This window comes from Mercenaria mercenaria, chromosome 2 (genome assembly GCF_021730395.1).
Source record: "Mercenaria mercenaria strain notata chromosome 2, MADL_Memer_1, whole genome shotgun sequence".
NCBI classification, from domain to species: Eukaryota; Metazoa; Mollusca; class Bivalvia; order Venerida; family Veneridae; genus Mercenaria; species Mercenaria mercenaria.
In genome coordinates, this window is record NC_069362.1 from 65,546,006 (window position 1) to 65,602,061 (window position 56,056).

The 56,056-nt window shown below is 36.2% G+C and overlaps 2 protein-coding genes across 6 annotated transcripts; one reads left to right on the forward strand and one right to left on the reverse strand.

Moving 5' to 3' along the window:
- Positions 1-1,968: 1,968 nt before the first annotated feature.
- On the forward strand, positions 1,969-8,931 carry LOC128555187 (serine/arginine-rich splicing factor 2-like). The gene is made up of 3 exons (XM_053536787.1): positions 1,969-2,152; positions 7,562-7,808; positions 8,228-8,931. The coding sequence occupies exons 1-3, from the start codon at positions 2,041-2,043 to the stop codon at positions 8,436-8,438; spliced, it is 570 nt and encodes a 189-aa protein (XP_053392762.1). The 5' UTR covers positions 1,969-2,040; the 3' UTR covers positions 8,439-8,931.
- Positions 8,932-23,417: 14,486 nt separating this feature from the next.
- Positions 23,418-54,679, reverse strand: LOC128555188 (scaffold attachment factor B2-like). Of its 5 annotated transcripts, XM_053536792.1 has the most exons (23): positions 54,532-54,679; positions 42,502-42,619; positions 42,091-42,125; positions 41,321-41,431; positions 40,663-40,725; positions 40,176-40,241; positions 38,799-38,844; positions 37,443-38,100; positions 35,842-35,873; positions 35,489-35,574; positions 34,963-35,112; positions 34,651-34,756; positions 34,155-34,421; positions 32,597-32,791; positions 32,160-32,329; positions 31,813-31,976; positions 30,878-31,006; positions 30,315-30,428; positions 29,690-29,956; positions 28,714-29,027; positions 26,781-26,797; positions 25,190-25,366; positions 24,078-24,143 (listed from the first exon to the last, which is right to left on the reverse strand). In XM_053536792.1, the coding sequence occupies exons 1-22, from the start codon at positions 54,652-54,654 to the stop codon at positions 25,193-25,195; spliced, it is 3,405 nt and encodes a 1,134-aa protein (XP_053392767.1). In that variant the 5' UTR covers positions 54,655-54,679; the 3' UTR covers positions 24,078-24,143; positions 25,190-25,192. The 5 variants fall into 5 exon arrangements, with proteins under 5 accessions (XP_053392765.1, XP_053392764.1, XP_053392766.1 ...); XM_053536790.1 differs by lacking the exon at positions 26,781-26,797 and having other exon boundaries at positions 23,418-24,143; positions 32,597-32,779; XM_053536789.1 differs by lacking the exon at positions 26,781-26,797 and having other exon boundaries at positions 23,418-24,143; positions 32,160-32,326.
- Between the last annotated feature and the right edge of the window lie 1,377 nt (positions 54,680-56,056).

Here is a 56,056-nt window from a genome sequence, read left to right on the forward strand (position 1 = left end):
CCTCTAAGTTTGTTTCTTTAGTTCTGCCCATTGTTTTCTTGTTCAGGGCAAACTCATTATTTTAACTGGGGACCACGCCATTTTTCATGAAATTACACTCTGTGTTTCATTGAAGGTTCAATGTGCTTTGACGGTAGCTTGATCTCCACTACCGTCCATCAAAACAGGAAGGTCTAATACGGGGAGTAGAAACTCCGTATAAATCAATACATTTATCTGTATTATGCTGTCGTCCATACCTGTAAATACCGACCAGTCGTTAGCGATCGATAGTTTGTTTTCGCCACTATCGATTAGCGTGTAATTACCATATTACCTCATGTTAATCATGGAGCTATAACACTTATTGTTCAAAGGGTTTACCAGTCACATGTTAAGTGGCTTATTATTATGAGATGATCAGAGATTGATCTTAAGGGATTCTGAAGCAAAAACAGCATGCGACTGCATGTGGTGATATGCTTAATTATTATGAATTAACTCGAGCTCACTTCCCTGAAGAAATATTTTACCACGTAACTTCAAACCTTTATCAAAGGGCCGATTTTTGTTGGATTTGAATTAAAAAAAAATGGAAAATAACAGAAAGCTGACACTTTTCTTAATCTTGTAGAGCCATAATTATAATTATTGTTTATAATGTCAGATTTCTACATACAGAAACAAACATTCTTCTTGAACGTAGGGAATGTTTCAAACGAAATTGTTGTTTAAACTCCAAAAACTAGTTTAATAAATTTAATCTTAAAACTGATGTGTGAAAAATACAATGTATTTAAATTAAAATAACAATATTTTTTTTTAAAAAAGGCCAACAACGAAGTTACATTTAGTATTCCGAACTTTTAGATAAAACTACAGAAAATCATCTAGGTTAACACGCATTTAAATGGTGAAGAACAGAGCAATATCATAAACAAATCATATATGGCCCATTTTCTGTCCAGTTTGCCAGGAACCTACATATTGTAAGAATTACTTACCATCTCTTTCAATGTGTACCCGAGTTGTAATATTTTTAAAGCTTTATGGACAGGCTATGAATTAGTTGTAATATTTTTAAAGCTTTATGGACAGGCTATGAATTAATTTGATATTTTTCAAATCTAAAACAAATATTTTCAGGCAACAGTTTACAGTTTCGACTTGCTATTTTCATTAAAATATGTCCTAATTTTTTGTTCTAAATACTCTGAATCAACAAGGCAAATATCATGTAAAAAACGACATCTTTCTCTCTGGGTAAGACAAGTCTAAATTTAGCCATTTTCACAGGGCGAAAAGTAACATTAATGTAGATATTTTCCATTTAAAAACAGATGCAGGCAATAATTTCATGGCAGAACTCTTGTTTCAACAAAAAATTCAACAAATGCTTTCCCAGAATTTCACTGAAAGGACGAGTTAAACTGTAAGGCGTAAGTGTTTGAGTAATAGCAGAATAACCTACGGCATACGCTTCGATTGGACGACAGCATAAGATAAGATAAATGCCGGTTTCCAGTCCCCGTATCAGTTGTTCCAGATTGTATCAGACACTGAAAAGATCACCTCCCGATAAGGAACAGTTTAAATGTCGAGTTACATGGATTGAAAAATGTCCAGCAAACATGTTGTACATTCAAACGAACATTGCCGTTGTTGAATATGTAGGAACATTTCCCCCGCTTCAGTACCATGGTCGAACTAAAAATGAGAATGTACATTCACAGTTAGAAATATAAAAATAATTTATCAAAGTCTAGGAGCTAGACTAATTCTAGTTTTATTTGGTTCTTTTAATAACTTCAGTATGAAAAGAAACTTCATCCTTTTTTTTTCTCAGTAGGAAGATGTCAAGATTTAGAGTATACACATTCCACACAAGGGACAGAACATTTGGAACTTGTAATCAATCATGTCCATATATCACGTGACAAAACTTTGACTGGGTTCAATTATTTTCTTTAATTATATTTCGGTTTGGCTACGGCGCGGGAAGCAGTCTTTTGTGCGGGAAGCGTTACGGCGTGGTAGAAGAAAGGAAATAAATTGTTAAAAATGAGTTACGGTCGCCCGCCTCCAGACACCGATAGTATGGTGTCTTTGAAAGTAGACAATTTAACATACAGAACAACTCCCGAAGACTTAAGAAGAGCGTTCCAGAAATATGGTAAACAGTAGTCGTAAAACGTTACGCGTTCGTAGATCTAACATCAGTGATCATATAGTTTCTGTATTTAGCCTAACATTAGGCGCTTTCTATATTACTGTATTCAATTGTGCTCGATCATTCTCGCACGAATTAGTTATTTATATAGGTGTGCAGACATTTGAGACTGGGACATCTTTATCAGGTCTAGGATTTCGTAGTTTTTACAGACGTTCTGAAAACTCGCAACACAATATTATAATAAATTTTATTTAAGGAAGTGGCTATTCCTACGGGTCCTGTAAGAATAGCCTCACAGGCTATTCCTACGGCTCTCCCATAAGAGTAGTGAAATAGCTCACAGGTTCGAAAATATACCAGTTGAATTAATTCAGTACAATGCAATACAAGATGGACTTACAAAACTGTCTTTAGTCTTAGGAATAGCCACCTGCGGGCTATTTCACTATTCTTACAGGAGAGCCGTAGGAATAGCCTGTGAGGCTATTCTTACGGGACCGTAGGAATAGCCATTTCCTTTTTATTTAAAGTCTGCAAGACATCATAACAAGTTATTACCGACTGCTACAACATTAAACGAACAAATATAGTGTGTCAACGAGTGTTTGTTTTTAATGCACTCAGATTGCCTGTGACTCAATAGAAAAAATTATACAGTGCGTTTTTTATGACGCAGCAAAAACTGAAGAGCCAGAAGTCAGCCGGAGAAATTCGAATAGCCAAGTTTTCAGACTGTTTTAATCGGTTTACTTGTAAACACACAGCGTAATACCTGTTTACATTACATGTACTATATGGCAAAAATTACCAGGATTTCAGGTCCCTGTGACCTTAACCTTGCAACCACTTAAGATGTTTTATTTTTAGGCGGCAAGACATTTAGGCGTAAAAAAAAAATGTTTGTTTCCGGTGGCCTGACCTACCCTATTTTTTTACCGTAGACCCTAAACTTTTTTAGCGGTAAAATCAGGCCGCATATTTTTGCAAATACGTATATTATTATTTTTATAGCTCTTTGCACGAATGGACTATTCCACCGATCGGGCGAGTGGTTTTTACGTGGTTACTTTACCAAATTGAGAAATTACATCAGGCAAAATTACCTGGATTGACTGGAATTTACCCGCGAATCGTAAAAATATCAAAACGTCATGCTGGTAATTTTCCATTTCACAAACACGTGCACCTATCGTAATATCTTATTTACATCGCGGTTACTTTTGACACAATAAATGAGCGTGGTGCATTCATTTTTCAATGTAATTGCTTCAAATTTTCAGCACCACTTGAGAACTAATACAGTTTGAGTTCTATAACAATTTTAATAAGATATCGACAGGAATGTAGGCAAAATTCTTTAAAAACGATCAGATTTTCATATAATGTTTTGTAAAATTTCAAACAGCGCGATCTTGATTATTTACTTCTTTCTTAAAGTAAATAAACGGTACATACTATGGTAATAAAATTCAGACTCTTGACCAGAATGTACAAAAAACACAATTAAAAAACTTCAAATAATGAAAAAGCGGCAGCAATTTAAATACATGGAGTAAAACGATTCTTGGCAAACAGAGTTCTGTTAGCACGGCAGAATAGGTTACGTGACCTCGTGAACGTAAATAGAAATGTGGTTTTGAAATAAAACAGTATGATGTTGTTGCGGATTTTAATAAGTTTTAAATTATTCATAGTACATGTATTTTTAGCTCGACTATTCGAAGAATAGTCTAGCTATTCTACTCACCCTGGCGTCGGCGTCACACCTTGGTTAAGTTTTTGCATGCAAGTACATACAGCTATCATTTAAAGGCATATAGCTTTGAAACTTATTTATTCTTTTTCAAGGTCAATTACCAACCTCACTGGGTCAAGTTCCCTAACTCTAACATGTATTTTGAGCAAATTATGCCCCCTTTTGGACTTTGAAAATTCTGGTTAAAGTTTTACATGCAAGTTACTATCTCCAAAACTAATGCAGATATTGAATTGAAACTTCACATGTGTCTTCGGGATTATAAAACTAGTTGATAGCACCAAGTCCCATAACTCTGACCTTCATTTTAGCCAAATTATGCCCCCTTTTGGACTGAGAAAATTTTGGTTAAAGTTTTGTGTGCAAGTACATACAGCTATTACTAAAAGGCATATAGCTTTGAAACTTATTTTTTCTTTTTCTAGGTCAATTACCAACCTCACTGGGTCAAGTTCCATAACTCTAACATGTATTTTGAGCAAATTATGCCCCCTTTTGGACTTAGAAAATCCTGGTTAAAGTTTTACATGCAAGTTACTATCTCCAAAACTAATGCAGATATTGAATTGAAACTTCACATGTGTCTTCGGGGTTATAAAACTAGTTGATAGAATCAAGTCCCATAACTCTGACATGTATTTTAGCCAAATTATGCCCCCTTTTGGACTTCGAAAATTTTGGTTAAAGTTTTGCATGCAAGTACATACAGCTATTACTAAAAGGCATATAGATTTGAAACTTATTTTTTCTTTTTCTAGATCAATTACCTACCTCACTGGTCAAATCCTATAACTCTGACATGTTTTTTGGGCAAATTATGCCCCCTTTTGGACTTAGAAAATCCTGGTTAAAGTTTTACATGCAAGTTACTATCTCCAAAACTAATGCAGATATTAAATTGAAACTTCACATGTGTCTTCGGGGTTATAAAACTAGTTGATAGAATCAAGTCCCATAACTCTGACATGTATTTTAGCCAAATTATGCCCCCTTTTGGACTTAGAAAATTCTGGTTAAAGTTTTGCGTGCAAGTACAAACAGCTATTACTAAAAGGCATATAGATTTGAAACTTATTTATTCTTTTTCTAGGTCAGTTACCAACCTCACTGGGTCAAGTTCCATAACTCTTAACATGTATTTTGAGCAAATTATGCCCCCTTTTGGACTTAGAAAATTCTGGTTAAAGTTTTACATGCAAGTTACTATCTCCAAAACTAACGCAGATATGGAATTGAAACTTAACATGTTTCTTTGGGGTTATAAAACTAGTTGATAGCATCAAGTCCCATAACTCTTAATATGCATTTTGGTCAAATTATGTCCCGTTTCAGAACTTAAAACTCTTTTGATATTTAACATTTTGGGTAATAATTTCCTGCTTCTGTGACAATATTTCAAATAGTCGAGCTTGGCTGTCTTACGGACAGCTCTTGTTTGACACAACTCTTTGTTAGATATTCTTTTCAAACAATAATGTAAATTCCTTGAGGGCAAATAGGTCACAGAGGTAGGCTATCCACTATCATCGTTCACGGTTTGACACATTTACATGTCAGTTTATTCGGGATATTGCACATTCGCTTTTAAAAAAAGATAAAGAAAAAACTTTTTTATTGATTTCTTCTCAACAATTTAAGGAATCGAGAAAGTACAATCAGACAGTGATGTGTCACATGGCGCGAAAACATGACGTAATGCCATGACAATCTCGGGCAACTATACTGCTTTGATCTCCACTTCAGATGCCATAATAACCGACACACTTCTTTTAGCTCTTTGAGGGGGTGTTAATTGATGATGAAAACAAGGCTAATAACTTAGTTTATCATCAGAATAATTACCGATAATTGTTTATGTTTTTTTTTTTCACTTTCAACACGGGTCGACGGGTGGATGATGATTATTGTGCCGATATTTTGGGACACTTTTCAAAATAATAATTTTTCGGGATAACGGATTGCTACAGTCTTCCATTTTTAATTATTTTAGAAATAAGTCCTGTTTCTTTGAGTCATATGAAGTTATGACGTCTACAACATCACAATTTATGTGATAGAATTGGAGGTCCACTAAAGTCTGAGCAGGTCTACTAGATTTCAGCAGTTGGTGGACCTGCTGAAAAACGTTAAAGTCGAGGCCTGCAGAGTCTTGAAAAGTCAGGTTTTAGATGGGATTTACAGGGTTTTCCCTAGCCCCAAAAAAGGTGGTAAATTTACCACTTTTCGAGGTCCAGTCCCTTTTTAGCAAGGGCATGATTTTTCCCAAAAAAATACATTTTCAATTAATTAAAGTATTTCAATCATTTAAAATATAAAGCCTAAAGAGTCAATATCAGCAATCCAAAATGTCCCCAAATGTCTCTTTTTCCAGAAAAATAAATTAGGGGGGACATGATGTCCCTAAAAATAAACTTCCTAGGGAAAACCCTGGATTTATAGTAGTAAGACGTTAAACAACCACTTGCAGCTTTATTTATTCACAATTTGGGCAAACCAGTCTAAAGTCCATTGTCTAGCATTTCCAGTTAATCCAGAGTTTTAGACTGGGGTAGGGGGTGATGGTATTAATCTCAATGCAGATCAAAGATGCAAATCATATTCCTGGCCAGTGTGCTTTTACTTGGTTTTAGTTTGAAATATAAATGTTGGTTGTTGAATAATATTCAATATTAAAATTATTATTTAAAGAGTGAATCCACAGCAAGATTTCATTCAAGTTTCATGTTTAATCAAATATAAACCATGTTCTCCGCAAGTAATTGCCAACTTCTCCACATGAATTAGCGGCGGAGAATGAATGATATAGGACACATCGATCCTATGACCACTTCATCCGTAGATCGACTGCTCTACCTATTGAGCTAATCGGATGGGCTACTCTGGAAATGAAAAAACAACAACAACAAAACACAAACATAAAGCAAATATTTATTTCATAATATTTAAATACACAATCAGATGGCATTTTATATTGCTAAAACATCATCATTGTACATTCAGGTGTAAATCAAACATAACAATAGGATGCATGTTTATAAGGTTTATAATCTCCCTGTTTGAAACTACGATGGTGTTAGGTTTAAAAAAAAAAAAAAAAAGTGCCTACCTACCTACCCTATTTTTTTTGGCCATGTCACTGGAAACAAACAATTTTTTTTTAGGCCTTATAAAACAAGACAACATAAGCTCTGACAGCTTTTTAACCGATTTTTTAGACCATTGACACCAAATGATAATAGTTTTTCATTGATTTAAATTGCAGTTTTAACAGATTTCATGTACCCAGTCGGTAAATTTATAGACTAAAAAATCTTTAACTTTTTAATTGCCTAGTTTCTGTAAATAAATGCTTACATGTTATTCTGGTAGAAGTTCATGTCTGAGTTTAAACTCACCCTTTTTTATGGTTATACCTGATTGACAGGTTAAATAAATTTGGATATTGATAGTTCTTCGACAGAATGTATGCCTGCCTCAATTTAGAAAAATGTCACATTTTCATACATCCAAGTGGTCCTGCACAAAATCCAATGCATGTCTAAAATGATGAATACAAACAAAAGATAGTGGTCATGATTAAATGTTTGAAATTTTGAAATCATTGTAGCAGATACATGTATCCTGTTACCAAATGTATATTGCTTTGGTTACAGGTGAAGTTGGTGATGTTTACATTCCAAGAGACAGATTTACAAGAGAAAGTAGGGGCTTTGCTTTTGTTCGTTACTTCGATAAACGTGATGCAGAGGATGCATTAGATGCAATGGATGGCACAATCATGGATGGCAGAGAACTGCGGGTACAGATGGCAAGGTATGGTAGACCCTCAGAACCATACAGGAGAGGTCCGCCAAGAAGATACGGTGGTGGTGGTGGTGGTGGTGGCAGGTACCGGGGAAGGTAGGAAATACGTGGTATACAAAATAGTGTTGATGTGACATAATTTATATACGTAAATGAAAAGCACCTCTTCATTCACCTTTGTTGTTCTAGTTTCTACAATGTAAATATTAAAATAGTTTTTTAAGATGCGATTTACGGATTAAATAAGGCTTGATACTGTAAGTTAGTCTATGAAATGCTGTTGTTTTTCATGTTGTTGATACGAACAGGTGTTAAGAATTTTTGATGTCATTCAAAAGACTTCTTAATTGAGTAAATCTGAAAATAAAAATTAGTCTGTATATTTTCATTATTATACAGGTTCATTACTTATGCTGAAGTGCTTAAGAAGTTAAAAACATCGGTATTAATTGATGCATATGTTTGACTAAAGTACTTTTGCTGACAGAATGATCATGTTGGTATGTATGTTTTAGGTCATATTCTAGATCTCGTTCAAGATCCCGATCCAGGGGTCGAAGAAGTCGCAGGTACTCTAGAAGCAGGAGCAGGTCATATGATAGTAGGTCCAGAAGTCGTAGCAGGAGTCGTTCAAGGAGCAGGTCAAAGTCCAATAGGTCAAGCAGGTCTCCAAGATCACGTTCCAGGACACCAGAAAAAAACACACAAGAAAATAATGCTGATTGAACAGAACACTTGGTAGAAGGATTATCATCAAGCATGCATAGTGGTGCCTGTGAAAGATAGCGTTTGGCTGCACAATTTTAATAAAAGGTTATTATCATATTGGTCAGAAAAGACAGATGTACTTTATTAAAAGAGCATTACATAGATAAATTGTACTTTAAAAAATAACATGAGAATTTGTTATGTGTGTACTGACATGATAGAGATAATACAGCTTGACCGATTTATTCATCCTCAAATCATTGTTAATACTAGCATTAGTAATTTTATATCTCATTTTAAATTTTATATTTTTTTTCATATTTCCAAAAGCAACTGCTTAATAGGAATGCGACAGTTATTTTGTTTAACTTGTTTGAAATGAAAATCGCATATTGTACACATATTTTTCGTACATTTTGACTGTCGTTGCTATTTTAAATTGTCAGTTCTTTTTAATTTGTTCATATTTGTTGCCCTTTTGTAGAATAAATGTTGATATGTGAAGTTAAAATATTAATCTATTATATTCTTTCTAATCTGCTAGGAGCAGTAGTAGAAAGCTGGACAGCAGGGGTAGCGGGTCTGAGTAGCAGCCCATGCAGTATGATGCAGTACATTAAAGGCAGTCCGGTGCTGTCCAGTTAAGCGGAACATGCTGCAGTTTGAAGTGTTCCTGTATTGCTGTCCAGTTAAGCTGAATCTGCTGCAGTTTGCTGTTATGCTGTCCAGTTAGCGGAACGTTATGCTGTTTGCTGTAACACCGTCCCGGGCAGTCAAGTACATGCAGCAGTTTCCCGCGTGTTTCCAGTCTGCTTTGAAAGATGTAGAGCAGACAGTCAAATTAAATCCTGTTTACTGTCGGTTCCAAATAAAATTCTGATGGTTGCTGGTCTCCAGATATATTAAAATACAAGCAAGAAAAAGTTACTGTGACAGTTCCTGTAAAATTTAAACAAAGCTGGTTCATGATGGATAGGAAGCTTTCAGTAATACAAATGATCAGAGAAAAGAAATACAAATGCAGATGTTCATCAAGTCAGACTCCACTTTACAGCTTAAATATTTTTATTGAAAAATAAAAGTGGAGAGGAAGTGAATTTAAGGAACAATTATTGGCACTTTTTTCTTTCTTTTAAGCTCGCCTGAGCAATGCTCAGGTGAGTTTTTCTGATCGCTCGATGTCCGGCGTCTGTCGTCCGTCGTCTGTCAACATTTAGCTTGTGTATGCGATAGAGGCTGTATTTTTCAATTAATCTTCATGAATATTGGTCAGAATGATAACCTTGATGAAATCTAGGCCGAGTTCGAAAATGGGTCATCTCGGGTCAAAAACTAGGTCACTAGGTCAAATCAAAGAAAAACCTTGTGTATGCGATAGAGGCAGTATTTTTCATTTAATCTTCATGAATATTGGTCAGAATGATAACTTTGATGAAATCTAAGCCAAGTTCTAAAATGGGTCATCTCGGGTCAAAAACTAGGTCACTAGGTCAAATCAAAGAAAAACCTTGTGTATGCGATAGAGGCGGTATTTTTCAATTAATCTTCATGAATAATGGTCAGAATGATAACCTTGATGAAATCTAAGCCGAGTTCGAAAATGGGTCATCTCGGGTCAAAAACTAGGTCACTAGGTCAAATCAAAGAAACACCTTGTGTATGCGATAGAGGCTGTATTTTTCAATTCTTCTTCATGAATATTGGTCAGAATGATAACCTTGGTGAAATCTAGGCCGAGTTCGAAAATGGGTCATCTCGGGTCAAAAACTAGGTCACTAAGTCAAATCAAAGAAAAACCTTGTGTATGCGATAGAGGCTGTATTTTTCAATTGATCTTCATGAATTTTGATCAGAATGATTGCCTTGATGAAATCTAGGCCGAGTTCGAAAATGGGTCATCTCAGGTCAAAAGCTAGGTCACTAGGTCAAATCAAAGAAAAACCTTGTGTATGCGATAGAGGCGGTATTTTTCAGTTGATCTTCATGAATTTTTGTCAGAATGATAACCTTGATGAAATCTAAGCCGAGTTCGAAAATGGGTCATCTGGGTTCAAAAACTAGGTCACTAGGTCATATCACGTGAAAACCTTGTGTATGCGATAGAGGCTGTATTTTTCAATTGATCTTCATGAATTTTGGTCAGAATGATACCCTTGATGTAATTTAGACCAAGTTCGAAAATGGGTCATCTGGGGTCAAAAACTAGGTCACTAGGTCAAATCAAAGAAAAACCTTGTGTATCCAATAGAGGCGGTATTTTTCAACTGATCTTCATGAAATTTAGCCAGAATGATTACCTTGATAAAATCTAGGCCGAGTTCGAAAATGGGTCATCTGGGGTCAAAAACTAGGTCACTAGGTCAAATCGAAGAAAAACATTGTGTATGCAATAGAGGATGTATTTTTCAATTGATCTTCATGAAATTTGGTCAGTGTGATTGCGTTGATGAAATCTAGGTCGATTTTGAATATGGGTTATCTGAGATCAAAAACTAGGTCACTAGGTCAAATTAAAGAAAAATCTTGTGTATGCGATAGAGACTGTTTTTTTTTTCAATTGATTTTTATGAAATTCGGTCAAGTTGATTGCCTTAATGAAATCTAGGTCGAATTTGAATATGGGTCATCTGAGGTCAAAAACTAGGTCACTTGGTCAAATCAAAGAAAAAACTTCTGTATGTGATAGAGGCTGTATTTTTTAGTTGATCTTCATGAATTTTGGTCAGAATGATTGCCTTGATAAAATCTAGGTCGAGTTTGAACATGGGTCATCTAGGGTCAAAAACTAGGTCATATCTAAGAAAATGCTTGTTTTATCGCAAGAGACCAATTTTTTGGTCCAATCTTAATGAAAATTGGTCAGAATATTTGTTTCCATGAAATCACTAGGTCAAACATGTTTTACACTGTTACGGAGTGTTTCTTAGGTGAGCGACCTAGGGCCATCTTGGCCCTCTTGTTTTTTTTCTTTTTTCTTTTTTTTTTTTTTTTTGCCCAATTCTAAATTTCTGTAAGTAAAGCAGGCAAACATCTGCTGAAAGTTCCAGGGAAGTTTTGATATCACAGACTGAGATCAAAATGGGTTATCTGCGAAGATGTAACCACTGTAGAAGCAATCATGTTCGGGTGTGTTCAGGGTTGAATTTGATGCTTGTCCCTGAAAATGACTAACATAAAAAAACATGAAAAATACTTAAAATTAAATCAAATATTTGCTTGAATTAAGCAAAAAACATATTGGCAGAAGCTTACTTTATGGAAAGAATAAATATATTTAAAATAGAAGAAAATGAAAATTTGAGAAAAAAACACTGTATTTTGTCAGTTTTTCTGTCCTGGTATGCACCAGTAGCAACCTATAATGCATTTTATAAAAGAATATCCATAGCATTTACTGCTTTTGCAGGCTGTCCAATGTCCCCAAGATTCCTACTTTATTTTAACCCACCATCAGATGGTGAGCTATTCAAATCACTCTGCGTCCGTGGTCCTTCCGTCCGTTAACAATTTCTCGTTACCACATTCCTCAGAAACTGCTGGGGAGATTTTGACCAGACTTTGGTGTATTGGTACCCTAGTTGTGTCCCCCTGAAAACCAGACTGGTTCAACAATTTTTGAGTGACTTACGGCCCTTCATTTTTAGGTAACCTGAGCACAAAATGCTCATGTTGAGGTATTGTGATCACGCTGCGTCCGTCCGTCAAGTCGCCCGTCGTCAACATTTGTGTTTAAACGACATCTCCTCCAAAACCATTGAATGGATTTTGATGAAACCTGACCATGATGTTCCTTGTATAGTCCTCTACCAAAGTTGTTCAAACTGTTCCGCATGGTTGCACATAGGGGCTGCCAGAGCTGAAAATAGAAGAAACTTCAGACGACATTTCCTCCTAAACCGATGGTCCGATTTTGAAATAATTTCACACAAATGGTCCTTATGTCACCCTCTTCCAAGATTATTCAAATTATACCGATTCGTCAAAAAACATGGCCGCTGGAGGGCGTGGTCACTTTTCCCTATATGTATATAGTGGAAACTAAAAATCTTCTTGTATGAAACTGCTTGCCCGATTATAGAATAATTTTACACAAATGGTTCTGGTGTGACCCTCTACCAAGATTGTTCAAATTATTCCGATTCATCAAAAAACATGGCTGCCAGGGGGCGTGGTCACTTCTTCTCTGAATCAATAATAGCTAGAGCCTTGATATTTGGCATATGATGTCAGGTTTGTAATGTCTACCATAATTGCCCTAGGTTCAAAAGTGTGTGTGGTATGTATATAATATAGGCTGACATAGAAGAAACCTAACTGTCTACTCGTACAAACACACTTGAAGCCTTGTACACAGGTGAGCTTTTTGGTCAATGACCCTCTTGTTATAATTTACATAGATTTATATAGGGAACAAATTTGAAAATCTTCTTGTCCAAAACCACAGGGCTTAGGGCTTTGATATTTGGTTTGTAGCATCATCTAGTGGTCCTCTACCAAGATTTTTCAAATTAGCTCCCTAAGTTCAAATATGGCCCCACCCTGGGGATCACACGGTTTATATAGGGAAAATCTTTTTACAAAATCTTGTCCATAACCTACAACATTCACATTTCGACCACCTGTATAGTTTTGAATGGCTAGATGAACCTTGACATGAGTTGACCTTGATATTGACCTATTTTCAAATTTCTGTAGCTACAGCCTTCAAATTTGAACCACATGCATAGGTTTGTGTATCGAAATAAACTTTGACATTGACCTAGTGACCTACTTGCACATTTATGAAGGTACAGGCTTCAAATTTTGAATACATGCATAGTTTTGTGTACCGAAATGAACTTTGACCTTGATTTTGACCTAGTTACCTACTTTATCCTTGAAAGAGTTCATCGTGTTGGTAATAATCCAATCTGAGAATCATATTTTTCCTCTAATCAAACACAAATATTCACTTACTATTTGACGGTTTTGACCTCGGCTGAGGCCATCATCAGAATGCCGAACTGCACGATTTGAATCTGGGTCATGTAGGATCAAAAACCAGGTCACCAGGTCAAATCAAAAGAAAAGCTAGTTTACACTGTAGGGGCCACATTTATGACCATATCTTAATGAAACTTGGTCAGAATGTTAATCTTGATGATCTATAAGTCAAGATCAAATCTGGGTCAGGTGGGGTCAAAAACTAGGTCACTATGTCAAATCAAAGGAAAAGCTCGACACTAGAGGCCACATTTATGACTGTATCTTCACGAAACTTAGAATGTTAATCTTGGTGATCTTTAGGTCAAGTTCGAATCTGGGTCATATCTGGTCAGAAACTAGGTCACTGAGTCAAATCAAAGGAAAAGCTATTTAACACTTTAGACGCCACATTTATGACCATATCTTAATGAAACTTGGTCAGAATGTTAATCTTGATGATCTTTAGGTCAATAGGTCAGGTGAGCGATACACGGCCTTCATGGCCCTCTTGTTTTGAAAACAGTAGTGAGTTACTGTCATCACTTGAGCGGAGGGGGCGTTGCCTGGTTTAGTTTTATGTTTAGGTCGGCTTTTCTCCTAAACTATCAAAGCTATTGCTTTACAACTTGCATCACTTATTCACCATCAATAGCTGACTCTGTACAGCAAGAAACATTACTCCATCCTGCTTTTTGCAAGAACTACGGCCCTTTTTGTACTTCGAAAATAACAGATTTCTTGGGTTAAGTTTTGCGTTTAGGTCAACTTTTTAGCTCACCTGAGCCAAAGGCTCATGGTGAGCTTTTGTGACTGCACTGGACAGAATTACACCAAACTTCACAGGATGATCCTTGGGTGATCCCCTTTCAAAATTGTTCAAAGAAATTAATTCTATGCAGAACTCTGGTTGCCATGGCAACCGAAAGGAAAAACTTTAAAAATCTTCTTTTCCAAAATCGCAAGACATAGAGCCTTGATATTTGGCATGTGACATCATCTTATGGTTTCGATGGAGGCTTTGAGAAACAAAAATCAAACAACACCAAATCATAGAAAGAAAGAGTTGTTTGACATGAAAATTGAACAGCATGTAAAACATGTATATTACTTTACGAAACAAGTGTCAGTATACTGATATAAACATTGAATTCCGGAAAAGGGCTGCCTAAAGGGACTCCACTTCCGGACAGTTAAACGCCTTTAAAAACTCACCATTTTCAGAGAACAGTTACACATGTTTGTTTTGATGCATTTGCAATAGCGTGCGAGTGGTGAAATTTCACGTAACAAGGTGGAACATAGTTTTCAGCAATTGTTTATCATTTTTTCTTTACAAATGGCATTCATTTTCAAAGGGAGACAACTTTTTCTCAAAGATTACTAAAAATAATCGGAAAAAGTTGTTTCCCTTTGAAAATGAATGCCATTTGTATTTAAAATAATCGGGAACAGTTGTCTCCCTTTGTAAATGAATGCCATTTGTAAAGAAATAAAGATAAACAATTGCTGAAAACTGTGTTCCACCTTGTTATGCGAAATTTCACCACTCGCACGCTATTGCAAATGCATCAAAACAAACATGTGTAACTGTTCTTTGAAAATGGTGAGTTTTTAAAGGCGTTTAACTGTCCGGAAGTGGAGCCCCTTTAGGCAGCCCTTTCCGGAATTCAATGTTTATATCAGTATACTGACACTTGTTTCGTAAAGTAATATACATGTTTTACATGCTGTTCAATTTTCATGTCAAACAACTCTTTCTTTCTATGATTTGGTGTTGTTTGATTTTTGTTTCTCAAGGCCTCCATCGAAACCTTATGGTCCTCTATCAAGATTGTTCAAATTGTGCCCCTGGGGTGAAAAGAGGCCCCGCCCCGGGGGTTATAAGTTTTACATTGACACATAGGAAAAAACTTTAAAAATCTTCTTGTCTAAAGCACAAGACCTAGACCTTTGATATTTGGTATGTAGCATTGCTTTGTGGTCCTTTACCAGAAATGTTCAAACTATTACCCTGTGGTGAAAAGAGGCCCCGCCCTCGGGGCCTCAAGTTTTACATAGGAAAAAACTTTAAAAATCTTTTCTGAAACTACAAGACCTAGGCCTTTGATATTTTGTATGTATCATTGCCTTGTGGTCCTCTTTGAAGTTTGCTCAAATTGTGCCCCAGGGGTGAAAAGAGGCCCTGCATAGGGGGTCCCAAGTTTTACATAGACTTAAATAGGGAAAAACTTTAAAAATCTTCTTGTCTGAAACTGCAAGGCCTAGGCTTTTGATATTTGGTGCGTTGCATTGCCTTGTGGTCCTCTACCAAAATTGTTCAAATTATTACCCTAGGGTGAAAAGAGGCCCTGTCCCCGGGGTCCCAAGTTTAACATAGACTTGTATAGGAGAAAAAAATAAAACTTTTTGTCTGAAAGTTCAAGGCCTAGGCCTTTGATATTTGGTATGTATCATTGCCTAGTGGACCTCTAACAGGATTGTTCAAATTATGCCCCTGGGGTTATAAGAGGCCCCACCCTGGTGGTCACTTGTTATATGAGTTATATAGGAAACAATACTTCAAAAATTATCAGATCGTATTTCCTAGACTGTTTAATTATATTTACCTGATGTACCCAAGTGGTTACATGTCACCTTACTGTGACCTTGACCTACTGACCTACTTTCTTGTTTTTTGAGATAAGCCTTGAAATTTGGATGACATGTACAGTTTTGCATACCAATCTTAAAATTGACTTTCAGTTACAATGAATATGACCTACTGACCTACTTTCTAATATTTTAGCATCAGTTTGCGATTTGAAACATGTGGCTCATATTACTCAGGTCAGCGCTTTAGGGTCATCATGACCCTCTTTTTTCCTTAACGGTCAAAGCTATTGCTTTATTACTTGAGCAGTTATCTGCCATTAAAAGCTGACTCTGTACAGCAAGTACTGTAACTCTACATTGCTTTTTGCTAAAATAATGGCCCTGTTGTACTTAGAAAATCAGATTTCTTGGTTAAGTTTTGTGTTTAGGTCAGCTTTTCTCCTAAACTACCAAGGCTGTTGCTTTAAAACTTGCAACACTTGTTCACCATCAAAAGCTGACTTTGTACAGCAAGAAACATAACACCATCCTGCTTTTTGCAAGAATTATGGCCCCTTTTGGACCTGGAAAATATAAAAACACACGGGTAGGACAATATTTCTATTATATAGAGACAAAAAATCTGAGGAGCGTCTGCACATGAGGCTGTGCTCTTGTTACTTAAACATCATCTCCTCTGAAACTACTGGTCAGAATTATACCAAACTTGGTCAGTAGCATCCTGGCCTGGACCTCTATCAAATTAATGAAATGGTTCACCATGGGTCCCTTTTAGGGCCAGCCAGAGATAATAAAAAGAAATACGTTTAAACAACTTTTTCTTGTGAACCGCATGAGGAATCCTGATAAAACTTGTCTGTAGCATTATTATAAGGTCCTCCCCCAAATTTGTTCAGCTGGGGACTTTATAAGGTCCTCTGCTAATTTTATACAAATGGAGGCACTTGGCTACTTTTAGGGGCAGCTAGAGCTAAAATTAGAAATACCTTTAAACAACTTCTCATGAACTGCAGGATGGATCTTCATCAAACATAGTTTGTAGCATCATTATAGAGTCCTCTCAAATTTGGGCAGTTGGCCCCTTGTAAGGGCCACTAGGTCTAAAAATAAAAATAGCTTTTAATGATTTCTTATAAACCACGCTATGGATCTTCATCAAACTTGGCCTGTAGTTTCATTATAAGGTCCTCTCCAATTTTTTTTCAATTGTTTGGTGCTTGGTCCGTTTTAGGGGCAACTAGAGTTAAAAATAGAAATGACTACGCGACTACGCGAGTGCTTGATGGGTCTTCATCAAACCTTATCTGGAGCATCGTTATAAGGTGTAATTGGGGGCACTTGTCCTGTATTAGGGGCTACTAGAGCTTAAAATAGAAATGTCTTTAAAGTAATCTTAAAATAGAAATGGCTTTAAAGTACTTTCTAATGACTCGCTTGATGGATCTTCATCAAACTTGATCTATGGTTTTACGTTTTTTGTGCATGATGGCAAAATGTTGAATAAAACTTTAAATAACTTCTTAAAGGATTTTCAAACTTAGAAGCAAAGTCAGATGGTTAAGGTTATCTTCAGGTGAGCGACTTGGGCCTATTTGGGTTGTTGTACCCACTCCACCATGAGTGGTGGGGTCATACAGATTTGGTCTTGTCCATCCGAAGTTCATGACGCGCCTAGTTGAAAAAGTATTTGATATAAATTGATGAAACCTTGTACGAGTCTTTATCGTGACATGAATTTGTGCACCTATTTTACATCTGGCTCCGCCCCCTATTTCCAGAGTTCTGGCCCCTGAAATAGTCAAAAATGCACATTTTCACCTTGTGACACCCCTAGCTCAAACAGTATTACATATAAATTGATTAAACCTTGCATGAGTCTTTATCATGATATAAACTTGCGCACCTCCTATTTTTCAACTGGCTCTGCCCCCTATATCTAGAGTTATGGCCCCTGAAATAGTCATAAAAGCACATTTTCACCTTGTGGTGTGGCTCAAAAAGCATATCATATAAATTGATTAAATCTTGCAGGAGTCTGTCATGATATGAACTTGCGCACCTCCTATTTTTCATCTGGCTCCGCCCCCTATGTCCAGGGTTATGGACCATGAAATAGTCAAAAGTTTACATTTTCACCTTGTGACACGCCTAACTCAGAAAGTATTACATATTATTTAATAACTAATGCTCAAAAAGCATATCATATAAATCGATTAAACCTTGCAGGAGTCTATTATGATATGAACTTGCGCACCTCATGTTTTTTGTCTGCCTCCGCCCCTTATTTTCAGAGTTATGGCCTCTGAAAAAAGTCAAAAATGCACATTTTTACCTTGTGACGCGCCTAGCTCAAAAAGTATATGATATAAATGCATGATAACTTGCAGGAGTCTTTATCATGATACAAACTTGCACACCTCTTGTTTTTTGGCTGGCTCCACCCCCTATTTTTATGATCACCCTTCGTCCGTCCGTGCATCAACAATTTCTTGTCTGCACAATAGTGGTTTCATTTATGATTTTATTTTAACCAAACTTGCATACAACTTGTATCACCATAAGATCACTCTTCCTTTTTTGAACTGGCCAGATCCCATTATGGGTTCCAGAGTTATGGCCCCTGAAAGGGCCAAAATTAGCTATTTTGACCTTGTCTGCACAATAGCAGCTTTATTTATGGTTTGATTTTTACCAAACTGGCACACAACTTGTATCACCATAAGATCTTGGTTCCTTTCTTGAACTGACGAGATACCATTATGGGTTCCAGAGTGATGGCCCCTGAAAGGACCAGAATTAGCTATTCTGACCTTGTCTACACAATAGCAGCTTCATTTATGATTTGAATTTAATTAAACTTGCACAAACTTGTGTCACCATAAGATCTCGGTTCCTTTCTTGAACCGGCCAGATCCCTTAATGGGTTCCAGAGTTATAGGCCCTGAAAGGGCCAAAATTAACTATTTTGACCTTGTCTGTACAATAGCGGCTTCATTTATGACTTCATTGACATAATTAGCAAACAATTACTGGTTGTAATCGTGCCCGAGGCAGACCGTGATATTTTAGACTGCTCCACTAGCATTAAAATCACTGAAGCTTAGTATTGAAACAATTTGCAAACCAGTCTGAAAATTATCTTCATTTTCACGCCACCCGTCAGGTGTACTTTCGTTTTTGGTTATAAAGTCGCAAATGTCCGTTTATACACAACTGACACCTAAGTCCAGACAACAGGCATTTAAATCTCATTAATAAAAATCGATCACAATCAAATTTAGATAGAAAAATATTTTGACTTTATTGTTTTACAAGTTCTTGAAATTGAAAGTAGATTGTCTGCTGTATAAAAGTGCCGATTTTTCATGAAGATTTCTTTGAAATTAGTTTAATAAGATGTAATGACTCCGAAAACTTTAATGTCAGATTCTGTAAAATGCTGTTAAACTGTCTTTGCATCATAATAATTTTTCAACTCCAGTCTTAATAAACCATCTCTGGTATCGTAAGTCTCGTTTTGGTTGGTACACATTTAGCATTTTCTTGATATATACTGGACCTTTGTTATGTAATGTTTCATAGGTAAGTGTTAGGATTTTGAATTCGATTCTGTACTCCACAGGTAGCCAGTGGAGATCTTTCAGGATAGGAGTAATATGGTCATAGCAGGACGATTTTGTGATGAGGCGTGCTGCTGTGTTTTGAACGTGCTATAGTCTTAAGATTTTTTCTGGTATTCCATGCAGCAGTATGTTACAATAGTCCATCCGTGATGTTACTAGGGAGTTTACTGGAGATTTTGTTGCGTCAGTTGTTAGATATTTTCTTATGTGACCAATTTGTCTGATCTGACCATAACATGATCTGGATACCGAGTTTATGTGCTGTTCCATGTCTAACCTCACGTCAAGCATTGCCCCAAGGTTCCTAACACAGGACGATGGTTTTTTGGCATAACTCCACAGAATATTTGTCAAAGAACGTAACATGCATCATACACAACTAGGATTGGTACTGATTACTTGTGAAGTTTCATTAAATTGTGTACATGGTTTCAGGAAATTAAGCAGGCACAAGATTGCATGAAAACTATGTATATAGTAACTAAAAACAGTCCCATAACTCTGCCAAACAAGAGCTGTCTCCATAGGATGACATATGCCCCCGATGGCACTTTGAACGAGTAGTTATGGCCGATGTTAGAGTTTAGGACCTTTGACCTACGGAGCTGGGTCTTACGCGCGTCACGCTGTCTTACTGTGTCACACATTCATGCGTAGTTATTTTAAAATCCATGCATGAATGACAAAGATATGGACCGGATACGCCCATCAATGCACTATCATGAAAAATGACCTTTAACGTCTAAGTGTGACCTTGACCTTTGAGCTACGGACCTGGGTCTTGCGCGCGACAAGTCGTCTTACTGTGGTACACATTCATGCCAAGTTATTTGAAAATCCATCCATGGTTGACAAAGATATGGACCGGACACGCCCATCAATGCACTATCCTTTAATGTCTAAGTGTGACCTTGACCTTTGAGCTACGGACCTGGGTCCTGCGCGCGACACATCGTCTTACTGTGGTACACATTCATGCCAAGTTATTTGAAAATCCATCCATCGATGACAAAGATATGGACCGGACACGAAAATTGCGGACAGACTGACAGACCGACAGACAGACAGACGGTTCAAAAACTATATGCCTCCCTTCGGGGGCATAAAAATTTCTGAAAGAACCTAACATGTACCATGCACAACTACTGTTGTTACTGATCAGTTTACAAAGTTTCATTAAATTGTGTCAAAAGGATGAGAGTTGGTGTGCATTTCGTTGGGGAGCACAACTAGTTACCTCCACTAATTTCTGGGATATCAGAGTGGCCTAGTATATAGATGCCATAAAATCTATTATGCTTTATTTTTGGCCAATCAACACAGAATGGTCATAAATCACCAAGAATAACATCTAGGGAAAGAAGCAAACTGAAGGTCATGAAACTATATCTTGGCTACAAGGAAAAGCTATAAAAGATTCAAGAATTGACACTGTAACAAACAAGAAGATGCTTTTGTAAAAAAAGCGCATGTCTCCCCCAATGCAAAGTCATATAGGCAAGAAGTCAATAGGGGTCAGGAGGGAAAGTCAAAAAGACACTGATGGTTGGCTGCAATAGGGATCATCTACTTGGCATGTCCAGTCATCCTGCTAAGTTTCAACACTCTTGGCCTAGTGGTACTCAAGTCACTGTTCAGGCTCCTGTGACCTTGACCTTTGATCAAGTGACCCCAAAATAAATAGGGGTCATCTACTCTGCATGTCCAATCATCCTATTAAGTTTCAACATTCTAGGTCAAATGGTTCTCAAGTTATTTTCCGGAAATGATTTTACATGACCAGGCCCCTGTGACCTTGACCTTTAATAGACTGACCCAAAAATCAATAGGGGTCATCTACTCTGCATGTTCAATCATCCTATGAAGTTTCAACATTCTGGGTCAAGTATTCTCAAGTTATTAAGCGGAAATTGTTTTCCATATTCAGGCTCCTGTGACCTTGACCTTTAACAGAGTGACCCCAAAATCGTTAGGGGTCATCTACTCTGCATGTTCAATCATCCTATGAAGTTTCAACATTCTGGATCAAGGGGTTCTCGAGTTATTGATAGGAAATGCTTATCAATGTTCAGTCCCCTGTGACCCTGACCTTTAACGGAGTGACCCAAAAAACAACAGAGGTCATTTACTCTGCATAACCAATCATCTTATGAAGTTTCAACATTCTGGGTCGAGTGGTTCTCAAGTAACTGACCGGAAACGGTTTTCCATGTTCAGGCCCGTGACCTTGACCTTTAACAGTGACCCCAAAATCGATAGGGGTCATCTACTCTGCATGACCAATCATCCTATTATGTTTCAACAGTTACTGACCCGAAATGGTTTTCAATGTTCAGGCCCCTGTGACCTTGGCCTTTAACGGAGTGACCCAAAAAACAATAGGGGTCATCTACTCTACATGATCAATCATCCTATGAAGTTTCAACATTCTGGGTCAAGTGGTTCTCTAGTTATTGATCGGAAATGGTTTTCAATGTTCAGGCCCCTGTGACCTTGACCCTTGATGGAGTGATCCCAAAAACAATAGGGGTCGTCTACTCCAGCAGCCCTACAAACCTATGAAGTTTGAAGGTTCTAGATCAAATGGTTCTCCAGTTATTGATCGGAAATGAAGTGTGACGTACGGACGGACAGGGCAAAAACAATATGTCTCCCCCAATTTTTACTTTACTTTCAATAGTGATCATGACCTTTGACCTGCAGGCTTAGTGTATGTGCATAATCTACATATTGCCATATATTCACATACCAGGTTTTAACTTAGTTTGAATACTTTTTGAAAAATTACAGGATCCAGATTTGCAGATGGACAGCATTCCTATAGTTTCCTCCGATGTTCCACTTGTAAGGGAATAAGAATTGGGAAAGGATCATACAACAATGCTACAGACCAAATTTGGTGTAGATCCATAAACATGATAAAGTGGTTCATGAATGAGAAGTTGTTCAAAGCTTATTCAATTTTTAGCTCTGGCAGTCGGTAAAAAGGGTCAAGGCAAACTGTTTTAATAAACTTGATTGAGGCTCATGCTATGGACCAAATTTGGTGTAATTCTGATCAGTAGTTTCAGAGATGTTTAAGTAAAAATGTTGACACAGGACGATGAACCATCCGCCTATACTAAAAGCTCACCCTGAACAAAGTTCCAGTGAGCTAACAATATTGTGAAATTATCTATTAAACTGCTGTAATTGGAAATGCCCAATTAACTGTATCTAGGACTTCAATGCTTTATGTGACATTGATATAGAAGTGTTTTTCTCAAATCTTTGTCAGACAATTCTCCACTTCATTATAAACTGTCATGGTACCAACTGACCGAAGACAATAGGGTCACTTATTGACCACAGGCATCTGCTTAGTGTATGCAGACATGTTGTTGACTGGAAATACAAGGGACTATCAACAACTGTTAACGACATGCAACATGAGCAAATCAATATACCCATCTTCTTTCAAGAATCCACCAGCATAGCTCTAAGGTGGGGGCAGACCCATGGATTGCTGGGCCATGACTTCCACCCTTGGCAATGTGTTTGTTCTTCCAAATGATTATTAAAAGGTGTTTTGTCTAAGAACATTTGTCGTTCACCTCTGATTAAAGTGGGGTAAATTGGCAGGAAAGGTAAGTACTGGTACTAAATCGTTAACTGACCACATACCTTCAATCTTTAAAGAAGGACGTAACTGAATGGCAAGCACTTACCAGCTTTTAAGCAATGTTACAGATACCATTTTTCAATTTTGTCTGTTGAACTTCATTTGCAAGAAATAGAGATTCACATAATTTTTTGACCAAAAAGGACTTGCACTAAATTATTGGAATTATTTTATTAAACAACAAAGTTCATCACGATGTACACAATGAATGTAAAATGCATTTACAATGATGAGACAAAATAATGAAGTAAAAATTCATTTTCTAAATTTCTGTATCTTACTGTTTTTAAAAACAATAAGCTAATAAAATGCTTTTATTAAAATGTTCCCAATATTATTTTTACAAAATGCACAACTACCTTGTCAATAGTTCTTTTTCTGAAATAGAGTAAGACAATTATATATGTTAAATACAACATGATTGCCCAAATGGTATGACCAACATATATAATAATACAAATAATTGTATTTTTCACTATCTCCCAAACTATTAGAACAGGTTTTTGTTGTACTCTTTTTGTTTCAAATATATAGTATGAAGATTAACAAAAGAGTATGAACACTAGTATCTTCTAATGTTAGGTCCCAAAGTTTTATATGCATCAAATCTTTGATCTTGTTGCCTATTTTGACCTTGTAGAGTTGGAGCAGCCATCATGAGCGCACCTGGTGCCATAGATGTTGTTACGTACATTCCTGTAGGAACATTGGCAAGGATTCCTGGTGGAGCACCAACAGTCTGGTATGCTATTGGCCGAGCCTCAGGCTGTACTAAAGAATTGCCAGCCCATCTGTCAGGCTGTCTGTTCACTTGACTACTGTCTGTCCTTTGTGACCCTGTCCAACTCCCTTGGTTTCCCCCTCCACCTTGTGGACCACTACCTAGAATGCAAATTTCAAAGTGTCATTAGGCAAACAGTTATATATCTGTAATTCTGTTCTTTGCAATGTTAACATCATCAACCTCATTAAATTTGAAGGTATAATATAAGAGCAATTGTCCACAAGAAGAAGTCCCATGTGTCACTTTGCTACAACAGGAATGACATTTCATACTGACATTTAACTGAAGAACCTGCATTAGGTAGTCTCCAAATAACCTATCATCTATAAGCAAGTTAACAAAGGATATATTGTTTGTGACAACAGACAGATACGGGGACAAAGTAAAATTATCTGGACATTTTAAGTAACAATAATAGTAATGATTTTACATTACGTGGATAACATATTTGGTGTTTAACCAATTTTCTGTATGGTCCATAATGCTTTCTAGGTCTCATGTTTTATGAAAAAATCTCATACTTCTTAAGTTAGAAGCAACTATTGTGACAGAACAAATGAACTGATGGACTAACAGAAAAAAATGTGTATGTTCTCCACCATGTCTTCAACTTAATGACCAAATTTCATGGAAAATTTTCCTTTACTCCTCAAGTTAATCAGAGTCAACTTTTGTAATTTTTTTCACCATTCATTTCCATAGCAACAAAATAAATGGACCTGCATATTCTCGATACTGAGATCAATCCATGTACCAAGTTTCTTGAAAAATATTTTGTACTTCTTAAGTTATCACAGGATTTAGTTTTGTGTGACAGACTGACTGTCAGGGAGCAAACCAGAAGTGTCCTCTGGTGAAACAGCAGTAAGGTCTAAGTAATAAAGTCTATCATAGAGGTATTGTTTATTTTGTTTGTTTCAGTTTAAATCATAAAGCAACTTCTCCACCTTTGAAGATGAAAGAAGGCCTCAGGTGCTTCTTCAGGCATTGTTTCAGACATGGGCAGCCCCTCAGTAAAACCCCGCCTTTCATAAGCCAGCTGGATGGCTTCCTAACATGAAGAACACTACACCCTAACTGTATATCAAGAAGTGAGAAATATCAGTTGACTTTTTTTCTGGTGTAAATAGGAAAGACAAATTACTTTTCAATATCCCTCCTGTCTGATTCCTCGAGAAGCTCTTGCTGCCACTGTCCCTGCCGCGGTCCTGAATGCCCTGGCTGCCCCCACTCCTGCCCTGGCCCTGCCAGTTGCTGCCCCTCCCCGACTGTGAGAGGGAGCCACCCGAGCCCCGTATATCTTGCTGCGACCCACGGTTATCTGTTCAAATAAAAACAATCAATTCTCTGAATGCAACTATTATAATGTATATTAAGGAAAAGTGTCTGGTGTATGATATTTAGACTTTTTATATTTACAATAATAAACAATGCATCATGCCAAACACTGTATCATATTCATGCGAACCTTGACCCTAAGTTATGTTTAAGGTAGATCTGCATGTTTGTTACATAAGGACTAGAACTTCAGTAATTCAGAAAACTTAGAACAACATCCGGGTAAGGCATTCTGCTAACTGATGCAATTATTAATTCTTTTTAAAGATTTAAGATATTAAAGAATGTTTACAAAATACAGAATTCAAACAAGAGCTGTCAGTGGACAGTGTGCTCGACTATTCTCAATGCTTGATAGTATAATTATAAGCTATGAGTAAAACTTTAACATTACAATAAACATGTTCTAGGTCGAAGAGGGGCCATAATTCAGTCAAAATGCTTGACAGAGTTGTCTGCTCCTGTTTACAGGGGTCATGATGGTAACAAGTGTGCAAAATATGAAAGCAATATCTCAATGGACTTTGAAAATATTTGGGGTGGTACGCAAACTTTAACATTTGTGTGACGCTAACGCACACGTTAACGCCTGGGCGGGTAGGACAGCTCCCCTATTCTTCAAATTGTCGAGCTAAAAATGTCAAAAACTATGCTTTAAATTTTGTGTTTGCCTGTATCAAAGACAAATATTTCAAAAATAAGTGCATGGACTAATACAATTCATTTTATCTGAAGGTAGAAAATAGACAAATAACAACTGTGAGAAAATTAATGAAGTTCTATATTTTAAGAATTTTTTTTTTACACAATGTCAACGAAATAATAGTTCCCAGGGACTCCCATTATGAAACCTGGCATTAGGTTACTTTTTTTCCTTTCAAATCAATTAGGCAAAAAAAAGAAACAAAAATACAAATCAGTCTCCTTTAATAGCTGTAATTTTTAAAAAATCAAATCGTTAAATTAGGGTAAAAGTCAAAATTCTACCTTAATTTTTTTTATCAGAACATGCAGAACTACCTTAAATCTGGAGCATGCAGTCAGACTGAATGTTACTGATGTGCAATCTTAAATATTCAGATTTCTGGTGATTTTAGCAAGCTGAAAAGTGACACTATCTCAAGTCATTGCATGACATAAATACTGAGGAGGTTAGCTTTTTTCCTTGACAAAAATTCAAAGTTATTTCTGAATCTGAAGCCATGCTTATTAAGCTATGCACCTGTTAATGCCACTGGTAGAATTGTTCTCTATCCAAAATATACGTTGAACATACCATAGCATTCCTTGAAACAATTAAGCTATATACATTCACCAGGTACTTTATCCAATAGCATTACACCTTTCTTGATATTTATGTACCCATCACCAAGCAACTAAAATACAAATCTACTTACAGAAGTTTTCATGGAACCTGGAGAATGCAAAACATAAAATGCACTACTTAAAGTTTTTGAAACAAGTGTCAAAATCAAACAGTAACTTGACCCAATAATACCCATCTTCTCGACACATACAAATGCAAACCCCAAGTTCCATACAAACAGAAATACTGCAAGGTTCCTGCACAGCATGTTGCAAATGATTTTCTGGTCACAAATAAGAGCATAACTGAACAGAACTTACTATTTAGATTTAACCTTATTTTATCAATAAGATATGCAAAATTTGCATCATATGTAAGGCCAAACAAAACTCTACCCCAAGTGTTACCTGACTGACCCTGCTGTAAAACGTACATTTTAAGGATATTCCTCTCCCATGACCGTATGCATATTTTCACAAAGTCAAGGACCATAACTCTAGTCTGGTTGTATGAAATCCCAATTAGAACACCTGGTGCACAACTTCATATCCTGAATATATATCCAGTGAGGTTTGAGGACTCTATGTGAAATACTTTTTGAGATATGCAGGACAAAAATTCTGACAGACATCAGGACGGACAAACAAACATACTGACATCAGAAATCTAAGTGACCCCATCCCCAATAAATTTTGGGAGGCACACAAAAAGTAGAAAGAGAAAGATTGCATACTTACCTACCTATCTACCCTATTTTCTTAGGTCAAGCATACTTTTTGTTTGACCTAATGTATTTGTTTAACATGTGCAGAAACCTTTGAGTGTATAAGCAAACAGCAAACAAGAATGAATCCAGAAACTAATTACCAAGTGAATGAACTAGAAAATGGCCACTGGAGTAGTTTAAGTTTTAAAACTATCATTTTACTGTAAGATTAACAACCTCTTAGTTGTGTTAAATAGTGCTGCTGACAGTCATGGAACAAGGAGCTGCATTTTCAAAATGCAAAATCATGCCCTCATGTGTATGACCAAAGATGCTGTTTTTATAGGTTTTAAGCTTAAAGGTGAAGATCAAGGTCATCTATACATAGGTTATTTGGTAGGTCTTGCCAAACAGTTAATTGAGTGCGAGTATGAACTAAATTGGCTCATTTATGTGAGCTGTATGACCAAAAATGTTGTTAAAGGTCTAAAGGTTGAAGGTGAAGATCATAATGAGGGTCAAGGTCATTTATTAATAGTTAGTTTGTATGTCTTGCCCGGAAGGATTGCAGAGTGAGAGTATGAACAAAATGTGGGCTGTAGGCAAAACAGTCAAATCTGTTTATCAAAATGTTGTGTTTTTTTCTGAGGTTTAAAGTTTGAAGGCTACAGTCACATGAAGGTCAACATCATCTTATTTTGGTCAGTCTGTTGGTCTTCACAGAAGATTTAACGAGTGTGAGCATTAAAAATGGGTCATATATGCCGGCTGTAGAACTATAAAAATTTTTTCTTTAAGTTTGATGGTGGTCATATGAGGTTCAAGGACATCTATATATAAGTCAGTTTGTAGTCCTGCCACAAGGATTGTAGTGTGCGAGTATGAACTAAATTGGGTCATTAAAGGAACTGCAGGCAAAATGATAAAATCTGATTCCTGCTGACAAACGGACAGACAGTTCTATCGCTATATGCACAGGATCTAACAGTGACCAACTTTGAACAGTTAAAATAAAAGCTACTTTTTTTTCAATACACGACTTTAACCAGTTATAATAAATAAGAGGGTCATGATGTAACGTTCACCTGAATACCATAAATCTTAATGACAAGGTCAAAGCCACAGTGACCCAGGTTGAGAACACATCAAGGACTCTTGATGCAATAGTTTGATCTCACTCATTAACACAAACCAACTGTGTACATGACAGACAGCCAATGATCCTGTAAGCTAATCACGAGTTGTAAACTGCTCTGGTGTGCTAAAATAATCAACAAGCATACATGTGTGCAGTCTTATAATGGTGATAAAAATTCACCTCTGTGATCCCTGGATCCCATCAAACTTTGATCTTTATCTGATCTGAAATCTGATCTATTATCTCTAGAGGTGATATTCTGTCGACCGCCTGCTCTATCTCCACCTCGGTTGTCTATGCCACGGTCTCTCATATCTCTCTGATTAGAATCTCTGTAGCTGGAACCGCCAACATCTCTCCTGTCATCTCTGCCTTGACCCCTGTCTGCTGTACGATCCATTCCCCTATCGTTTCGTGCTGCTGGAGCTCGGTCAACTCTGTCATTACCACGGTCACGGCCTGCTGGTATATTCCTGTTTTCCAAAAAAGTTCTTCTAAATCATACAACTTGGTTGAAACAATTTTGCCAAAGAAAATGATAACTGACCCTTACGAAAAAATTACTGACTAAGAATGGGAATACACAGCCACTTCATTTATCTAAGACGAAGTTGAGGTTATTGTTCACCGAGATAAACTTAACAGTTTACTGAGGAGGTCAAATACTTATTTTTCAAGGCTGAAAATTGTTCAATCAGCACTTTAAAAGAAGGTAGTTGTTACTTTTTACTTTTTGACATATGCACAATACAAATTTGGACTTACAGATGGACAAGGGCAAATCAAAGTGCCCCAAAAAGAAATTTTTTTGCAAAAACATATTACATTAAGAAATGTTTTGCATAGTCTCATAGACATTGTGTTACCATTGTCCACATTGTTTACCAGGTTGAGCATTGCTAGAATATAAAGTAAAGCTTTTATATCTGTTTTTTTTTTCACATTTTACCTAATAAAATTTACTTCGATCAAACTTTTTTCTATCTCAAAGCCCTTCCATATGCTCAATATGCATTTCTTCAAGCACCCATACATCACTAGGTAGGACTAGACTACCATCCTATCAATGTATCTATGTTTAAAAAGAAGGCAAGACTGCCAACATATTATCTTACACCTGAGCAAATAGCACTAGACTTCAAACGTATCACTGTACCTCTGATCTCTGCCACCTCTATCATTAACTGCTGCAGTATTTCTATCATCTCTCCTTCCTCCCATATCTCTCATGTCCCTCCTATCATCAAGTCTCCCACCCCGTGCTCCAATATCTCCTCTTGTGTCAACACCCCTCCTATCTCCACGATCAAATCTGTCAACTACTCTCCGACTGTCTGCCAAGTTGTCTTGCTGGGTTACTCTTTCAACATACCGACCACCTCCAACATCTCTGCCACCACGATCAACACGATCTCTGTCAATTCTATCAAATATATTTCATTTTGTCACACTTCTGATTAAATTCACAACTATTAATACCAAAAAGACAACATCAACATGACAATTATACCATCAAGAACACCAAAATCAATGCTTCAGTGACCACAAAACCAACCAGATATTTTGTAGATGAGCTGCCTGATCATAATAAATTACCTTCATTATGAAGACAGCAACAAGATTTAGTAACAAAAATGTTTAAAGAAAACAAATACTGGTGTCGAATGAGGTGAAGACGGTTTCTTCTGAAACATAATCCTATTTATTTACTGCTTTTATTACATTAATCATCCTGTTTTACACTGCATAAAATTACTTTCACTGTAACCATGACTACAAACCTATCTCCATATGCTCTGTCTGCCAGGGCGGGTCTCTTAGAGTCCCAGTAGGCATCTCTATCTCGTGCATCATAAGCTCTCTTAGTTGCCCTACGTTGCTGCTCTTCCTGTATTCTGCAATTTATAACATCAAGCTTGATAGTAAAACAAGCGTTTCCAGATAAAAGTTTGATAGCAGTTATTCAACAACAGCTACCACACTCCTAATCTATAAATCTGCTAATTAGATTTTACAGCAAGTTATTGTTTTTGCAATCTTACTCATGGCTATTCCATTAAAAGTAAGTTTGGGTGCATTTGTTTACAAACAACTGCCTTGGCTTTTATACTCAGTAGGGATGGCAATTAATATTCTGCAAATTTTTACATAATGCTTCTACCACTCATAACAACTTACTTTTTACATGGAAAAGTCAATAAGAAAATGCTTGCAAACCAATTTAAATCTGAAATGAAATTACAAAATATACCTTTCACAACTGATTAATCACGTTTTGTAAATGCTTTTAACACAGAGATGATGTAAAGAAGCAAAAGGGGTACCATGTTTCTAGTTAGCTTACCTGAGTTGTTCTAATCGTCTCTTTTCTTCCCTTTCTCTCTCCAGTCTTTCACGTTCTATCTGTTCCAGTCTAAGACGTTCCAATCTCTGTGCTTCCAAACGCTCTTTTTCTAACATTTCTCTTTCCCTCCTGTAAAATAAATCTTTACATTTCATAGGTATTTCATTTAACACACACGAGTATAAAACTGTCAAAAATACGCTCTTCACAGCTAACTGCTTTTCACTTTTAAGAAACTCTGCTTATTTAGCAGACCAGTTGTAAATTTTCTGAACTTTGACTTATTCAAGGGACGTAACTTCACAGCAACTAATACTATCCTTCTGATTACACATCTTGGCCAAGATAATATGCCAAGAAACATTCTAAGTTTATGGAATACTGGATAAGAAGTGCTTAATTTTCGTAATTTTTAGTAATTCAGCAGTCAGAACTCCTGAACGACTGTGACTATCCATCTGGTAACTGAACTTGTCAGATATATTATGTGCCCTTGAACATTGTGAGCAAAGTTTATAGAACAACTGATAAAACCTACACAAGCTAGAGAGCAGACAGTGTCAGTTTTTGCAAAGTGGGTAATTCATGGGCCATAGTTTTAAAGAACTGATTTGAACTAACTGGTTATCAAACTTGGCATAGATCTTATACACCGTCTTTACAAGCAAATTAAATGAATTGGTATCCCCCGCCCAAAGGGTTTGTGGTGAGGAATTGGCGGGGGATAATAAGCTATGTTTAGTTCTGAGAAAACTTACTCTAAGTGAACTTATCGAGCGGACATTGTCAATTTTGACCAAGGGCACTTCCTGGAAAAATCAGTACTGGTGTCATATCAGAAGTCATGGTTGTGACCCCAAAACCACTACTCCCCTTATACTTGCACATATATAAGAGGCAAAAACAGCTAATAAATATATAGCAGACATTAAAACCTTAGTCTTTCTCTTTCCCTGCTTAGTTTGATTGCCTCAGTTCTCTGTTTCTGTTGAACTTCCCGTTGTCTTTGTCTCTCACGTAATAATTCACGTTGTCTGCGCCTCTCCTGATCTTTGATACGTCTCTCAATCTGACGTAATCTTTCACGTTCTCTTGCCTCCTTTAAAACAAAGCATGCAACAAACAGTTACATCTGAATACATGTATTATCAAAAGGTTTTTGCCATTTTGCATCAGGTATTATCATATTTACCACTGTACATTATCAAAATTATTCTCAATTCTACAAGACTTCATTTACTTTATACATAAATTATGCCAATAAATCAAAGTCTGTGAATACCTTAATTCTGTCAAGGGTTACAATATCCTTTTTGTCATCTTTCTTTGATGAGGTTCCACGAGATCTTGAGCGATGTTTTTCACCACTCTCAGATTTTGTTCCTTCCTTTCCATCTTTTGATTCCTCTTTCTTCTCTTCGACTGGTGTTGCTGCTGCTGCTCCTGCTGCTGCTGTAGAAATAGGCACAAGAATTAATTTTAAGATCTATACTGTCATTTTCAATTACGTGATATCTTAGATCAACATTGTATTGTACTGCAGAGTAGGTCAACATAAATTTATACATCTAATTATTAAAATTGTACTACAAATTTTCTGAGGATCTAAGACTATGAGTTCATAAATGTTACCTTACGGTCAGGCAAAACTTTCAACTGAAGTCTTCATCAATGTTCTGACATTTGCTGTACAAATTTCTTATCAACATTAAAACAAACCTCCTTCTGCAGGCTTGACTTCCTCGGTGTCCTTTTTGGTATCTTCTCCCTCTATCTTCACTTCCTTCTTAGCTTGATCCTCAGGTTGTTTTTCTCCTTCTTTTTTATCATCTCCTTGTACACTGATCACAGGCTCTCCCTTGCTCTTATCCATCACAACTGTACGTGGTTTGTCTTTTGCATCTGTGTCATGAACTTCGAAATACAAGCATGTCACATTTGTACACACAACACAACACACATGTATAATGAAACAACTCAATCTGTCAATTAAATGTGTGTGTGTGTTCGGGTTTAACGTATTTTCAACAATTTTTCAGTCATATAAACGACGGTGTCTACTTGTAGCAGTGAGCACAATGCCCAACTTTATTGTGCTGCTTCACTGGAATATCACGCCGTAGACACGTGGCATGATACCCCACCCAGTCACATTATACTGACACCGGGCTGACCAGTCCTAGCACTATCCTCTTAATGCTGAGCATCAATTAAATGTGCACACTACAACATAATAACCTTGAAGCATTGGTAACACCAAGTACTGGTAACACTATAAGCAGCTTAGAAGGGAATATGAAGTTATCATATTCAAAATGTAAACTAGAGCTGCTTTTGAGAAAAATGAATGTCTCCAACAACTGCCTAATCATCTAAATAGCAAGTCTTTATATACTGTTTACTCACTAAAATTCAAGGGCCAGAACTCCAAAATGCCTGGACCGATTTGGCTCATTATCGAACTTGTCCGAGGTCATGTGGTCAAACACATTTTGTTCAAATTTGGTGAAGATAGGATAAGAAAGTGCGGACAAGAGCAAAAAGGCTGATTTTTCCGTAATTCAAGGGCTGTAACTCCAAAATGCCTGAACCGATTTAGCTAGTTATCTATCTCGGCCAAGGTCTTATGGTCAAACACGTTTTGTTCAAGTTTGGTGAAGATCGGATGAGAAATGTTCGACTTAGAGTGCAGACAAGAGTAAAAAGGCCTATTTTTCGTAATTCAAGGGCCAAAACTCCAAAATGCCTAGACCGATTTGGCTAGTTATCGAACTGGCCGAGGTCTCATGGTCAAACTCATTTTGTTCAAATTTGGTGAAGATCAGATGAGAAATGTTCGACTTAGAGTGCGGACAAGCTTTGTGACAGACACACACACACATACAAACACACAGACTGGAATAAATTAGTATGCCTCCCACGCCACTGTGTGGTGGGAGACATAATTAGAAGGCTTAACCAATTTTATATTCCAATGTTCCAGAAATATGTTTACTTCTCTACATTTGAAGAAAAACTTAACACACATGCCACAGAGAAAACGCATGACCAATGACACTTGATATAACATGGTATGACAACATGATCTATGACAGATACAATGAAACAACAACAGGAAAACAAGAGCTGTTCACCATTTTTTTTAGTGAAACCTGCTTACATAATATAAAACTTTGTAATGAAGATGCCAACAAAATAGGGGACAATAACAGCCCTACCACTTAAAAAATTTCAAATAGTCGAGATATAAATATAAATGTATCAATAAAAGACTGACCTTTCTTATCTGTAGATTTCCTATGATCGCGGCTATCCCTGTGTCTGTGAGGAGGTGACCTGCGAGAGCCACGTCTGTAGTCGTGTCTGCTACTGTAGCGTCCATGTCCACGGTCCCTGTCACGACTGTGATCATGACGATCTCGACCATGATGCGAGTGTGGGCTGTGATGCGAGTGAGAGTCTTTACGATCGTCCTTCTTCTCATCTTTTTTATCAACATCTTTCTTGTCTTTACTTTCATCTTTCTTATCCCCGTCTGTCTTACCTGTAAATAAAAGAATCACATCTTAAATCTGAAGCTGTCAACAATATAAGATTGATTTAAGGTCTGCAAGAGAGCCGACAAATACAACTATTTAACAAAATGTTAAGAACTATTTTCTTCCTTCGTCACACAACTTTTGAACAATTTATAAATTTACATAAATATTGAAGTCTGAGTGGGATTTCTGCTAAGGAATGTGACATAACTAATTTCAATCATTTTTTCTCACCTTCTTCCTTTTTCACAGGTGTTGTACTTTTCTGCTCTGTCTTCTTCTGTTCAGGTTTCTTGCTTGTTTGCTGACTTTTTGCTGCAGATCCTGGCTCATTTTTCGCCTGCCAAAATACAAGTAACACTTGTTGGAATTCAAAACAGAACTAAGACAGCAATGAAAATTAGTCTCCTATATTTACTAATAGTTTCACAGTGTGTATTCATATGTGAAACTCTAAATACATCGAGCACGAGACAGACTAATGTCAAATTTACTAACATGTAACAGCAATAAACACTTAACAGTTACAGAACGTGCACTACAAACCTTTTCTACTGAGATCATTTTGCCATGGAGTTCCGTTCTATGTAACTGTTGGATACATTTGGCTGCTTCTTCTGCCGAAGACATTGTAACAAACCCATAACATCGTGAGCCGGGTTTTCTGGCATTTGTCACCACCTTTGCACCAACCACCTGAAAATATTTTTGTCTGTAATTTAATGCTGAAAACATTTCTGTTTAAAAATATAAACACAAATACCACATTATATGGCCACTTTTCAGCAAGGAAACCCCAAGGTGCACCTCATGGCACTGCGGTGTAATGTAGTACAACCATACACAGGCAGCCCTCCTGGTAATACCTTAAGAAAAAGCTGCAGCTCTGACCTATAAGCTAGCTGGACAACTTACAATGAGAACAGTTCACATTACCTATGTAATCACTTGAAGTAGGGAGCATTATCAATCTGTACATAACATATCCTGAAATACCAGGCATATAAAAGGTATGTTTAAGTGTACTATTCTACACCTTAACAAAGATATTGAAGATTGCTGTTTCACCTACCTTTCCATATTTACTGAACAGTGCCTTGAGATCAGTTGCTCGAGTCGTGGTTGACAAAGAGCTCACCCATAGATTACGGCTTCCCGCTGTCAAATATCAAAGTTTCATAAATTACATTTATCTTCATGTCTGTTTGCCTTCAACCTTTTCCATCTAAAACCATTTCTGTTTATTCATTCAATTATGCAAGTGAGAAAATAAGAAAACATTTGGAGAGGTTAATGCCAAAAGAAAGTTAGTGACTTCTTTCTTTCTATGTACTTAGGACATTCTGACTCTTAAGTTAACCTCTGATTTACTTCAGATAAACAGTTAGTTAAAAGCTTGTGTTCAATGATAAAAGTCAAACTTACATCTTTCATCCTTTTTTGTGTCCTTGGTAGCACTAAAACACAAAACCAGAACAAATAATGTTAGTACAAGCTTATAAACCTCTATACAAACTTGTTTCATTTCAACGATAGAAAAGTATACAAACTTTTTATTACTTATTTCTAAATAAGATTTCATAATTACATTTATAACCTTATTAATCAAAAGACTACAATCAATTATCAAATAATCAAGGCCTTCAAGTGGTTTGTCACTTGCTTTATCACAGTTCAGAGCTCAGATGTGCAGGAATTGAGCTACAAGGGCCTTAGCCCAGGAAGCTAGATATTCAAGCATCTGAAGGATGAACCTTGGTAAACTACACAATAAACCACAAAAGATCTTGACTGTTTTCATTCTTGCATGTCCACTGAAATATTTTGATCAAAAATATGTTGATCACAGATAAAACATAGCTGGACTTTCTTCATTGTTTAACAGGAAATCAAATCAGAATATAGAACAAAACAAAGACATGCAAGAGTGAAACTACCTTTACACAACACTAAAATTTTTCAAACATTGGCAATATTACACATAGATAATACACTGTATTCATGCCTTGGTCATTGATTGAAGAAATGCCAAAAAGGCACAACAATTTAGTTGTATTTAGTATTTAATCATTTGCAAGGTACCGGTAACAATTTTAGAAATGGATAGCTGTGATTTTGTGAATACTATGAGGCATAGAAGCCCATAATTATACAGCCCAAAATCCCACAAATGCATTATTTCTCAAGAAAACTGAATTATCATTGTATTTTAGCAGTCAGATACTGTCTAAAATCTACTTCAGTTTTGCGTACAGTAAATAATTGACAGTATATTTCTAAGTATCTTGCATTTTAATACATTTGTCATCAATAGAAAACCAGTAATTCATAGATATTCAAGAGCTTCAAACATCATCAAACTTTCAAACAATATTGATCAACCTCCAATACTATGTTAGGTTAGATATAAACAATGTAACTGTTTCTGATCATGTCAGAAATACGTACAAAGTAAAGTGTTCATGACCTTTATTCATCCAATGTTTAAAGTAGCTGGAAATGTGTAAGTCTATGAACAGATTGAGTTTTGCTTAAACTGTACATCACTCTATTAAAACTCTTTCAATGAAATTTGAAAAGGGAAACAAACTCGAAAATTAACTGTGTATAGAACAATCAAATAAACTGTGTGAGGAAAAAAAAAGGCAACTGCTTTGACATAAGTTTTCTTCTGTCATGTCTGGATGCAACACTAGGACACGTACGACATCATCTGCATCACAATGGCCACTGGTTCTGTCTCCAACTGGATATACCCCAAAGGCCACTAACTTCCAGAACAAGAGAAATCTGGTTTGTGGGAAAGACAGCATACTACCTCATAATTCACTTCACTGAATCAGAGATCTCTGCTGCCTGGTGAAATCAAACAAAATCAGCAACAAGTACCGAAGCAATATTAAGTTCTGTTGAATTTCGGCGATGATCCAAAATCAGTCTAGATGAAAACAAACGAAACAGCTGAAATGAAAAATCTACAAAGACACCATATACATGACAAAATTATTCATACAAACCCTACCAACCTCTTTTCATCAGGTTTCTTGTCTTCTGTCTTAGTTTCACCTTCACCAGTTTTGGAAGCATCCATTTTCCCAGCATCACCACTTTCGGTTTTCTCGCCAGTGGCTGGACCTGTATCTTTACCATCAGTATTGCTCTTGGCCTCACTAGTTCCTTCAGTTTTGGCTGAACTCTGAGAATTTAGTAGATCTGCATCCAGATCGTTTTGTGTGTCATCCACCAGCACCTCTAGTTGTTCACTATCACCTTCAGGTTTCTGTTGTCCCTCGGCCTTATCATCACCACCTTTATCTTTTTCTGGTTTATCATCTGCCCCCTTATTGCCCTCCCCAGCTAATGTTCCTACTACAGAAATGTCTGCCTTTGCTGTAGCAGCATCATCACCTTTTGTTGGTGAAGTCTCTGAAATTATTTTAGCTTTTTCTGGAGATTCCACGGCAGAGTCTGCTTTCACTTCCGTTGTTTCCATAGGTTCACTAGCTGTCTTTGAAGAATCATCAACCTTTGCAGTGGTTTGTTCACCTTCACTAGAAGCAACAGCAGTTGGTTTGTCAACATCGCTATCAGTTAGTTCAGTAGTTTCTTGTTTGTTTTCCTGCTGTTCGCTAACAGCAGGCTTAGCAGTAGTCTCAGTTGTAACAGAACTAGGGGTTGCTTGGGCTACAGAAAGCAGAAAAATTGTCTAGTTGAAATATACATAAAACAATGAGCTGCTTGATGAAATAGGGGAAGTTTTCAAGGGCATGGGCATACTTACTAATTACCAAATTTACCAATACTTTGTTGGTCGGTCTCGAATTTGCCAATGATTTTTCCATCTTCTTTGGCCAGTCATCATAAATATCCGGTTGTCAAGAATACACTGAACTGCACATGAAGACAGTTTTGAAATAAGCATTACTTCATCTTCACAACTTCAAAACACTGTTCTTCTAAATTTCCATTGGGCTCTCTTTTCAACCTCTGCAGCACACATAATTCCATAGTTCCCTGGACAGTTCTACAGATGTTTCACTACTATCAAATCTGGTGTATATGGGAAGTGACAAAAGTCCATGGTAATGGTTCATCGGGTGTTTTCTACTTGTAGTACATAGCTTGTCAAACTGTTTTCTTCAATCGTGGCAATACCATCAAATCTCTGCTTACATACCAACTTTTTGCCAAAATGAGTGAAAAGGGGAATATTGGGCCAAAGAATCTTAGTGGACAAATAATTTTCAATTTGTGAAAAATGTATTTCTGATTCAATAAAATTTTATGTGTGTATTCCTAACCTAGACATTGTCATCTTGTTCAAATTAGAAATAACCTACAAGTTAGAGATAACTGGAGGTCACATTTAGATTCTACAATACCTGGTTCCTCTTTAGTCTCTTCTTGTTTTATTTCACTTTCTGTTTCCTGAAAATCACAATTTGTTCAAAAATGTCATGTCAGATCATGATCCTATGCTTTAATAATATCTTAAAATATCTCTGTTTTATTACAAAATTGAACTAAAATTTGTAAAGCAATTATCACAACCAACCTACTGAGAAATAACCAAGGTTCACAGGCTTCAAGCTTTTAATTCAAGAAATGGAGAGAAAACACTTGTGGGATGGCAAGGAAATGTTTCTACCACATTTATTTCCTGCTTATTTTGTATGTTTCTGCAACAATTTAGATCATGTGCTAACATTCCCTTATAATTGTGTGAAGATAATACACCTGCACACAATGTCAGGGTTCATACAGCCAAGTTGACAAAAAATTCAAGGACTTTTCAAGGACTTAGCTTAGATTTTCAAGGACTATCCAATGGTGACAAATGGAAGAAATAGTCAATATACAGTTGGGAATTACACCTATATATAGAATAATTCTTACAAGAGAACACCAGTATTCCTGAAAATAAGCATAGTTAACCAAGTAGACATATTTTAATTGAATTATATGAAAATGAATCTAAGTAATAGCTTTTTTCAGTGTACAATACAGTTTTACAGCTGATTCGCCCATAGATCCAATGTCTATTGTTTTATTGCAATGCTTGCACATCGCTTTGTTCCGGTTATCGTGGTCCGACAACCACGGATATGTCAATAACCATTTTTTATCGAACACACAATTGTTCTTCGACGCCATTTTTCTTGAATTTTTTGACATCGGAAACAGGCAATACCGTGCGCATAATAATCACATGTCGTGAAAACCATTAAACATTTCATACTCAATACAATTCGTACGTCGTATGCGAAGCGATTTTTACAAGACATTCGCATTTTTCACTACTTTACTGATCTAAAAGGGATTATTCTGCTCGAAAGATTTAAGATTATGGAAAATTAAGGACTTTTCCAGAGAATTTAAGCACTTTTTAAGTACTTTTCATTTTGCTATGGAAATTCAAGTACTTCTAAGGACTTTTTTTATTTTTAAGTACTTTTCATGCAGCAGCTCCAAATTCAAGTACTTTTCAAGGCTGTGCAAACCCTGAATGTTACAGGAACCAATTTAGCATCATTAATTTTCCCCAACACAGCTAGGTGACAGCCTCATAGGGAAGCATCTAAGAAAGAGTAAAATGACTGGAAGACATTCACAGCTTGACAAAACAGGCACTATTATCGTTCTGACTCTGGGAAACATACTTGTAAGTATAAACACTTTATTGTTGGGTCTAAGCAGGTAATGCTTACAGACACCTAATATTAAAACAAACTATTGACATTCATTGAAAAAAGTGTTACCATTGGTTCCTCGTTAGATTGCTCATTTGACTGATTCACTTCATTCTGCTCTGACGGAACCTCAGTCTGTAAACAAAGTCAACAGGTTCTGATACACCATAGCAATTCCCCAAAGTACATAACATTTTCAGTATGAGCAGACATGCATATACATGTATTTTTTTTGTAACAAGAGCTGTCTGTAAGACAGCACGCTCGACTTTTCTCAGTGCTAGTAAAAACTTCATAAACCAAAAAATTCTAAGTTAAAAAGGGGCTTTACTCTAGTCAAATTTCAAGTAAGAGTAATGGGGATTGTTTCTCCTGGTGTAGACTGATAGAAAATAGCTATTTAAAGTTTCAAGTCAATAGCTTTGATAGTAACAGAGACTTTATCAAAAACTTTAACCAACAGTGACACCGGCGCTGTGGCGAGAGCAATAGCTCTATTTTTTTCTTCAAAAAGTCAAGCTAAAAAAGGAAAAAGACATGTGATCTCAAAACTTACCTCATTTTCTTTCAGAGCATTCTCTACCTGAGTATTCTCTTCATTAAGTTTGTTGTCAGTTGCCTGGAACATATTAGAATATGGGTACGGAACATTAGTTTCATTAACTACAGTAACTTCAATGAAGCAATTTATGATCAGTTTTAATTTGTACATGCTGTCTTTTTGACCATTGTGATTCTGAAGACAGGCTAGCTAACACTTTAGATTCTGATGTCATGATTAAAAATAATGCTGAAATCATTTGAATTCTCTACAGATTAGAGATAATTCAAAATTAAATTTGTACATGCATCATTTTTAGGAGTGTTACTCTGTGACACATATTTCTAATTATAAAAATATCCTATGTCAAATATTGATAATTTTGTATTGGTAAGAATATCACATTGATCAGTCTAACCAATACATACACACAGTATCAAAGACGACATTAATTATCAAGGACATGACAAACATGACCTTCCACATCACAATTACTCTAGAAATCACTAATACACAAGATATTTTCCGTAAAATTTCAATTGACAGAAAACTGGAAATATTCAGTTTGTTTTCAGTGATAACATGGATTCTTTCTAAAAATCTGTATTAAACACACACACTAAACACTGTTTCCAGCCCTCTTCTAATGCAAGATTTTTTTACAGTCACTTACAGGTTCTACAGAGTTTGAATCCTCTTCTGTGAGATCCACTGTGTCTATTTTAGGTTCAATTATTTCCAAGGAGACATCTTCAGCCTCCTCTTCTTCAGCATCATCTTCCAACTGAAATATTAAATCACAGCAACTCTTACTTCTACACAGTAAATCATGTCAGAAAGGATAATGTCCCATGTCAAATGATTTTTTTTGTTTTTGCTGGCTTTAACATTGCCCTGACACAAGTATAGGTCATTTGGTGACTTTCCAGCTTTGATGCTGGAAGACCACAGGTGTCCCTCCATGCATTATTTCATCACCAGGGGGCACCTGGGTAGAATCACCGACCTTCCGTTGGATGGTTTCCTCACATGCAGAATTCAACATCCCGAGCAAACTTTTAGCGCGACATTTGTTATTTTTAGGCGACATTTTCGTGATATATGCACAATGAGGCTTGGCACTGATTAATCCTGTAAGGTTTGATAGGAATATGCCCAATGATGTAACAGAAGTGATCAAAACATCATAAAATTTGATGAATCTAGGGGCCGTAACTGAAAATCATCAAACCAGATAATGTGCAAAACTAGGCTGGCCATTAATCACTCTTGTGAAGTTAAGTGTAATTCCATCCAGTGGTGTTGGAGGAGCTGCAAGGACAAACTTTATGGCATACAGACAGACAGCACTAAATCAATATGTCTCCTCCATTAAATGTGAGAGACATAATTACCGCTGTTCAAGTTTCAAATCAATGTCAAAGTTTCAAAATATTAAATTACCTTTTCTGTATCTTTGTCTTCAGTGTCTTTATCTTCTGAAATAAAATTCACAGAACAGCTTTACATTATTTGATACTTGTGACTTGACATGAGGTGAGTTGGTTTCCTCATTATGCTAAATACATTTCTGCTGCATTTTAAACGTAAGAACTAACCAGAACTACCTGGCTCAATGAATGTATGCAATCAGTATTTATTTACTTATTGTAATTAAAGTGACTTACTGCTCATGCTGCCTCTTCTATAATGAACATTAAATAGCTACAAAAGTCTGAATCAATTGTTTTGTTCTCTCTAAAATCAAATTTACATTGATTTTGTCAACAGCTTTGTTCACTGGGCATTGTTTTAAACATAAATCAATATAACGATCAAGACAAAACAATAGAAAACAGCTGGTAGATTAATTACCATCGGATTTTGTTTTTGATTGTGCTTTCCTTGCTGATGCTGGAGTTTTCTTCCCTGCTGGTGAGTCAGTTACTTCCAATTCAATTGTAGATGGGTCATGGCCTTCTTCTTCTAATGCCTGCCAAACATATTAAAATCTGTTGCCATGCAATTTATTATTGCAAAAATTTTCAGCAGAATAAACTATTTAAAAGCCTTGTTAGAACTATCACTCACCATCACAGGACTTACACACCTCAAACAGGTAACAACAGTTGTAGAAACATTCCAGGATCAAATTCTTAAGACCTTTTTTATGATGGGTGTTGTGAATCAAGAGAGACTAGCTAGCATGTACCTGAATGTTGTTGCATTTCCATCAAAATAACTTCAAATCTTTGGAAATACAGGCCAGGATCTTTCATTGGCACAGCCATAAGACATTTCATAAATTGCATATCAAGGATGCTGATTGGGCATCGTACATATCGAAAATTTCAATTGGTTTTACAGGTCATGCATAAGGTATTTAGTTCAAAAATAGAATTACAGAAATTCCCAATTGTTTGAAAGATTGACTCGAATTGTTTGTCATGGCGGGTATTATTCCTAAGGTATTTGAAGAACAAGACCTTTTTTCTTCTCGGAGTAAGCGACACATTTTTTCTTCTGCATGGTTGTACGTCAAAGGGGAAGAAATAAAACAATATGTTTTTGCAATTTTGTTTTTTGAAAACACGTTTTTTGAGCGGTGGTTCTGTAAAGCGCCAGTGATTAAAAACAAGAGGGCAATGAAGGCCCTGTATCGCTCACCTGACCTATTGACCTAAAGATCATCAAGATTAACATTCTGACCAAGTTTCATTAAGATATTGTCATAAATGTGGCCTCTAAAGTGTTAACTAGCTTTTCCTTTGATTTGACCCAATGACCTAGTTTTTGACCCCACATGACCCAGATTCGAACTTGACCTAAAAATCATCAAGAATAACATTCTGATTAAGTTTTATGAAGATAGTCATAAATGTGGCCTCTAGTGTTCACAAGCTTTTCCTTTGATCTGACTTAGTGACCTAGTTTCTGAACCCACCTGACCCGGATTTGAACTTGATCTATAGATCATCAAGATCAACATTATGACCAAGTTTCATTAAGATATGGTCATAAGTGTTAGCTAGCTTTTCCTTTGATTTGACCTGGTGATCTAGTTTTTGATCCTTTATGACCCGGATTCCAACTAGACCTCGAGACCATTAAGCTTAACATTCTGACCAAGATTCATGAAGATACAGTCATAAATGTGGCCTCTACAGTGTTAAAAAGCTTTTCCTTTGATCTGACCTGGTGACCTAGTTTTTGATCCTAGATGATCCAATATCGAACTTGTCCAAGATTTTATTGTGGGTAACATTCTGACCAAGTTTCATTAAGATTGGGCCAAAATTGTGACCTCTATAGTGTTGACAAGCTTTTCCTTTGATTTGACCTGGTGACCTTGTTTTTGACCCCAGATGACCCAATATCGAACTTGTCCAACATTTTATTGAGGGTAACATTCTGACCAAGTTTCATTAAGATTGGGCCAAAATTTTGACCTCTAGAGTGTTAACAGTCAAAGTGTTGACGAGGGACGGACGGACGACGGACACAGGGCAATCACAAAAGCTCACCTTTGAGCACTTTGTGCTCAGGTGAGCTAAGAATTAAATTCATTTTATTTGTTAGGTTTCATGTCACACCAACACAACTACAGTTCATATGGCGACATTCCAGCTTTGATGGTGGAGGAGACCCCAGGTGCCCCTCCATGCATTATTTCATCACGAGCGGGCACCTGGGTAGAACCACCGACCTTCAGTAAGCCAGCTGGATGGCTTCCTCACATGAAGAATTCAACCCTGAGTGAGGCTCAAACCCACAATAATAGTCTGTTCAAAAGCTCTTCTTTTTGTACTGACGTCTTCTTGCCAACTCAAAATAACTTTATTGTATTGTATGAGGGGCTAGGCTGTTTCAGACCATGGCTTTTTTGGCCCAGGCTGATTCGGACCAAAAATTTTGGCTGATTCGGACAACATACTTTAAACAGTAGATAATGACCATATATATTTTGGCTGATTCTGACCACAAACTTTGATTTAAGAGTCAATAATGGCCATATATTTTCAGCAATGTTCAGGAAAAGATGTTGATTATAGGGATTTAACTTTTTGTAAGGACATAAAATATACACCATACAAGCAGATAAGAATTTTTGACAAGCTAAAATGCATCATTTATGCATTTAATAAGGCCTAAAATAAAATATTGTTTGTTTCCCCATCCACGACCGACTCGAAAAAATCGGCGCAACTCAAAAAATTGTATCGCCAAAACCAAAATGAATTTTGTTTTTAATTGGTACGAAAAAACCTGGGACAAAAAATGCATATTTCGTATTAGTTTGAGTACGAAACCGATCTTTTGATCTGTATCGCATTGGCGCAAGTAAGTATTAGAACAGTCGGTGGTAAAAAGACCCTTGGAGATGACAAATTAGAAAATGACGGAGCATTCAGTTTGCATCTCCGTAACTATAAAAAATGGAAACACAAATCGTTCGCTGGTTAACAATAAAATTTGCAAGTTGTTGACGAAGTTGACAATGTGTGACATTGTTGACGAAGCTGTTGGTGATAGAGAAATTGAAACCACAGTAAATGCAGCAATTGATAATAGCCAGTTTAGCGTAAAACTGTCCACCACCGAAAATAGTGAACCCTTTACTATTGACAATGAAGAAACATTTCAACCAAATACCTTAATTATTGTTAACAGGCAAGGAGTGAAAGAAAAATGTATGTGCTTCACAAGAATCACTTGGTCATTTTGCAGAAAGGCATTCAGATTGAATACATGTAAACTTGGTACCTATTTAAATTTTAGAGTGTTGGTATTCTCCTTGCAGTTATTCCTACAAATTTCAAAAAAAAATATTTTACCTACCTACCTACCCATACTTCACCTGCTTGTGTCTGGATGGGGAAACAAAGAATATTTTAAGTTTGGCCTAAGCACTTTTAATTATTGTATGTATCAGAAATTAAATTTAATACTCAAGTCATTTTTACACATGATACTGGTCAGTGTCAGGAAAACTTAAAACAATTTGGGCCAAATAAGCCAAGTGAATTTGGGCCGAATCAGCCATGGTCTGAGTCAGCTTGTATTCTACAAGGGGCAAGTGATTTGAAGTCAGCAATCTTAACCACTAGGCCACGGACAGGGTTTTTCATCCTAATATAACAGAGGCCTGTATAAGGCCACTTCCCAATCCAAAAATATTCAACTTTTTCCCAACTGTGGCAGAGATATTTCAGGGTTCTCATTAGCAATTTCAAGTTGCAGTCCTGGGACTCCCAAAGCTGAAAAAGTTGCAGTCCCAACTACTGACTAGACTGACGGACAGACTTAAACGTTTCGTCAAAACACAGGCCTCTGTTGTCCTGTCAAATTAAGTGCAGCCCGACAGACATTTTGTAATCACAATTCTTCACCCAAATTTGTTAAGGTGAGATAAAAAGGGGAAGGTAAAATAGGTAAAATGTAGTCAAAAATTAATGTAGAACAAAATCACCCCTGGACAACCCCCCTCCCCCTCCCCTCCCCACTCTCACACTGCTGTTTCTGATCGTCCTGGACAAAATCCCCCTGTGAAATTTATCAAGGTGAACAAAATCCCCCTTGTGAAAATATCAAGTTGGACAAATCCCTTGTGATAATTTTTTCTTTACCTTTTAATTTCATAATGGAAACGCATATAAGCATACTGGTTCGAGTCGTAAATTCGGCCACTTTTTGCGGTTTTTCATAAATATTTCATTCTTTATACAATGGATTTGTACAAAATTTCTACCATATGTGCTTTAATACAAGCAACATTAATTGTTATCATTAACGGCCATTTATAATACGGCAAACAATTAAACCGCGCTTAAAATATCTGGCAGGTTTAGCGTCCACATTTTACCTTCTAGAGGTTGTAAATATTCGGCCACTTTTTAAACATAAAGTTGGTTATATTTTTAACATTGTCTTGGAAATAAATCGATGCTACAGCAAAAATAGTTCCTTTTTCAACAAACTGCAATCGATTTTCAATAGCATACCTCGTGGGAAATATTTGCCAACATAGATTTAAAAAGCGTCTGTCATCCTTCTGACACCGGTATGACGTTGTTTAATTTTTACGTCATTGTTTATTACACATTTTAGCATAAAACTGCTGTTATTGTTACTTTTCGGGGGTGTTTTAACAGAAGAGAAAACGTGTGTTAACAGAGAGATTCTCGCGCTCATGTGCTGTTATAACACCTTTTAATATGTGCGCGTTCCGTGGCAAAGCGTAAACGTATTACGGCCCAAAAACGGATAATTGAAAAGGAAATGACGTCAACGTGAAAAAACAACGTAGACTTTACCGTGCATTTCATGGAAATTTAATGACTTTCATTTACCTGGTTTTTAGGTGTTTAGTGCTAGAATAGCGTTAGCGCATGTTCTTTTCGTGTTGTAACATCTTCAGAATCCCTCGGGCCTCAGCATAATCGAGCGCGTGCGATGACGTCACGCGACCCGCGAGACAAAATATTTGCTGTCTAGAGTACACAACTTTAGGTAAGGACAACTTTTTTTCTACTCACCTTAACTTGTTGTTTTTTGCCGACTTTGTTGCTAACGCAAGCGCTTGTGATGACACAGATGCTTTCTCAAGCATCTAGCTCCAAAACAAGCTTTAAAGTGGGTGGCCGAATATTTACGACCTGGCCGAATTTACGACTCTAACCAGTACAGTAAAAAGAAAATATATGAACAATTACTACTTTTATTTTAATACTTATCAAGAGCATAACATTAAAACATTCGGTCTGAAATACATTAAGAATGCACAGTATGTCTATGATTAACATATTAATAAATGCTTCTTCAGTAACATCAGCGATTTTGCAGAAGTATGATCACGTTACTAAGACCAACATCGACAGCATCTTAAAATTACACGGACATTCATAATTAAGCCTAATATCACTTTTTCTAAAAAGTTCTTTAAAACTGCCTGGTAAATAGTACGTGAGAAAACATTGGAGTTACTTCAAACACTACGTAATCCGACGCTAACAATTAGAAATTGTCACCTATGCAATCACGCTGACAATCACATGTATTCGAGTTGGCCTGACTCGCAGTGTAGTGGAAACGGGCAACGCTGATTGACTATACGCGGCTATCGGTGATAGTCACTCCGCCCACATATTTTGCTCTCAACAACCTTGTGTATTCGCAGGTTTATGTAATCAATTAATTTTCATTGCGTCTCACTGCAGAAACGTGCGTCCAGGGACTCCCAAGCTGCAATAAACATGCGTATTCCAGGACCAATTATGCGTACAGTGACGCCGATTTCGGCGTTTCCGAGAAACCTGTATTTCCTACTCCAACTAATTTGACGCCATCCTAGGAAATATTGAGGCAAGTTTTTCATATGGGCAGTATCCTCACTCATGTCAAACACTCAAAAGACCAAAATAGTTGAAGCAATTTCCGATTACATGTTCATCGCTGCCGACGCTTTACGTGCTTTAAATGCTTAATATTTCACAAATTGGCCATAAATTCAAATAAGATGTACATGTATCAAAAGGGGATTTAATTCCTGATTGATTTATGTAAAAATTATCAAATAATATCCAAAATCACAAATTTTCTGGTGATTTAAACCTATGTATGTACTTTACATGATTAACTTTTACCATACATGTACATTTATCCTCCATTATTTTGGTCCTTCAAAGTCTTGACATTTAGATTGCCAGTCAAAAATACAAAAACAATCTGAACATCGAAATATTTGACTAGGAAAGTAAGATATTGGTAGAGGACCACAAGGCAATGCAACACACAAAATATCAAAAGCCTAGGCCATGCAGTTTGACAAGAAGATTTTTTTTAAAAATTGCGCGGTAAGATTTCCCAAAATCATGCTAACGGATTGTTAAGAATTAGTTTATATTTTAGTATTTCCAGAGGAAATGTTTGCCTGCGTTTTTGATTTTTTGTTGCACTATAGCCTAACAGCGCACAGAACTGCATGTGATGCATTACCAGTCTACTCCGTTATGTTCCATGGCCTGTATTTTAGTCAATGTTTCATGAGAATGAATTTAATTCATCTTTCTGCGTTTACTGTTCCAAAAATGCACAAATATCACACAAAAATTTCCCAAATTTATACCTCTTCCCAATTTCCTAATGAAAAGCCCTGACGAAACCCCTTAACAGGCTAATTCAATACCCCTAGTGTCTACAGGTGGCCTTATGGCATACAGATACTAAATAGAAAAATGGCGCAAAAAAAAAAATGGTAGTCGCATAATGGCGGATACAAACAGTCCTCAGTTTTTTAGCTCTGTAGGGCTATTTTCCTTGTTTTCTTTGCATTTTTTGGTAAAATCACGACAGATCTATGCTTGACATGTAGGTAGCATTTTGATAGTGAAATAACAACATGACAAAAATTTTTCATAGAAACTTAGATCATGCACCACCAGTAGAATTTGGGGTCTCATTTTTTAGCTGATTTTGCAGTTTGTGCGTTTGACTGAAATTATTTTTCTTGCATCAAACATGACCCCTACTTTTCTTTTGATTTTTATTTAGCACCGACACGGTGAATAGAATGACCGGAAAGCACCGGATAGCACCGAAACACCGGAAAGCACTCAAATTTCTTATAAAAAACATATAAGGGATGTTCTGGGCGAGTTTTCAATGGTTTAAATTAATTTATTATTGGAAAATACGTATAATTTGATAAAATTTTGACCAATTAACTTGCTTGTATCAGGATAGTATGATAATTGACAATTAGCGAGTGCTTTCCGGTCAGTGAAAAAAGAAGAAATATATATATTTCTGTTAGAAATACAGTGCAATTTTATCTTTCTACATGCTTTTAAGTGGTTTTACTTATTTATTAAGTAATCTGTTTCACATAGATTTATATTTGATCATATTGATGATGTGACTATGTTGATTTGAGTAGTGCTTTTCGGTCAGAATTTAAAAAAAAAAATTGCTTTTCGGTCAGAATTTAAAAAAAAAACGTTGGATAAAGTAATGTGAGAAATATATAATAATGATGCCAAAAAATATGTAAATGATGCAATTACGTTGGGTCTATGTGAGTAAACCATATTCCCCAAGCTGTCGAAAAGCAGTTCATAAAAACATAACATCTGAAACTGGAAAGCACTAACAGAAGTGTTTTTGTAGAAATTGAATAAAAAATAAAATAAAATAAATGTGTTTTTATATTTATATTTTAGTTTTCAATATCTGGATTATATGTAGCAAAAACAGACCTATATGAACTCACTTTGACTGACTATTAAACATTTCTAGATCACCGGAAAGCACATAAGACATCACAATATATTACTTAAGATATGTAATGTTAAAAAATAACTCGCTTTATTTATAAAGTTAGACAGTTAATTCATCATTAGAATACCTGATAACCTGATAAGAAACTTTAATTTAAAAAAAAAAAAAACGATAAACACAAGAAATAAACACGAAAAAAAAAACGAGCAAGAAACAGACTTAATAAACTCAATATTCACTCGAGATCACCGGAAAGCACACACGACGTCAGCGGGATCAGAACTATTACTACTTAAGATTTTTAATTCATAAATATAAGTACTTTGTAAGAAATATTAATTCATTATTATGTGTACTTGATAAGAAACATTGATAAATAAAATTAACGATAACCACTAGAATTAATAAAAACAAGTAGATCTAGCAGTAGTATAACAAGTGTTAATCTAATCAATGATTAACGGTTTAGCGGCCTTACAGAGGTGTTAATTTAATCAAAGATGATTAATGGTGTTGTTTATTGAAAATGAAAAGAAATTGCACCGACCGGTTGGCTTTAATTTTGAAAAAGGATATTATTAACAGCGGTTCATCAAAAGCATATATGGCCAAACTGAGGAAACATTTAATGTACGATCCATTTAATTCTTTTATTTATTTTTTCTGAGATAATTAGTACAGACACCTTTTTTTAAAGAGATGACATGAGAATTTTCCGACCAATTTTCAAACGGCAGTTTCCTTTTGATAAACACACCATACACCTTACATTAAACAATATATGTGACCAACAAATAGTTAATAAAGAACAATTATTTTTTGAGTAGAATCTACATTTAGTATATAAACATTGAAAAAGATATTCCTTTTACCATTCGATATTGCTATTTATGCTTATCTATTACGCTATTACACTGCTAAATCAAAATCAAAATCATGACAGAATTTCCGTGCATTGAATGCACTTTAGTGTGTTCAGATGACACAATACAGTGTTCAAATTGTAGAAATTGGTTACATCGCACTTGTACAAATTTGACTGATGTAGAATTTAGGTCTTGGTCAGATAGAAATTTAGTTTATCTGTGTAAGTGTTGTGCATTCCGTGGAACGGATTACGATGCTGAAGGCGCTCTTAGGCGGTGAGTACATTTGTTGTTGTTTTTTTTATGAGGTCAATCCATGTTATCAAGTTCAACACCAGTAGTGAGAAATCTTACCCAAATTGGCAAATAAGATTTAAAAGATATTGTTTCATCGTGATATGACACTTGATGCAATCCATAAATTTTCTACGTAATACTCAACATACTGTAAATGCACATGATACATGGAAGGACACGTACCATTTAATTATCAGTTTAACAGTTCAATGACCGTCTAACTGACGACTTATAATTCATGACTTATAATTCATAACTTCTACGAGTCTCAGTCAACTATATAAGAGAATTTTTTAAACAATACGCAAGGTTTATTTAGAGTTTAAATTTATACCATGTTTTTCCTATGTATTTATCAAATATATAAAAACAAAATTCATTATAAAGTTACATTTTATTAAATCTCTTTTATAAAAACAAACACAAATAATAGTTTTGTTATTATCTCCCTTTATTTTTGAGTTTTGACGCTGAACCTGAAAAGCAAGCGAATGATTATATAGTTTTATTTCATAAAAGTATGACAACAACTGAAGATATTTCTTTCATGATAAATGTGTGGTCCTTAAAAGGACCGTTGTGTGGTCCTTAAAAGGACCGTTGGTTTTTATGCACTACACAATATTCTGCGTAGGCGGCACTGGTATTTGTGCATTCCATTGTTTCCCAGTTATCTGCTTTCTAAATGCACGAGATCTTTGGCGTAATCTGCCGGAAATTTGATGTCTGGAAATAACGATATCACTCATGTGATCATCAGGCTACAGTATGGCCCTCACTCGAGCTCATTTCCAGCTACTTCATTGCTAGTTATCCTTTCAGTCGGATTTGAGTCCGAATTGCCAATACATAATTTGTGTACATTTTGTATATACAATGTAATATATTTATGTAGTAATAAGGAAATGTGCTTTACACATCTATTTTAAGTCTCAATCTTATCAAGTTTATATTAAATCAAGAAGGAGGAGGCTCGAGTGTGGCCCTCACTCGAGCTGTGATATGAAAAATATTATGTGTACATGTACAAAATACACCAATGCTGATGCAAATGCTATAGATCTACCATGAAAACCGATTAAAAATGAAATAAAACCAAGCAACTCTATGAAATGGATAATGAAATGTCATTCTATTTACATAATAAATTAATAACTTTAATAACTTATCATTTTGAATAGTTAAATTACTAATAAACTTTGATAATGTGGCAGTTGAGTCTAATAAGTCCAGGGGTGTTCAAAGATAATCCGTCATAGATCTATTGCAAAGCAATTATTGGATTTACCTGTATTGAACAATAAACAATGTCGATTGTATTCAGGCCAACTGCCACATTATCAAAGTTTATTAGTAAGTCTGCCTCATATTCGATGTCTGTAATTTGTTTTGTGTACATAATTTAAGACAAATGTATTGTTTATATTGTGTGACTATTATATTTCTGACACATGTGGTTGTTTTTATTCTGTGTATAATCATTATAATGTGTTCTTTTATATGTATGTTTTATGTATTAACTTTATTAACTTTGTATATAGAAATTGTGATCCGGAATTACTGACACTTAAGAAAAAGAATAAAACTAATATAACATGTTATTTTTTATTCCTCTCTTCCGATAAGACCACCGTGATGATTGCATTAACGCCTATTAATTATCGCTAATATACAATCGCTGTGATTAAATTAGCACCTCGTTAACTATAGATGTACAATACACGATGTGACAAGTGCTTTCCGGTAACCTTGAATTTGCTTTTCGGTACACAAATACATATAATATTGAACGTAAACAAATGTAAACATGTCATATCATAAAATAGTTAAAGAAAAAAAAAATGTTTAGTAATTCTGGATCATCGTATTTTTAATGTTTTTATATGTAAGTCTTGTCTTCAATTTGTGATCATAAAAATTAAAAGTTCAACAACTACGATGAATTTTACAGACCATCATCTGCTTTACGTTTGTATGTATATTATATGTCGTATGTGCTTGTACATGTTTGTATGTTATTTTGACAGTTGTCACAAAAATAAATATGAAAATTGTTTTCAGATATGCTTTGATTCTCTTTATCTGTTTAACAGGTTTATTTATTTTAACACAGTTTTCTCAAAACCGGAAAGCACTATTGAAATAAATATTATCAAATGAACGTAATTATGAGACTTAATTTGACCAAATATTTATCAGTTTTTATTACTTTTTCAATCATTACAAGTTAAACAGATTCAACGCTATGATTAAAGATTGCTTTCCGGTCGTGTTGATATATTCACGAAGTGAATGGACATGTGCGTCGGACATTTAGTTTTCATGTAGACATTGATAAATTCGCTTATAATCAATTAATATAATAAAACTTTAAATAATTATCTGAATTTCTGCTGCTCTTATACATTCGAATTTCCTTCAAATATTATTAATCTCTCATAATTTAACAGGATCGCAGAACCGGAAAGCACTCGCGAAATGTCAATTAGCATACTATCCTGATACAAGCAAGTTAATTGGTCAACATTTCATCAAATTATATCTTTTTTTCAATAATAAATCGATTTAAACCATTGAAAACTCGCCCAGAACATCCCTTATATGTTTTTTATAAGAAATTTGAGTGCTTTCCAGTATTTCGGTGCTATCCGGTGCTTTCCGGTCATTCTATTTACCTGCACCGACACTATTCTTCAAGAAAATGTAGGTTACAGACAATTAAAATGGGTCCTGATGTGTGCTGCGGCCAGTGGAAATAGGTCAGTTTTATATAGAATAAAGAACAACAACTATTTAGTGTGTTTAACAGTTATAATAGGGGATTTATCACCGGCGCAAAGCGCCGGGGATGAAAATCCCCGAGACGGTAACGTCCGTATATAGATATTCGTCTTTGCTGTTTGCATATACTGAGGCAATTTTTTCGATGTTTTCCGGTTCCGGTTTATGTAAAATCCGCTGACTGGTTGTCTTTATGAACATCCGAGCACCCCGAATCAGTCATAGAAACTCATAAACCGCGCTAACATGATTATTTTACTTCTTTTTCGTAATGAAAACTGTACATGCAACTGAAAAACACTTTTAAAACAGTACGGAAGTGTAAAGACCGTCAAGTTTCTGCGTGGAGTGCAAACAAACAAAACAAAATTCTAAAAGCTAGTGCGAGAACGCTGAATGACGTCACCGGTATGGCTTCCGTAAATTTTGCAAAGTATGATATTCGCTGTAAAAGGTATGATGACACTAAATGTAAACTACAGTTTAGAGAAAAGTTTCACTTTCTTGAGCGTTGAATATTTCTTTCTAAGCGGATATATAAAAGATAAATCCCCAATGCTAGGCGGTGCCTTAATTCATATTAAACCTTATGGTCAAATATGGATAATTTTGGTAAACAATGGTAATCTCCCTTGACACTCCGTTAAATTTATCAAGAAAATTACACAGCACTAAATTATTCAACCTTTTGCAATCTTTCAACAAGTACAGCTTTTACTCCTGTTTTATCCAAATCTCGCTTTTCTAATTGTGACCTCAAATCAACTACACGCAAGTCTGTAATTCTCTTCGTTTCATGCGTGGCCATCGTCGATCTAAAATGGCGACTGTCCGAATGAAGACGAAAAACTGAGCGAACTGATTGGTCAATTTTTGTTCAGACGGAAATACTGACGGGTCTTAAAATTTTATTTACAGAATGCAATTCATTTCGCGAAATAGCATTCCTAACAACGGAATGCCCACACATAGAATAAATCTGTACAAGACACGTTATTTTCCGTCGGATACCAAATAAAAAAATAACATAAGCTCAAGAGCTATCATCCGAAAAACAATGGATAAGTAAAATGGGTAAAGCAGCTGTAAAGAGCGAACCCCGTAGATAAACGGAAGAAGAAGAGGAAAAAGAAAACAAAAACAAAGAGATTAATCTAAAAATATCAACATATAAAAACAATATACAGTATGTGTTCATTATCAAAGCACATAAAACATAAATAAAACATCAAGAGAGTAAGAATTTCATGCTGAAATAAAGCGACTAAAATACACAGACACAACCAAAGGAAAAATAAACAACATAAAAATAACTAAAAAGAAATAAAGAAACAGAATGCCTTCTTCTTCCAATATTGTACTGACACCTACTGGCGTATCCTCGTACAAGCGCGTGGCGGTGAAAGAAAAGTCTGTACAACTTGGTTTTAAAAGTTTCTATATGCAGTACAGATAAAAAAAACGTCCATGGTGCACTATCGGTTGACTGCTAGCACGTCCCTCTTGAATAAAATCTGAAAAGTAGATCCCTCGGAAGCACCGAGAACAAGGCAGTCAGCGAAAATTGCAGACTCGGTTTGATTGATTATGTTCATGAGCAGTGGAAAATGCAACACTGCCCACGCTCCCTAGCCCTTGAAGCTGTCAATGGTGGGACAGCTTGCTACTGACTGAGGAAGGCTGTTCCAGAGTAGGATGGTGTCTGGGAAGTAGGTCTTTTGATAGCAAAGGGTCCTGGCAAAGGGAACGAGATAGCTGAGTCCATGGCCTCTTACAGAGCAGATTGGTATGAGGTGTGTAGTGGGGACGTCAACAAGATGATAAACTATGCGGTACATCATCGTCACCCTTGCCTTGGCTCCACGCTCCTGGAGGGTCGGCCACTGGAGCTGCTGCAGCATGGGTGTAACGTTACTGGTCCTTCTGCAATTGGAGAAGACCATTCTCGCTGATCTTCATTGCACCATTTCCAGCTTTCGAATGTTGGTATCAGTGAATGGGTCCCAGATGATAGTGGCGTATTCAACGAGAAGCCTCACCAGGGTAGCGGAGAAGAGCTCCTTGGTCTTCCTGGGGCATTGTTGAATGTTACGTTGGAGGAAAGATCGGGTTTTGTTGGCTTTCTTGGTGACAGCGTTGATATGGTGGTTCCAGCTGAGTGACTTGTGAATGTTTAGGCCTAAATATTTTGCTGAGTCAACTACTTCAAG

Bases quoted from the DNA above. Each gene is read 5' to 3' on its own strand.
- LOC128555187 (XM_053536787.1), top strand. From the start codon at position 2,041: ATGAGTTACGGTCGCCCGCCTCCAGACACCGATAGTATGGTGTCTTTG. The intron at 2,153-7,561 runs GTAAACAGTAGT...CTTTGGTTACAG, and splicing joins AAGAGCGTTCCAGAAATATG to GTGAAGTTGGTGATGTTTAC. The intron at 7,809-8,227 runs GTAGGAAATACG...TGTATGTTTTAG, and splicing joins GGTGGCAGGTACCGGGGAAG to GTCATATTCTAGATCTCGTT.
- LOC128555188 (XM_053536788.1), bottom strand. From the start codon at position 54,654: ATGGCCACGCATGAAACGAAGAGAATTACAGACTTGCGTGTAGTTGAT. The intron at 32,330-32,596 runs GTTTGTTTTAAT...CTATTTCTACAG, and splicing joins AGTCAAGCCTGCAGAAGGAG to CAGCAGCAGGAGCAGCAGCA. The intron at 31,007-31,812 runs GTTTTAATGTCT...TTTATTTTACAG, and splicing joins AGGGAAAGAGAAAGACTAAG to GAGGGAAAGAGAAATGTTAG.